The sequence below is a fragment of the Chionomys nivalis genome, chromosome 4 (genome assembly GCF_950005125.1).
Source record: "Chionomys nivalis chromosome 4, mChiNiv1.1, whole genome shotgun sequence".
NCBI classification, from domain to species: Eukaryota; Metazoa; Chordata; class Mammalia; order Rodentia; family Cricetidae; genus Chionomys; species Chionomys nivalis.
Window position 1 is genome coordinate 29,996,176 of NC_080089.1, and position 72,089 is coordinate 30,068,264.

At 43.9% G+C, this 72,089-nt stretch overlaps 1 protein-coding gene and 1 pseudogene across 2 annotated transcripts; both read left to right on the forward strand.

The window, feature by feature from the left end:
* The first annotated feature begins 3,570 nt into the window (after nucleotides 1–3,570).
* On the forward strand, nucleotides 3,571–39,466 carry Snx19 (sorting nexin 19). 2 transcript variants are annotated; one of them, XM_057766975.1, is made up of 11 exons: nucleotides 3,571–5,463; nucleotides 8,114–8,252; nucleotides 9,157–9,257; nucleotides 9,367–9,486; nucleotides 11,633–11,763; nucleotides 13,108–13,204; nucleotides 13,688–13,868; nucleotides 16,015–16,144; nucleotides 34,080–34,264; nucleotides 34,892–34,979; nucleotides 36,075–39,466. In XM_057766975.1, exons 1-11 carry the CDS (start codon nucleotides 4,093–4,095, stop codon nucleotides 36,205–36,207), a joined length of 2,676 nt encoding a protein of 891 aa, XP_057622958.1. In that variant the 5' UTR covers nucleotides 3,571–4,092; the 3' UTR covers nucleotides 36,208–39,466. The 2 variants fall into 2 exon arrangements, with proteins under 2 accessions (XP_057622958.1, XP_057622957.1); XM_057766974.1 differs by having other exon boundaries at nucleotides 3,572–5,769.
* Nucleotides 39,467–65,838: 26,372 nt separating this feature from the next.
* Nucleotides 65,839–66,271, forward strand: LOC130872703 (40S ribosomal protein S13-like; annotated as a pseudogene).
* Nucleotides 66,272–72,089: the final 5,818 nt, after the last annotated feature.

Below are 72,089 nucleotides of genomic sequence, written 5' to 3' on the forward strand. Positions count from 1 at the left end.
CTATGGTACCACCTTTAATCCCTGTATTTGAGAGGTATAGGCACCAACATCACAAGTTTGTGTGCTCTAAAGTGGGTTTGATACCTTATCTTTTTAAAAAAAAAAATTCCAAATTCCTAATAATTTATTCATACCTTACTTCAGAAACCCATTATTTGCCTGCATTCAGACTTACCTATCAAAAGCTTTCATCTATATACACTTTAGCTCTGCCCCAGCCAGTGTCTTCTAGGAGATCCTCCTCGCTGACATATGTGTCCTGAGAACATTTTGCTTTACTTGGTCAAAGAGACTTTATAGGTGTGGTGAAGGAATAGGAAGACCTCGGGATGGGAAAAGAGCTCTGAAATACAAGAGAGGGTCTGATGCAATCACAAAGTTGCTCATAAAAAGGCAGGAGAGGAGGTTCAGAGGTGGGGGAGAGATGTGGCGGCAGATGCCGAGGAGTGGAGGTAGCAGGAATGTGGGGCCAGGAGCCAGAGAGCACAGGTGTCCCCTAGAAACTGGGAAGGACTAGAAAGCACATTCTCGCTTCTGGCCTCCAGGAAGAGCACAGTTCTGCCAACCCATTTGAGGCTGCTAACTTACCAAAGTGCCCGAGAATAAATTGTGATGCTGCTAGCCACGAGGCTCATGGCAACTTGACAAGTCAGTAATAAGAAACTCCAGTAGACAGATCGCCAGCCTATCAGAAGCCTTTTTCTGGTCCGCATATACACTTTTCCTATTACACTCAAGCACGTTCTTCCAACCAATTGTCCATCTGATGGCTTTATTTCGTTTCCCATGCACCTCGATAGTATGGTTTTTAATTTTAGTACTGCACTTCTCAGAGTGTTGAGGTTCTAACCACTTGCTGTTTCTCTTTATCTATTCTCAAAATCTCAACATGGCAACATATCCAAATCATACATCTTCTGAGAAAACAACTGAACAATAAATATTAACGAAACTACAGACTCACGCCTGGCGATCTCAGCTAATTCCTCCAACCCTCTATTTCTTTTATGTGAATTTCACCACTTCCTGTTTTCCAGCAATAATTCTATGCCATTATCTCTTCTGAACTCTTCTGTACTATTATCGGAATTATCTCCAGTAAGTTCCCTTATCTTCTTGATTATTTATTAATGCAAGGCCATCATTCAAGCAAGAAGCTTGACAACATTTGCCCACAGAACAACTCCTAGACTTGCAGCATTATTTCTTTATTCTTGAATAGGGTTTAAGTAAGTTGCTCAGGCTGCCCCTGAGCTCACTCTGTAGCCCAGGCAGACCTTTCCACCCAGCTGTCTCGGGCTCCCAAGTTTCTTGTAATACATGCCCACAACATCAAGCCTATCTTGTCTTCTGTCTTTAAGAGAAATGTGGGGAACGGTATGGACTTGTTTCAACCTGGCCTCTTGCCACAGTGCCTTTTTCTCTCATGGTACTAAAAGACCCCCCCCGATATGCCCCCATTCTCTCTAGTCTACATTTCCCTAAAACATGTTGACCTCTTTTCTGTTTGCAAATTTAGGGGTAAGCATCTATGAACCACCCTACGTGCCGGGTGGCTACCGACCCTTTGTGTTTGCAGTTCATTGAAGTCTCTTCTATGGCAACTGTAATGTCTCATCGCCTTAAGCATGACATCATGTTTGAATGCATTCCTTTTTAATGAACCTCTTCTTTGGTTAGACTGGAGATTCCTTTAGGTGAATGAATGGTATCTGTCTTCTCATTCCTAACACTCTAGCACTATGTCTGAGAAATAATAAGTAGAAAGGGAAGAAGAGACGCAGGGGAGATGAGTGACCAGTCACCCTCGCCCATCTCGTGCACATACTGTTCTATACTATGCATGACTCTCACCTCCTCCCAATGATTAATCTGCTTGGAGACTAAGATCTGTCCCAAATCCCCGGGCAGAAGCTCATAGCCATCCAAGTGACAAGTGCTTTGGCATGTCCATCAAATCTGCTTCAGAATCAGGAAGACACTCTTGGCTCCCTCAGTACTCCAGACCATCTGGTCAGGTGGCATGACGCCCACTTACAAGGTCAGATCCTTACTGCCCTGCACTCCCCATATTGTGATAATAGGAACTTTTTCCCCGAGCTTCATAGTGAAGTCTTAAGTGACATCTTCGGTTCCTCCATCATTTAATTTTCTGCTGTAATTCTCAACGAGGCAACAGGGATAATTATTTCTTCAAGAACATTACTGTCAAGCAGCTCTTTCCAAGAACAAAAGAATGGTTTGGGAGGGCATAAGGAGTTATATGCCATTCTCATGTCCCCTTCCATTGGGAGGATGGTGGCAGCGAAGTGACATTCACCAGAGAAACAGGGACCAGTGACTTTTGACTTCACAGATTGCCTCGCCTGTTCAGCGGACACACTGATCCTAAATTATATTGTTGGCCTTAGAAGTGATGCGCCATCAACTACATCCAATTGCAAATGATGGTTTCTTTTGCATTCAAGTGAAATCATTGCCTCCACACCAGAGGTGAAGATGAAAAAGGCAAAGGTAGCTATAATATGCCTCTGGTGGTATAGGGTATTTTGGTTAGAATTTGCCTGAAGATTCCTTCAAGCTTCTTGGAAGTAAATGGCTCCTGACAGAAGACAGAATGACAAGGAACTGTGCAAATGACATTCATCTGTCCCAAAAAGAAAGGAGAACCACATTGCAGACACGGTTCCTAAGGACCAAGTCGGAGACCTATACAGACTCCATTAAAACAGATATAAACACTTCTACACACGGTTGGTCCCACCGTCTTTAGATACTGACTCTCTTTGTAGGGCACTCTTTTTGAGTAGACAACTGACAGATGAATTCAAAGCTGAACAAAATCATAAGCAAATCCCAAACCAAATGCGTTAGAGGATAACCTAAAAACTACAACTCTATCTCTGCCTCGCGGAAGGGAGAGAAAGAAAATTTTCTTCCTTCAAGATTCAGTACCAAGAGTGTTTTCTCCACAGGCTCCCTTTAACTACTGCGATTCTCTGAAATTGCTCCTGAACACACTCAGGATTTTGCGTTTCACTATGTCCCATACAGACTGGCTTTACTGAAAATCCACTTAGGTCACACAAACTCATTTCCCCGATTAACTGCAAGGTCTATAAGGACCCATTCTCCAATCCAATGACTGAACATAGGAAATGCTCACTAGAAACCTACTCCACACCACAAATATGACTTGATATTTACCTTTTACAACTCCGGAGAACAAATGAGGCTCTTAAGGACTTAAGGACTTAAGGGCCGTGTGTATGTTGATAGGAGAGGGCGAAAGTAATGATTTCTGGAGGAAGCAGGGAGAAGGTCAAAAATCCATGTAGCTACTAAAAATATGCGTCCCAGGGAATTAAAACAAATTGGATTAGTGAAAGTTTACCTCAGCGGCTAGGGATATTTACACACAACACTTTTCAGAGCCTGGGCGAGTTCTGAAGACTGGGTCTCAGGCCAGCGGACTCCCGTGCGCGCCCGCCGGCACCACGGCTCCTCACCAGCAGGGGGCGCAGGTAGCGCGCATCCACCGGGTCGCTCTCCCAGCGTACCCCGCTCCCGCAGGCCACGACCCGGAAGCTGTCGCCGGCTGGCAGCCGGCCGGCGGCTTTGACCGCTTTGGGGCTGCGAAAAGCAGTTGCCCGTGCTGCCGGGGCTGGCTGTGGCTGCTGACCGCGGCAGTCGGAAGGAACCCCCAATGAGTCCGCTCCGGACAAGGGCTCAGTTCGGGCACGCGACCCCCGGCGACATGTGACCCCCATCTGCCGGCCGCTTCGGCGTTCGTAAGTGTCCGTGGGCCGCACGGGGCTGCGAAGAGACTCTCCGCCTGGGCCGCGATGATGAAGGCGGTCAGGTTCTCCTCACCTCGATGGGAAGAGACTACTCGGTGGGCTCTGTTGACAGAAGCGAGCGGGAGAAGCAGGGCTGTCTCCGTCGCTTTGCAGTGCCTGTAGTGCCGAGGGTGCGGAGTTCACTCAATAGCACCCGGACTTGTTCTTTTTCTGGGACAGTTCATGCTCTCACTCCTGTCACCAAAGTGAAATAGGGGGCTGTCATCTGTGGAAACCATCTGTTCTTTGAGCCATGAAGGCAGAAACAGTGTCCCCTAGCCAGGAGACTACCCCTGAGTCCAGCTGTGGCTTCGGTAATCTATGGAGTAGCCGGAAGCTGATGGTTGTGGGGGTCTTGCTGGGCTGGCTACTTGTCATCCACCTTCTGGTCAACATATGGCTTCTGATCCTTCTGTGCGCATCGTTGGTGGTGCTGGGAGGTTGGCTGGGCGCCAGTGCCGTGGCAGGGGCTTCGGGTCAATTGCACCTGGAGCGATTCATCAAGGTCACCGCCTGTCCTCCATGCCCCGAGGCAGAAAGGCAGCTGGAACAGGAGATTAACTGCACCATCCAGATGATAATCCGAGATTTTGTGTTATCCTGGTATCGTTCAGTGAGCCAGGAGCCAGCATTCGAGGCGGAGATGGAGGCAGCCATGAAGGGGTTGGTTCAGGAGCTTCGAAGGCGGATGAGCATAGCGGACAGCCATGCTCTTACACAGAGGGTTCTCACTCTCTGTGGTTGTCACCTGCAGAGCTATATTCAGGCAAAGGAGGCCGCAGCCAGGGAGCAGAGCTGTTCAGTTCAGCCCTCCCAGCTGTGGGATGCTTACTGCCAGGCCACTCCTCCCCATCCTGCCTTGCACAGTCCTACCACTGAGGTCACCTATGCACGTGGCATTGTGAATCTGTTACTTAAAGAGTTAGTTCCCAAGCCCCACCTGGAGACTAGGACTGGACGCCATGTAGTAGTTGAACTTGTCACTTGCAATGTAATCTTACCACTGATCAGTAAGCTATCAGATCCTGACTGGATCCACCTTATACTTGTGAGTATCTTTTCCAAGTATAGACACGATGTAGCTCAAGGAACCAAACCCCTGGGCTCAGGCAGTGTCCTAGAGCAGCCGTCAGTGCCCACCTCTCTGCCACTGGTTGTTGAAGTAGAGAGTCTGCCCACAGGAAAAGCACCTTCTCCAGTACACATAACCTGCAGCGAGCCAGCCCCCTCCCCAGAGGTCGAAGAAGGTCATGAAGCTGCAGAGGGAGATTTGTCTGGGATGATTGAAGAAAGAAGAATAGGAAATAACTCATCCCATTTTCTACAGCCGGATATTCGTGGCCCCTTGTTCTTATGCGAAGACTCGGAGCTGGAGTCACCACTGTCTGAACTGGGCAAAGAAACCATCATGCTAATGACCCCAGGCAACTTCCTCTCTGACAGGATTCAGGATGCTCTGTGTGCACTAGAGGATTCCCGGGCTCTGGAGCCTAAGGATGGTGAGGGATCTGAAGGTATGGAAGGATCCGAAGCTGAGGAAGCTCCAGGAACAGAAACAGACACGGGCCTACTGGTCTCCATGCTGAACTGCCCAGAGATCCAGATTGACACAGCAGACAAGGAGGTAGAACAAGAAGATGTGACCTCTCTTACGACTTTGTTAGAGGAGCCAGAAAAATCCTGCCCCCCACGACCTTCATGCTTGGAAAAGGATCTCACCAGTGGTGTGAGCTCCCTTGATCCTACCCTGCCACCAGTTCCACTTTCCTCCTCTCCCCCTGGTCCTCTTAGTTCAGCCACCTTCAGCTTTGAGCCCCTGAGCAGTCCCGATGGCCCAGTTGTCATCCAGAACCTTCGAATCACTGGCACCATCACCGCCCGAGAGCACAGTGGTACTGGATTCCACCCATACACGCTGTACACTGTGAAGGTAACACGACTACAGCTGTGGTCATTCACTCTGGGAACGACTGTGCAAAGGCGAGTCGGTAAACAGAATGCTGCAAGGGCAGATACGAGCACCCTGTGTTTAATTAAACACATATGTGGCTGGCGCGTGGCTAAGTTGGAAGGCAGAGCAGGCTCTTACTCCATAGCCGTACAAACAGTCCTGGAAGCTCAGTGTTAGAGTACTGCAGGTCAGATTTCTTTGTTGGTTCTCGAGCCTAGTTTCACCTCAGAATCATCTGGGCTCCTTTTTAAATAAATTTATTCTGATAGGCAGACAGATTCTGAATGAGAATTTCTAAGAATGCATCCCAAGATTCTACATTTTTTTAGAAAAAGATTTACTTATTTTTATTTCATGTGTGTATTTTGCCTGCGTGTATGTAAATGCATTGTGTACCTGATGCCTGTGGAGGCAAGAAGAGGGGTGTAGATCCCCTAAAATTGGAGTTACAAACAAAATGTAAGTTGCCATGTGAGTGCTGGGAACCAAACCCTGGTTCTCTGCAAGAGCAGCAAGAGTTCTTATCCATTCCCCCATGTTTGTTTTTTAAATGAAACTTTTCAGTCAACACATTGGTCCACAGCCTGGCTTAAGGGGACATCTGTGACTCTAGTCAACTTTCCTCATATTTTCTCTGCATAGTCGTTCTTAAGTCTGTGCTTAAATACCTCAGGAATAAGGAACCTGCCACCTTCTGATGTAAATATTTGTTCTACCTTTCTATAATAAAAATGCAAAAGATACTAGTATTTTGTAAAGAAAGAAATTAGGAGGAAGAAGTTTAGAAAGTTTCTTGGCAGAAGGCACTGGTTGACTTTACCTGCCTTCTGGAATTTCTGTGGAGCTCACCAGCCTTGTACTGGTGTGTCCAAGCACCACCACCACACGGGGCTAGATACACACTCCTGGAGAAATCCAAGCCAATGAAGTGGGCAGGGCCTGCTGAATGAGCTGCAGGGATGACCTGGCATTTTAAAAGTCACATGACATTTAAAGTTAAGACGGTGAACCTAATTAGATGCACCTTTGCACTCATTGCAATGACATCAGTCACATGGTCTTTATAGAACAGGTATCATTTGGAAACACAGACATCTGATCGTGAGTAACTGGTGACTGTCAACCAGTAGCATAACTTTAACAATTTACCTACTATGTTGTTCCCCTAATTCTAGGTGTCCCTCTGGCATGCCCCGTGCTCACGCAGCAATGCTAGATTCTGGCTATTTCATCTCTACTTATGACATAGTCATGGACTAATAGCAGAGAACAGTTTTTCCTTATTACCAGAAAATTCAAGTTGTTCCCAAGGGCAGAATATTCCACAGAAAGCATCCTAGCTCCTAGGTGCTCCAAGCTTGGCAGCTCTGTCCTGATTCTGCCTGTTCTTTCTTCTCAGTACTTGACTTCCAAGGCTTCCTTTCTTATCGCAGCTATAGTGGATTTCTTGTTCTCTCTAGCTCTCAAAATGTTCAAACACCAGCTCAAGAACTTTCAACAAGGAGATCGTTTTTAGTTTTGTTATTTTAAGTTACTTGCCATCCCATAATATTTCAGTCAGAAAATAATCAGTTTCTGGTAGGAACAAGCACAGGCTCACAGCGGCTCTGCATCTTAACTCCTTTGTCACAGAATCTTGCCCTGTGTCATAGCTTCCGTGCTGCTCAGGTGCTTCCTTTCCTAGGCGTGTCTCCCATGTGACGCATGAAGGCAGCAGGCTGCCCTCAGAACATTTCCAGCATCATGGGACGTCTAATGATGCAGCTAATATATACCTAAGACAAAGAATTTTAGTTCAACTTCAGGAATAACAATTAGAAAGATTAATTGGCTCAAGGCAACAAAAAAGAAAACATTTCAGGCAAAGACATGTCTTAAGGTTATCTGTTGTTTGGGTTTGCTGAATCTTCCCCCAAACTAGTATAGAGTGTTAGTGACTGGGTGTGATGGCAAAGTGATTTGCTCCTGATGAGGTCACTCCTGTAATTTAGCAGTAGTCCCTTTTGAAGGTATTATGACCTCTGTTTTATAATGTCTTTAGGATTAAAAACATTACATAGCTACTTTGGGGGTGAAAAGTTTTGGATAGAAGTAATGGAAGGAACAGTGAAAAGTATTTCTGACCAAACAAGGGGTGCTGGGAAGTACAGCTCATTTGACCACCTTGGAGTTTGGGTCATTAGTTACAACTGAGGGTGGCAATCAGATGCAGAAGGCTCGGCAGCATAAAGGAGCAGCCTTCTCCCTTTACTAGTGCTCCACTGTGACCATTGAATAATTTCCCAAGCCCCCGATTTCATTGATAATTCTGTTCCTTCCTCAGTACGAAACAGCCCTTAATGGTGAGAAGAGCAGCGGCCTGCAGCAGCTGGCCTACCACACTGTGAACCGCCGCTACCGGGAGTTCTTGAATCTGCAGACCCGCCTGGAGGAGAAACCAGATCTACGAAAGTTTATCAAAAGTCAGAAGTTCCCTAAGCCCCAAATGCCAGTTTGCATATCACATCTGGCCACTCTGATCTGCATGCTTGGTGGCCTCTGGGTTTGTGGGGAGGAGAGGACAGTATCGAGAGTGTCTTGCCCCCGAGTTTGCTTGAGAGGCTGTGGGGTTTAGAGCTGGACAGCTGTGATGGCATCCTTACTGAGGTTGTCCTTGGTTACATGCTTTATTCTACCGTCCCCACGTAGTTTACACATTCTTACCCATACTCACAGAACCACTTGAGCTGAGTAGCTTTTCCAGGTCTGTGGATTACCCATCTTAAATAACCCAGAAATCCCTGTCTTTAACAACCAAGCCTTTTGTGTGCAGTTAGACACATCCAAGGCACACAGAAGTGTTTAAAATATAATAAAATTTAATTACAAATAAGCTAGGTACTGGCTACTTTGTTTCCGTTGTTATTGTTCTAGATGCTAATGATCACCTAAGTAAATGATAAGTTGAGTATAACATAGCTAATACTAGGACAGGCTTCAGAAGTGTGTCGGGTTCTCTTCTACATACTTCACATGTGTTAGCTCATGTCATCCTGTAACCATGAGGTAGATTCTGTCATTACTTCTTACAGAAAAGCAACAGTTGCAGATCATGTGGCTTGCCTGAGGTCTTTATTATAGCAAGAATTTGAGCCAGAACTTAAACGTGGGCCCTTTGGACCTACCTTAAAACCACTGCATTGTGTGCTCTCTTCACACTAATGAGAGTAGACTGTTGCATCACAACCATGGGAACAGTTGGAAGTCCCTAAATTAACAAAAACCTAGAAACAAAGCCTAGTGAAATATATTCAGTGATTCTGTCTGTTTTATATGGAACACCTCTGCATGAATGCTAACTAGATGAATTTGTTGTTTGTTTTGAAGATATTAAGGGTCCAAAAAAGCTCTTTCCAGATCTTCCATTTGGAAACATGGATAGTGACAGAGTAGAGGCCCGGAAGAGCCTCCTGGAGTCCTTCCTGAAGGTTGGCATCTGATCCTCTGGCTTGGCTCACATTCTGACCCTAAAACATCCAACCCAAAGTGGTGAGATCTGGGGCCCGGGGTTTCTTCTGAAATATTTGTCTTTTGCAGCAACTCTGTGCCATTCCTGAGATTGCCAACAGCGAGGAGGTGCAGGAGTTCCTTGCACTGAATACAGATGCTCGGATCGCCTTTGTCAAAAAGCCATTCATGGTCTCTAGAATAGACAAGGTAACAGCAGAGCTACTGTGCTCAGCATTCTTCCTGTTTGCAAGTGTGACGTGTTTATTAGACTGGAGACCATGCTGGGAAAATAAGGGCATAGGTAGAGGAAACATAGAGGGTCAGTAGAACATGGACTAAAATTTTCAAGACCTGTTGCTAAATACAGGCTGGATCATCCACTTGCTGAGTCGCAGTGAGCAGTGGTGAAGGCAGTACCCTCACGCTATGTGTGTATGTACCGCCAGGAGTTATTGCAGTCTTGTTCTGATGGAAGCGTGTGAGGATAGACGTGAACCTCAGACGATGGCAGGAGGCTCTCTTTGGAGAGATAAGGTATTCACATTATTGGGTACTCAGCAGAGAGCTCTAAGCCAGGACATTAATCTGGATTTGGATTGGTGTAGTGATCCTCTGCTGGAGAACAGAATGTACAGAGAACCATACATTCTTCAAAAGGGCGTCTCAGCACCTGTGTAGATGGTAAGGGAAGCATACTTGGGGAATACAGTACACTGGAGCTTCAGTTGATATCATCAGCAATTTTATAAGCAAACTGGATTCTTTGTAGGAGGTATGCCTCCTGATTCTGGCTGGATTTTCATGTAGTAGATATTAGGGAACATTCTTTATTATGGGGAAGAACCAAACTAGAAGGGATCAAGTAGGTAAAACCCCTGGAGTTCTGAGCAGATGTGTTCATTGGTTCTTTCCTTATTTCCTTATGGGGAAATTGCTTTGTTATGGCCTGTTTCTTTGTTTGGGGCTTGTTGAGACAGGATCTCACTGTACCCTAGTCTGGCCTGGAACTACCAGTATAGTCCAGTTGGTCTCAAATTCTTCCTCCTTAGCCTCCCAAATGCTTGGATTACAGACAAATACCATCACATTCAGCCAGACTGACAATGTTGAGCAAGGCACTGTGCTAATTTCCAGTAAGACCAAAGTGGAGGGCACAGATAAAGGCCCTCCCCTCAATTACAATCCTGAGACAGGAAAGAAAATTGAATTTCATGTGTATGCATATGCACACCAGTGTATTCACCCATGCATGTGTGTGGAGGACATGGAATGTCTTCCTTCATCATATATATATGAGATATATATATTTGAGACAAAGTTTCTCACTGAACCTGAATTTCTCTTCTAGCTAGGCTGGCTAGCAATCCTGTGCGGTCTGCCTCCAGACCAGCAGCACTAGAGTTACAGATATGCATCATGACACCAGTTTTTATATAGGTACTTAGGAGTCTGAGTAAGGACTTTGCCCAGTGAACCATCTCCCCAGCCTGCAAGGCGTGTTTTATAAGCAGTATTATTTATGTTCATGCGTTCCATCCTCTGTTCCCTTCCTGGTTTGTTTTTTCTGGTGTTCCCTGTGGTCTTGCTGGTTGTCCGGTGTGTCTTGGCTGTATAGGCTGTGCTTCTGTGGGGCATTCATTACTGTTGCTTACTTCCTTTCCCTTGATGGTTCTCCTTTGTACACTTCCTTTAATAGCAAATATGTGCATGTCAGCTTACTCTGAAAAACTGTAGATGAGTCTTACTTTTCACAGATAGGTTTTTTCTTTATAGCAATTCCAGATAACTTAACTGCCAGCCTGTGTGATTTTTATTCTTTCTGTACCTAAAGAAGAGAATTGTTTGGTTTGACTATAAACCCAACTTACTACTCTATGAATCCTTGCAATATGTTTATATTATTTAAGCTGCTACACTGGATTTTCTCTTTTCTTATTATCATCTTCATTTTTCCTCTTACATGCCTTTGTAATTTCTGCTGAGTCACACTTTGGTGATGGTATTGTCAGTTTGGAAGCTAGGAATCACCTTTTAATGTAAAAAAAAAAGAAAGAAATATTAACTGAATGTGTTCTCTAGTGTGAAGAACTTGCTTGAGTTTTTATTTCTCCCTGTTTTGCTTTTGGCTTCTTGTCCGTGGTATTGTTTGTCTTGCTCTGAAGAAAAGATTGTTCTAGACAGGGAGAAAAAGACTTCTTGTCACTGGCTGTTATCCAGTTTTCTCAAAGGCTCTGTGGATGGCTGCATCCTTCATCCTTTGGTATAAAGCACAGAGAGATAACGGCTCTGTTCTCCTTCACTGCCTATCAGGAATGTGCATAGTCATACTGACCCTATACCTCCAACCCTGCAGATGGTGGTGAGTGCGATTGTGGACACCTTGAAGACAGCGTTTCCTCGCTCTGAACCCCAGAGCCCCACAGAGGAGTTGAGTGAAGCCGAGAATGAAAGCAAGCCGCAGACAGAAGGCAAGAAGGCTAGCAAGTGAGCAGCCTCAGTGGTCCCGGCCGTCCTCAGGGCTCAAAGCCCCGTTCCATTCTCAAACCCTAGACGAGAGGAGGTGCTTGGTACCCATCAGCTTCTTAGCCAGGCCAGAGGCTGGGTTCCACAGCGCTGTACACAGGGAGTCTGAGTAGGCAGTACTGCTGAGTGTTTGCTCCTACCCAGGGAACCCTGGGCCCACTCACTGGGAGTTGTTGACTAGAAGGGAAAACTAAAGGCGGAATACTCTTCTTCTTGTAGAAATTGAGGTATTTCTTTCCTAGTAAGAATTAAATTAAGACTTACAATTGGTTTGTTTGCCATCATTTCTGGAAACTTTGGCTCAGAGACTACTTACTCTAGCAGTAATCAGGAAGGACTAGGACGGAATCCTGCAGGGTGTACTTTAGTAGCTGTAGACTGCTCCTGCTCTTGCCGCATTGGTGTCCCAGCTGGTCCCTGGAAACACTCCACACCAGCATGTGGAGGGGCAAGAACAACACATGCACCCTAACTCTAACTGAAAGCATTGTGTAAATGTAGTTCATTAGAGAGAGAGAGAGAGAGAGAGAGAGAGAGAGAGAGAATTTAAATGAATATGTACCTGACTGGTTGTCTTCATTTTTATGTTCATATTAAGAGCCAGCAATACTATCTTTATAGCAGGCTTTAAAATAAAAAGATTTATTTATTTTTGTGTGTGTGTGTGTGTGTGTGTGTGCACGCGCGCATGCGCGCTAGTACCCACAGAGAACAGAAAAGGATATCAGATCCCCCAGAACTGGAGTTATAGGCAGCTCAGAGCTACCTGATATGGGTGCTGAAAGAACAATAGGTGCTCTTAATCTCTAGTCATCCCCGTAGGTGCTCATATATGAAACAATAACCATGATGCCTCTTGTGGTTGTCATTTACAATTGATTATCCAGTCTTATTTGGAGTATAAGGAAAACAAGTGATTGTCCCAAAAAGATACCAAAACAGTAACAAAAAACCTTAGTCTATGATATTCGTCTGTTAATCTGTTCAACAGATTTCTTATGCAAACCTGTCATCACGGCTCTGGGAATGTAGCCATGACAGACTAAGCACTATTTTACAATACAAGAATCCTTTCATAAATGCACTATAGAAATAGCATAAATATGGCACTATTTGAAGAATTACCAGGTATACGTTGTTTGAGGGATTTCAGGGTCCCATCTTCCAGGTAGTTGTGAGCACACTAAGTCCCCCTGGAGTAAGCATGGATGCTTCTGCTTTAATGTGTTGTCGATACTTACCAGACTCTTTCACAGGGACTATGATCTTGACTTGCATCTCATTCTACCTTTGTCTCTGTGTCAGGTCCAGACTGAGATTCTCCTCCAGTAAAATTGCTCCTGCGCTGAGTATAGCCGAGGTGCAGGACAGGGTTCTCTACTGTCTCCAGGAGGGCAATGCGGTAAGAGCAAACCAAGAGAACTGCTAGAATCACAATTGAGGTTTTGATTCTACAGATATATTATGTAGGAGGCTTCTCTGAAGTAAGATAAGAATCAGGTGCCCTGGTCAAGGACTTGGCTGATATCTGGGTCTGGAAATTTTATGCTGACAGTGTTTCCTCTGAGTACTTTAGAGTTCTCAGTTCTGAGTTGGTAAGTTGGCTTCGTACGGTAATGGCTTTGCCATAATTCTGATAGGACGAGAAGAAAAAGGGAAACCAGTTTCTAGATGAGAGCAGATGACCCAGCGTGTACAAAGTGATTGTCCCAGAGCAGGCTAGTTTTACTTGCAACTTGGGTAAGGAGTGAGAACTTTCCTGAAGTGGCCTAGGGTTAGTGGGCTCTGTGCCCATTGTACTTTTGCAGGTGGAAGATAGGAAACCTAGATGTTACATTTATTCTATCTCCTGCATTCTTGGTGATCTTTGCCACTGTTTCTCCAGGAGTCAGAGATCCTGTCCATGTCTGGGATGGAATCCTTCATTGAGAAGCAGACAAAGTTACTGGAAATGCAGCCAGCAGATGTCCCAGATAAAGATCCCCAACAAGTCCCTAAAGAATGTGTGGATAACTGTTTGCGGGATACAGCTGTAGTAGCCCAAGAACTCACCAACAGTGACCCAGGTGAGGGACAAGACCTCTGCTTTCTCAAAGAGGATCCAGGGAGAAGTCCACTGGGACTTAGGGAAGGTGGACTTTGTAGTTCTCATTTCTCTTGTGCTCGGCCAAGAGATCCATGTTTTAAACTCCTCCAGAATTAGAGACACTAGGGCCAGAGCTGGGTAAGATGGAAATGGTCCTCAGAGGCAGTCAAGCAGCAGGGAAAAATCTGCATGCATAGTATATGCATAGTATCAGTGTGTTGTTTTTGACACAGGGGCTACTGTCTTCTTCTAAACATCTCCTTCCCTCAGTGTCTGTGGTACCAATTACCTGATGTTTCTTTCTCTCTTTCTCTTTCTTTCTCTCTGTCCCTTTTTGGGTTCCTTTACATCATTCTGAATATTTAGTTTAGGTTGTGTTCTTACTCTGTGCCCTCCCTACCAAGGGACTTTCACAACCTGACTGTCAGCTTCTGCCTTTGTACATGTATCAGTGATGCCTAAATATTAAATAGCATGCGTCTCCACATGAGTAGACTACAGAATCACTACATAGAATTCATCTTCTCTCAGATCTGGTCCTACTTTACTTCCTGCCATTGCAGGGAAAAAGAGAGAAGAGCATTTTCTTCCCAGGAGATCAAACGTTCCCTACAGAGGAAGAATCAGAACCTAGCTTTTAGTATGTTGTTGTGACATAGAACTTAAAAAGAATTATATTAATTAACTAAAACAAAGACCCCTCAAAGACTAAATGATCACAAAATCTTGAGATCAGAAGGGGATAAAAGAACTAATTTCATATTTACTCCCAGGTGCCCAAGAACAACTTACCTGGCTTCTACTGTGTGGACCTCAATTTAAGTATGTGACAGATGGGTCTTACTACTGTCCTGTGCAGCTATAATTGTCAGGCTAGGGTCATCTGAGAGGAAAACCTCCATCGAGTGAGGAATTACTTAAGTCAGATCAGCCTTCAGGCATGTTTTTGAGGTATTCATTGTCTTGATTATTAATGCCTGTGTGTTAGAGAGTTTATCTTGTTCTTCAAGAGGCCCTTGTGGCTCCTTGTTTGCTTTATCTTTACTGCTATGACTAGATGTAACCACAGGGTGGCAGCTGCAGACAAATGCTCAAGCTGAGGAGATGTTGGCAGTGAGGAGGCTGTTTCCTGAGGGAGGAATAGCCCATCTTTGAGCAAATGAATGGAAAACAACTCATCATTTCCCACACCCCCTTGAAATACAGCACAGAAAAACAAAAATAGGTACTGGGCAAAGTTTTTTAAAAGGTGAGATTCAGTTCTAACAGATCTGCCCAAATCCAAAGTGATTTGTATTCTGGAATACTCTTGGAAGAGGAAAACTGGCGCAGGCTGTTCCAGAGATCCCCAGTGAGCGTAGACCAGCAGAGTGAGCATTGGAAATAATAGTGATAAAATTACAGCAGAAGTACCAGGATTCCCCTAATCATCGTGGACATCAGCATGACGCGGGAGCTCAGCACAGATTTAGAGAAGAGATGCTCCTGTCCAGTAAACAGATGTTCAGGTCACTCTAGCAGAGCATAAACATGAGCTCATCTGTGGCCCCTTACGTCTTCCAAATAGGAAAAAAATTGGTAAATGTCATAGCATTTTACCAGAGGTATGGTACTCTTTCTAGAACCGGCTAAAGCCTTCTGAACCCCAACCCCACAGCTCTGTGTAATGGAGATGGGTTTTCTGCAGGAGAATGAAGCTGAGCTCTTTTTCCTGATCTGCCCACTCTTTTCCATCATTTGCTGTGGGGGCGAGTGGAAGGGACAAGGCCTTGCCAATTCCAGTTAGTCACCAGTTGTGAGCCCCTATGCGGAGTAGAATGGAGTCAGTGTCTTGGAGAAAGACAGAGGAAGGGGAAACCGATGCCAGATAAGTAAAATAATTAAGTGTAAAGCTTGTTAATAAGATTTAAAAAAAAAAAAACCTGTGGAGAGGAGACAGCATCAGAACATAAAAAATTTGGAAAACCATACAGAGCATATAACTCGATGATCTAGATACAAGTGTTTCTTGATTTATATTGTGCAGAGGGATTTCAAAACTCTAAGATGATGGCATGAAGCTGGAGAAGACTGCTACCTAAAGTTCTGAAAGAGGAAGGGTTACTTGTGATACCTTTGTCCCGCAGGAGCAGAGACAGAGTTAGCCGACACGGCCTTGGATCTGATCCTGCTGCTGTTAATGGAGCAGTGGAAATGGCTGTGTACTGAAAGCATGCAGAAGTTCTTCCACCTTATTTTTGGAACTCTAGTTCAAAGGTAAGATTGCTGAGCTCTCTGTCACATTAGAGCCTCAGTTTGCTAAGAAATTGGACATGAAACACTTTTCTATACTAGGAAGGTGCAATATCACATCCAAGGAACCCATGAACTCAGCAGAAGGTAGATTCCCTAATATAGGGGTATGGGGAAGAAGCCCCTATAGAAGCCCTTTAGTAACCACCTTGACCAAAGTTTGAATGTATCCAATTCTCTAAGATTTCTGACATATCTAGCACACTGAATTAGAGACATTGCCTGTGTTCTTAGAGTACTTTAACTCAGTCTGCCTGCTTTAGCACATGAGTTCAACACATTAGAGATTTCTCACACAGGGCACCAAAATGCAGTCAATTTAAATACATTAGCGACTATCTCAGTCACCAAGCATGCATTGGTATCATATTAAGAAAAGTAATCCAGGCCGGGCGGTAGTGGCGCATGCCTTTAATCCCAGCACTCGGGAGGCAGAGGCAGGCAGATCTCTGTGAGTTCGAGGCCAGCCTGGTCTACAAGAGCTAGTTCCAGGACAGGAACCAAAAAAGCTACGGAGAAACCCTGTCTCAAAAATCAAAAAAAAAAAAAAAAAAAAAAGAAAGAAAGAAAAGTAATCAAAGTCCTTCTCCTTAGAGTCATTTGACCAAGAGTGAACCCAGACTTCAGTTTTCCACTTCTCTTCTGTGGCTTATGGTTTCTGGCTTGTCTGTAATCTGTTGTATGGTATGAATCTTTGTTGCTATGCATATGTTCAGTTTTTCACCTTTGTGCAGTGAGCATTTCTCTTACTAGGACATAGTGCTTACAGGATGGTAAAACAGAAAGAGAAACTCAGACTTGTATCTTAGCTTTGTCTGGGCTTCACAGGTGGCTTGAAAAATTTATGAATGTGGAGGTTCCTGTGGCTGATTTCTTTTTTTTTTTTTTTTGAGACAGGGTTTCTCTGTGGCTTTGGAGCCTGTCCTGGAACTAGCTCTTGTAGACCAGGCTGGCCTCGAACTCACAGAGATCCGCCTGCCTCTGCCTCCCAAGTGCTGGGATTAAAGGCGTGCGCCACCACCGCCCGGCTGTGGCTGATTTCTTATCCATTGTTATGCCCTTCCCCATTCTCTCATGCCTGACATAGTAATAAACGTTTTTCAGATACTGAAGACCAGATTTCATTTGTTCTGTGGAGCTTGTAATGGCATCCTCTCTCACTGCCGCTGAAACTGAGGAATCCTCTGCTCGTCCTCTTTGACAGTGATTCTTCTGATAGTATATTATATAGATTATCCATTTTCCCCAAAGCAGTGATTCTCAATGGGGTTCTTTTGTTCCCAGGGACATTTAGCAACATTGGAGAAGTTTTTGGTTGTAAGTAGGGGTGGAGGGTAGAAACACCTCCTGGCAGGCATCTGGTGGGTGAAGAACATTGATGCTGTTTTCCATCTGTGTTACACAGAGCACCCCCCACTGCACTCCTTCCTTCCCCTACCCAGAGCACACACAGCGATGACATACTCTTCCCAAAATGCCTCTAGTGCTAAGATTGAGAAATTGCTCCTTCACTGGTAGTTCAAGGGCCACAAGGACCTCTCATTGCCTATAAATCATTTCCCCATCTTTTTGTAGTGTTTTTGATTTGTTTCTCAGAATCCATTCTAGTTTTATAATGTTCTAGACACTTTCTTAATAAGAGGAAGGGGCAGGGCTTATGGCCTTTGAAGAATGGAACATTTCCCTCCACCCTGGCTTTAGGGACCTGACCCCTATGGCCCATAGTCTTCCATCAACACGTCTCCAGATGTGTGGTGGCATGAAGAAAACAGGGCTCACTTCAGGATCCATACTATCACAATAGATAATCTTCTTGGCTTAAGTGTAGTTACTATGCAGCAAATGTCTATTGAGAGATTAATTCACTCAGACATTATATGTGTCACTTTGAGGATATTTTATAGTTTAATCCTTTTAAAGAGCGCTGTGAAAGAGTTATTATGATTCCCACCTCTAATATGAGAAATCTATGGCTTGTAAGGAATTTGAGTTATTAAACCATAAAGTTCATAAATAACATATGCAGAATCTAAAACACATTTTTACACTTTTAATCTATAGTAATTTTCTTAACTTTCAGGATAAGACCTTTGCCCCATGGTTTCAAGGGTCAAGAGTCATCCCAAAAAATCACTACTCAGAGGGGGGATCATTCCCTTGGGAGAGATTATCAAGTATTCATAGACTCCAAACTGGATGTCCATGTCTACATGGAGCAAGGAGAACCTCTGACTTGAGCCTCCTTCTCTTCCCTAGATAGACCAGGGACTTTATTTTTAAAAATGTGTTTGTGGCCGGGCGGTGGTGGCGCACGCCTTTAATCCCAGCACTTGGGAGGCAGAGGCAGGGGGATCTCTGTGAGTTCGAGACCAGCCTGGTCTACAAGAGCTAGTTCCAGGACAGGCTCCAAAGCCACAGAGAAACCCTGTCTCAAAAAACCAAAAAAAAAAAAAAATGTGTTTGTGTGGTAAGCAAAGAAGCTGGGAATTGGATCCCTCCTGGAGCAGCGCACACACACACACACACACACACACCATGCCCACCTTGGCTACACTACAAGGGATGATGTATGAGGTCCTAGTGTCCCCATGACTGACTCCCACATTCCTATCCGAAACCTCAGGGCACTTGAGTTCCTGTCCTTTATGTGCTTTAAGAAGCTTGGTGGTTGTCCCTGGCCACAGCTAGCTGCTGTTGCAGCTTTACTTGTCCTGACCACTGTGCAGTCTGGGTATCCAGGATAGGACAGCCACCTAGATGTAGGTGTCATGCCCCCTTAAGACGTCCTTACATTCCACCCTCCAGCTCGCTATCTCCAAGCAGACGTGCTTCATGCTTCCTTCTCTTGCTTCCAGCTTCCTTTACTCTCCCTGCTCCCTTAAAAGACCTATATACAGAACTGCCTTGGACTCCAGGGACTCCTGCCAAGTTGTAAGCGCACTCTCTGTAGCCTGCAAAGGCGGGGCAGGGGAGACAGAGTAAATCCAACCCCATGACCCCCCTTCTAAGCCAACTTCAGAGGAGTGCTAATCTGTGCCAGGCTTATAAATCTCCCTTGATTGTTGATAGTGTGGAGGGAGTGGGGGAGGGAAGCTCAAGAGAAGTTAGTTGCCCAAAAAAGGTATCGTTAAGTCAAAGGCAAGTCTTGCACGCATGCGTGGCTGACCTCATGTCAGCTTCTGTGCTGGGAACATCCAATTATGTAACAAGGAGAGCTCCTTATTTGGAGGAAAGGGGAGTGAGGATAGCAGTCTAAGCCAAGGAACCATGAAGCCAGCTTGTGCAAACTTCTCGTGTCTGAAAACATAAGAAATACAGCAGTTCCCTGTATGCATCAGAGCTCGATTTAGGAAACTGGAAAAGCATTCAGAGCTAGTCTGGGTTTGAGGGAAGGAGAGATGCACTGTGCCCCATTGATGGTAGAAAGCTTGGGGCAGGAAGACCCAGCCAAGGAAAGGGGTAAAATTATTTTGGAGCCCTGATGTAGAGAGTAAAGGAATGAGAAGAAGCTGGACCAGCTCCCTGCCTAGATGCCCAGAGCCATGCCTTGATAAAAATAGGAGCCAGGCCAGCATCAGAGTACGTGAATGCCATATCCATGACTCTGCCCTCCCCATGGCCCCGAAGATGGCATCAGACCCTATGTCAAAAGTCCAGCAGACACATTCCTGGCATCTTTGTCTAGATTTCTTAAAGTGTGAGAGAAAGAGAGAAAATGAGTGTGTGTCTATGTGTCTGGGATATATGGAGATGGAATTACCTGACACAGTAGAGGAAGTAGAGGAGAGTAAAGAATACATAAGTAAGTAAGTATAGCAAAAAGAAGAAATGAACATGTGGGTTGAAGAAATCCAACAGCAGTAAACCTTTAAATTCAATATTCAGTGCAATTCTAAAGCTTATGCTAGGCCATGGATCCTCTCAGGAAAGGTGTTCAGCGCACTCTATCTCCCAAGAAAGTCCAGAAGGTGGAGGCAGAGCATGGGACTAGTAGAGAGTGTAGGCTACCCAGTGGGATAGCCTTGCTCCTAAGGGCAATTAGCAATGGCTGATATGAACACTCCTTCTACTGTTCTCTTAAGCCACGTCAGAGTTGTAGGTGTTACTGGGGTAGAACTCCACTCAAGGTTTCTTTCTCAGTGAGTATGTGCATGTTACAACCCAAGAGGCCTTTGTGACAGTAGTTATTAAGAGAAACTGAAGGCTGGACCCCAAAAGGATACAAGCAATTACAGCAGGAAGGAGCTGACATTATTACATACTCACTATAGCAGGTGCGCCTACTTACCATATACACTGATGTGCAGTTCTGTAAGATAGGCATGCATGCTCACATTTTGCAGGTGAGGAAATTGATACACACTTCCTTCCACTCACACTGCCTGCCTCTTTGGTGTGCAAACTTCCTCACAAAAGAGTACCTAGGTTCTAGACTCCTAGTCCCATCTAGTCTTTGCTTTTCCCCAGACTGGTCTCTGGGTCAGATGCATCTGATGATACCACATACACTTGTCTCCATCAGCAGACTCTGACTTAATTCGAAGGACTGCTGGGCCAGAGATTAGCCCTTCCTAGCGTTTCTATTCTACACCCTGTTCACAACTGGAGAAAGAATGTCAGACAGTTCAGAGTCAGCCACACATGTGCTGTGTCCCTTTACTCTGTGACTTCACACCTTCCAGTACAGCTCCAGTGTCTTTGTCTCACACCTGACTTCTTCCTGCGACAGCTTCTTTAGAAACAGTATGTGCTTTTGGAAGAGCCCCGAATCCTTTTCAGCAAGTAAGTCTTCACTTTCTTGTGTTAGGTTATTTCAAGCCTACGAGTATCATTGACTTGGGCTGTTTCTAAAGGTGCTGAAATTAGGGGTTGTTTATTTGTGTTTGCAGTGATAGCTTTGCTCAGATTGTATAGTGTCTCCTTGAGAAGAAGGATGTTTCATGTCATGCTTCCTCCATGAGGGATGTTAAGTAAGAGGAAGCCCTTGACCTCTGTGGACTGGGTCAGGAGGGACCCCAGCAGTTTTGTCTACCATATACATTGTCTGCCTTGCATTTGGGGAGATATAACTTGCTCTAATTTCACATTATGTTAAAGACACCATGCCCTATCCTAGTACATATGAAAATCTCTACTTAATGTGTCTTTAACTTTGTGATAGATGTGTAACCGAATAACTTCTGCCTGTGAATTGTGTTTGTTCTTTTGTGTATTTTATATGTTCTTAAATTGTCATATAGCCCAAAAGAAATAGAGCACTAATTAGAAAATGAAGGGGAAATGCAGAATATTGAGGCATAAACTCAAAGAGGCTTTCATTAACAAGCCACATTATTGGTAGCTGTTGCTTAAGTGCAACCATAAGTAGGAATCTGGGAGTCTGAGGTTTTGACAATAGCTTTGAATGTGTGAGATCCTTGAAGACAAAGGCTGTCCTGTTCACAATTGTGTCCTCACCTTCATCTGACTGACACCTACAAGACAGACTGGATTTATGTCAAATGAGAAGATGTGCGTGGTCACACGCAGTTCTGCTTGTCACTAGTGAGAATGCCAAGCATCTTCAGCAGTGCTGGGGGCAAGAGGCACCCAGAGAAACAGAATCTCCCCAGCCTTCCCTCGCAGGAAGTCCCCAGCTGGACTGGGCAGCTCTGATACCCAGAGCCATGGTTGTGCCTGCACACAGAGGCTTTTCTTTCAGGCCGTCTACCACAATGGCTCCATTTTACTTTCCAAAAAGGCACAGTGCCCTTGAGCATGTTGACCCCACTGTGAGGACCCAGTGAGCTTACCCTGTCTGGAAACATGTCCTGTTGTGATGCTGTCTATTCCCCTTCTCTACAAAGAAAGAATGGATGTGGACATTGAAATCAGACAGGTCCAAATTTAAATCCTGCCATGTGCCTCACTACCTGTGTGACCTAGAAAACAAGTCACTTCACCTCACTCTGTCTAAACTGTTCTCTAAGTAGGTCATTTAGGGAAAAGCTAATGTGGAATAAATTTTAGGAAGGCTTACTAAAGGCTTACTAAAGTGTTTGGAGCTGGATCTTATAAGATAGTCATCATTTAAGCTAAGTAGTATTTCAAATGGTGACGCATTTTTAAATAGAGTATGTTACTTGTACTTTTAAATAGAAAGTATCTCATATTTTGAATGGTTTTAACCTGGCTCTCTGAACATCTGCAACTTGGAAAACTGAGTACCAGAATTCTCCCTATAGGCAACAGGTGGCGCTGCAGGTTAAAAAATACCCATTCGCCTTTTTTTGCAGTAGAAGTTCTCCTGCCTTAGCTAGTGATAATGCCCAAAGCCTTGCCCCATAATTCAGAAGCCACTCCGTGGTGCCAGTGACATAAACAAGCTGAGTTTCTTTCGTCTTCCACATTCCTTTTCCTCCCTCCTTTGTGATGGGTCCTCAGCATGCTATTTTTCTCTGCTCAGGCCTGTCAGAGATGCCCTTTTGAGTGGGTTCTGTCCCTTATGAATTCTGTGCTGGAACTGATGCATTCAGAACAGAACAAACTATAGATGTGGTAATAATGAGCCAGTTGCACATCTGAATTGGAGGAATTTTGCCAGTCCTCTATGAGATCACCTACATTCAAGCCCTTTTGGATCCCAAAGCCTTAGACATACATGATGATACATCTGACTGAAGTAGAGACCATCAGGGCCACACTGCCCAATGCTATTGTCTTAGGAAACTATGATATGATCATGGACATTTCTCATTTCTTTCAGCCAGGCATTGAGATCCTGTGGCTCACTACTATTAGCTCACCTTGGAGAAGCAATCAATGTTAATGTACATTTTTTATCCCTCCTTCCCCCACATGAGGATTAAGCCTCCCATGAGTTAGGCAAATGCTCTGCCATTGAACTAAACCTCCAGCTCCATTCTGATCTTTACTATGTCCTTATAGTTGCCATCAGGTGCCCTGTACAGGAGGAAAGCTTGTTTGGAGCAGGGAAGGAGAAAATATGGACTCAAGGACTACGCTTTACTCTCACTCTAATGTCAGGGCCAGCCAACTGCAGTTCTCGAGGAGAATTAAGCCTGTCTGTGAGGGAGACTTCCTGTGTAATGCGTGTCAAGACTAGCCCCTGGTAGCCCCTTTCTCTCTCTGCTGTGGTCTCTCTTCTTGAATTTTATGCATTACTTCTCACGTTTTCTAACTACAGCTGATTATCAGAGACTCTGGAGCTGCTACCATGCTGTCCTTGTATGCTGAGTGTCTCTCCTTGGTGTCAGCATAGCCTTCGACTTGAGAAGGTTTGGAAATCATCCTAAAGACAGGAAAGCAAAAGCCAGTGCTATTAAATAACTCCCCAGGTGAATCCCCACCCAGTTCTTTTTCTTCTCTCCTGTTCCCCTGCCAGTATTCCTACTGTTTCTTTCTCGGGGACATCTCCTTCTCCTGTTGATTATTTGTTCTCAAGGCTGGTGTTTTCCAGCCTTCTGTGGCCATTTCCTTTGCCTGACTTGAAGCCCTGCTATGTCTACTTATTTAAATAGGATCCCAGGTAGTTCTCTTCCAAATCCTGACTGTGCACACTCTAACTCTGGTGCTTCTAATAGCGGGGACATGTGAAAGTTTCCCCTTCTAATAAAGAGCTCATAATTACTTGCTCTTCTCCCTCTGTGTCCTTTCTTCTTCCCTCCAGTGGTGATCATGCCCTCAGCCAAGAGGGGAGCACTCCCAGTGAGTTAAAGTTGCTAGGAGCAATAGGAACCCTGGTTGTCAGGACAACCACTAAATTACGGCTTCTTCCTTCCTTTGTATCTTGCCTTTCTTCCTGCTGCTCCAGTACTAAGGACTTCGCAGCCTCTCACTGCCCTTTCCCCTTCAGCTGACTCCATTTTCTTCTGAATGGTGGCCCTTTTAATTACCCTTGCCTTCTTAGCCACCTCCCTGCCTTTGCACACCACTGAGAAAGGCAGGCTCGGAATAACTACCTAGGGATTGTGAATGAGCAAGACCTGCAGTTCACATGGGGCTGGGGAGATGGAAAGGGGCAGTGTGCATCTTCTAGTCTCAAAGATGAACGTGTCATTGTTTAGGATACAGAGGTTAAGCTTTGGGAAGGTTCTGACATAATTTTCATGTTGTCCCTAACTCCACAGGCTTCTCTCCAGTCTGGTTAGTCACTCTTCACTACTAACTTACTTACTGTCTACTGGCTTACTATTTTTGTCTTTCTTTCCCTGACCCTGCTGGGAAGAAGGGAAATTGAGGCATGAAGTACAAAGCTCACTGTCTTCTGCTGTCCTGATCTCTAGATCTGGTAGTGGTTGTTACAAAGATCAAAAGGGGGCATTTTCTCTGCCACATGCATAAGCACAGCATATTCAAAAACATTCATTTTTTTCATTTTTTCCAGTTCATCTTGTGAAGAAGAGAGCATAAGAATTCTCCTATTTTAAAAAGACAGAGACCTAAACTCAGTTCATTTAACTTCTAAGAAGTGAAGCCAGCCAGAGGTGTTTGTAGTTATGCTGTGCCTTCCTAACAAATGGCGGGAAGGCTTGACTGTCTTCAGAAGCACACTAGACATATGTAATAAGCTTTCAAATTAAAGTCTTAAAGGTGTCACAGTGCCCGAATCTGGAAGAATGTCTGCAGATCACCCTTTCACTCCATCTCATGTCTCCCCAAACTCAAGATCTATAAATGTCTTCTTTCCATGCCATATTTGTTAGAAAGGGATCCCAGCTTTTGATTTTTGTTGATGTCCCCACCCTACCCCCATCCTGCTGCATTCTTTTCTTCTTTCTTATTTCAAAAAATTGGTTGGAAGAAGCTTGGTATTGTTCCATCCATGAATGGCACTTCCCAAAACGCAGGGCTGACCTAGTCATCATTAGACCTCTCTGTTTGACTTTCAGCCCCTTCTGTCGTCAGAGCTCACTTGCCAAGAAAACCAACAGAAGCGTAGGCAGTCAGCCGGCAGCTATCTGCCTTCTCTGAGATTTATAGTGTGCAGAAAGAAGCCATGGCTGGGCCACTAACCCTTGCCTTTCACCTCCTGTCCCTTCCAGTGGGATGCATAAGTATGTGTGACTTGCCCATTGCATGGATTATTCATGATGAATTCCTCATTCTACATCAGCTGACTTATTACCACATACTCCTGACAGCACCCATTTGCAGCTGGTGTACAGCCTACATTTTAATTTGCCTGCTAGCTTTCAAAGGGGTCATTATTAGGAATGTAAAGCTAAGGTTTATGAGCAGACATTTGTGTAACTACGTATGGAATGCAAATACAAAGCATTTCTGTATTGTATACAGTCTCTTGCGAGTTTGTTTCTGTTTTGTTTTGTTTTTCATATCAAGGGTTCACGATGTAGCCCAGGTTGGCTTCCAGCCCTTACTCTTTCTATCTCACCTTCCCAAGTTCTAGGATTGCAACTGAATGCCACCATGCCCAGTGCCTGCTTATCTGTTTGCTTTGGGACAGTCTTACTTTGTAGCCCGCATTGGCCTCACTCATGATCCTCTTGCCTCAGCCTCAAAGTGATACGATTGCAGGTTTGCACTGCCATACCTTGTCCACGGGACTTTAAATCTGTCATTGTCCTCCACCAGAAGCATGGATAATTAAAAGCTTACCACTTGTTTTCTTCTTTAAATATTGGGGAATGTGCTTTGTACAGAGCTAATTTTGTACTGTGGTCATACTCTAAGATCATGTACCTAACATAGATGAGTACAGTCTGTGAAACTGGATAAATTATATTTACCACTAGAGATCCAAGGTCAATAAGAAATGATCATTTGGGGATGGATTACATATGGACAAATGTCTTTCCTTTAAAAATATAGATATAGGTTGTGGACTCAAATGTTTTCTGAACACTCAGGAAAGGAAGCAGTGAATCCGAGGTGGTGGAAAGGATTCTGTAGGTGCATGCTCTGCCTAGTTAAGATAACTTCTTTGACAGAACAATGAAAGGAAATAGTGATGGTAACATATGTCTGCATTTCAACAGGTATTTGTTATGATATGTCTGTAGATAAAGATGAACATATTTGACCAGGATCAATTAGCACTTTTAAGTAATTTGTGGCTAGTTCAAGTGGTTTTTATACACACACACACACCCGGGGTGGGGTGGGATAAACTGATGCTTTTTTCCTGGGAAGCCATTTCTAGTGATGGAGAATTGCTCCTCCCTTCCCCTCTTCAGTGTTTTTCATCAGTAATTTTGGAAACAACCCAACCTTAGAGGAATGACAAAATGAATATTCAAAAAGATTTGAAAGGTTGGCATTATTATCTAAGACCACAAAATAGAATTTGGATGGCATACATATAAGCTAAATTTTAGATTTTCTTTTTTGTTTCTTTGAAACAGGGTCTTTCTACTCATACAGATAGACCTAGGCCTTCAGATCCCCCTCCTTCTACCTTCCTTTCTGGGATTGCAGACATGTGTTACCATACCTGACTCCTACATGTTTATATTGCACATTTACGGATTTCATGACAAACTGTTATTTTTTTTAATGTACATATGTGGACTTAATGATTTTAGTTGACTGCAAAGGCAGTGTCAGTTAGTGCTTGTGTATGCCCAAACGCCAGCATAGTTGTCAACTGTCAACTGACAGACAGCATCAAGATCAAATGTAGGGTTCTGTTCCCTACATGCAGCAAGTCAGGTCACCTCTCAGGCATATTTGGTTCTGGGTACTCTTAATTTTAGAAAGGAATCTTGAAGCAGCAGAAATTTAGAGGATGGAGCCAAGATGAGAAGTAGTTCATTTCTCTTCATCATTCAAGACATCATTAGGTGGCTGATGGGTACCCAGCTTTGAAACTGGAAGAGTCATGTCTATGTAGCTTATAGAAGAGAGGAAGACTGGAATAATTACTGAATTAAAACTGTAATGTACCATCTTTAGAGATAGATTTGCCCTAATACTGTTAACCCAGAGGATAAATCTAAAACAAGGGAGTAGAACTCACAAGGAGACAGTGTTTAAAAAGCACTTCTAATATACTAAAGTTAATGCTTTTGATTAAGCTTCCCTAAGGACACATTGCTAATGAATGGCAGAAGTAAAATAAAAGCCTATTTCTAGACTCAGCAGACAAGACAACAACGTGCCTTGAACTTACAGAGCAGGACTCTGCTTCAAAAGGAAGTTGGATAGGATAAGTTCCTTTCTGGTTCTTAAGTTGTTTATTTCTGTAAGCCACTTCTAAAGGCTTCTTATTGGTTCTCAACATTTACTTGTGTCAGACTGAGAAAGATCATCTCTACAGTTCAACAGAAGGTTGCTAGAAGTTTCTTGCTTAAGATCCTTGAATTCTTAATGCATATTAACTTAGTCTATGAGTTATAGATTTTTAATTAAAAAGAAAATAGTGGCTGTTGCTCCAATGTTAAGAGCACTTGCTACTCTTCTGAAGTCCTAGGTTCGATCCCAAGCACCTACATGATGATAACTCCAGTCCCAGGGGATCTGATCTCCTCTTCTGGCGTCTGCAGGTACCAGGCACACATGTGGTGTAAAGACATACATGGAGGCAATATACCCATAGATACAAAAGAAGTTTAAATATATATTGCCTGTAATTCTGAAAGATTTATTAAAATTATGTTTCATAAAGCCATTGCCTGTTTTCCCTAAATAGCTGTAGTGTTAAGGAGGGTTAGGTCTTCTTTTGATGACTTGACTTAGAGATGTAGACCCATGATCTAAACCATGGAAGCAGAAATCACAGAAGGCTTGTACATACCCAGTAAGCCATTTCAGATTCACAATAAGTATATGGAGGAAGAAGCTGGAGCTCTTTCACCCTCAGAGTTCATTTCCTCCTCATTCTTCTCCTATAGAGGACAGGAAAGGTTAGTGACCTAAATACACAGTCAGAGGGCAGCAATGTTGAACTTTCTCAGACACAGCCGAGGAACTTGCGTCTGGCTTGCTATCAGACTGAGAAGTGTAAAGCTGCCAGCTGACAACAGAGATTGTGAATAAACACAAGAAGGGGCCATTGCAGGAAAAGAGGCCTGAGAAAGGAATCTGGGAAAGAAGCTGCTCTATCAAGTGTGAAACCGGCAAAAGCAGTTTACTTAATGGGAAAGACCTAGGTCTGCACTGTGCCTTCCCTGGGGCTGCTTTCTCTCCCACTCTATAGATTAGTGCTACTGAGCAGTGAACCAGTGCTCAGTGTGCTAAGTATATAATTTACAGGACACTGGGAGGTGGCTGATATTTCTAGGAAATGAAAAATGACTTAGGCTTTCTTGGAATTCCTAGTCCGTTATATTGTATCATTGTATTGCAACTTTTCTGAAAACTTCTGTCCACAGGAAGAAATAAATTTTAACTTGAAAATTTTGCTGAATGCACATGTGTACAGACATGTATACAGTTATACATACATATTTAATCTATATACATGTAGGCATGTGCATGCATGAGACAAACAAAACTATCCTAAAATATAAAATACACCTGTATATTTCCTATTCAGTTTCTACTTAGAGTTCTTAAATTGTTGTTACAAATGATAGCACATGTTCACTAATGATATCCAGCCACAATTTGAAATATGCTAAGTGTGTTAAACTGCTGAGCTCTTAAAATTCACTGTGAAAGTGGCCCAGTATATTGAATCTAAACAACCCTAAGTCTAGTGCAATTATTCTCAACCAGAGCCATGTTATTCTGAGGGGGCGTATGGCAATGTCTGAGTACTTTTGATTGTCAGAGCTACTATCTAGTTAGGTAGAGGGACAGAGATACTAGTTGAATACTTCCTAACACCCAGAATAGCCCTCACGGTGAAGAATTAGTTTGAAGAAGATGGTTTGACTAAACCATCAAGAAGAATATGGTCAGAAACCTTCCTTCAAGGGTCCTATGGTGAGTCGCCACTTTTAATATACTGTAGGTCTGTTTCAAATGGTGGAAGATGGCCGTAAACAGAAGAACAGGTCATTAAAGGTCAGCTTGAACCTGATCACCTTTTCTCTCTTTTCTTTGAACTGTATTTGATACCTTTCAGTGAGGTTGGAGTATCTTCTTGGGCTATGGGGTACAGCACAGTAGATAATTAAGAGATCTCTTATTTTCTTTCATTCAGAATACACGGGGAATTTTTGTTAGAATATTATTAATACACTATTTTCTATTTCATGACTTCACCGTCATTTCTCTTCCATTTAAGTCATTTAATCCAGGACCTTCCCTCGCTTAGCCTGTAGCTCTCTTAGATAAGAAGTGAGAGGAGAACTCAACTATCTCCATTAGACACCGTCTCCAATGTCTTCTCCCCTCCCTTGGGGGATTTGATTCTGCTGTTTTGATGGGATGTGACCTTCTACTAACCTTGAAGTGCTGTCCTAAGCCCTGGTATTAAACTGTCTCCGTTTTAGCCCCTGCTCCATTTCTCTATCTGTAGCTATTTCAGACCAGGTTCTTCTGAACATGGAGTAACATGCATTCCTCTGTAGCTGCAAGCCCTAATTTTCATACCCTCCTTTCATATCTGGCAAAGCAGAAGCCCCTCCAATGTCCCAGATGTCCCAGTACAGTCTCTTAGGTATCCTTTTTTGTTATTGTTGTTTGTTTCGTTTTGAATTTTGGTCATGTTATTTGCTATTTTGGAGTCTTCCATTCCCAGATGCTTGACAGACTAAGCTTGTGAGTGGGGTTTGGAGAGTGGAGGAATAAAGGTAGAGTGACAGAAAAAGGCCTCTCTAAATCAAATATCAGACCTGGAATAGTGATGGGAAATAAAGCCGGTGCTGCTGGAGGCTATTCTCTACCGTTTATTTCAGTGTGTTTACTTCAGGCGTCTTGTGTTACATAAACAATGGTATTTGTGTTGTAAGTGATGCAGCAGAAGTTACTTCTGATAACTGGTGAGAGAGATGTGTGTGTGTTTATAGCCACCTTGAAACTTTAGATTTAGGTTAACCAGAGGGTAAGAGAGCTGGTTATAGTGAAGTCCCAGGACAGTCCCAGCAGCAGGAGGTAAAGGTAGGAAGATGACGTGTCAAGGCCAGTCTGGGTTACGTGAGGCTAGAGACCCTGCTTCAGTCCACCAGTTCATCCCTTTACTTAAGGGAGCTACAGCAATACAGATCTCTTTTTAACTTCTCCTTCGCTGTGTTAAGAATGAGTAAGACAGGGCTGGAAAGAACCCAACAGTCAAGGGGACTTGATGCTCTCACAGAGGACCGATGTAGGTGGCTCACAACCAGTAGAGTTCCCAGTAGAGCTAAAGTCCTCTTCTGGCCTCTCTGGATATCCATATGCACTTACACATACACATAAGTAAACAAGAAAATAATTTTTAAAGAGAAAATTTTAAAGGAATAGGATAATGTATGCAATAGAAAAAAGGAACAAATGAAGGATCACAAGATCATGCTTTCTTGATCACTCTTTCATGTCTGCCTTTCCTGTGGCTTGTAGGTAGCTTGATTTCTGAGTGAGCCCAGTAGAAGTCGGGGGGTTAAAGTTTGATAAAGAAATGGAAGGGTGGGGCTGGAGAAGTGAGTCAGGGGTTGGGGCATTGACCACTCTTGCAGAGGACCTAGGTTCAATTCCCTGGATCCACATGGTGCCCAATAGTCAGCTCTAACTACAGTCCTAGGGGATCAAACCTCCTTTTCTGGCCTCCACAGACCCTGCACACACATGGTGCACAGATACACATGGATGTAAAATACCCATATAAATAAAATAAAATCTCAAAAAAATTAAATAAATGGGCTTAGAGAAAAATGACAGAATAAAAGAAAGGGAACCTGGGGCTAGAATCTCATCCCTCTTTGTTTTCTAGAATCTCCTGGTGTTTGTTTCTATGTAGACATCAAGAAAAGCAAATTATACCAAATACCTGAATCTACAGCTCAGAAATACATCCTATGTAATACTAAAACATGTCTTAGAGACTGGATTAAAGACAGCTTAGACACTTAAGAGTAGTGTTTGAGGAGCTTGCCGCTTAGGCAAGGGTAGTTATGGGGGCAGTCTTCTTAGTGTGCGCTTGGTCACTTTTCCCTGCAGCACTGGAGTGTTTGTTGTTCATGATGAGATACCACCAGCCCTCCAGTTAGAGCACAGAGGATGTGTTGACTAGGACCAGGAAGTGAGGTGGGGCTGGGGAAAGTGGACAGTTCTGGAAAGAATGGCTATTTAAAACACATGTGCCACATGTGACCTGTGAGATGCACTCTAGAACTCTTCTTTGTAGACCTGAATTCTTTTCTATTTCTGCCAGTTTGCCCTAAACTTGTTTCAGACATTCCTGGGGTTGACTTTGGGGCCTTCAGATGACCAGCTCTGTGCTTCAACTTCGTCCTGCCTTCCAGTGATTGTTGCATTAGCTTGGCGGCTCCAGGCCTCACTGACAGTTCCCCTGCTTTGCCTCCACATATTTAGCTTACCAACTCAGCCCCATCTCCAGGAACTGAATTTTACCATTTTGGGCTTTGATTCTTCTTCCCAGCGTTCGTAGAATTTGAAGAATTATAGTCAGACTTGTATAAGTTTATGCTTTGCAACATACTAAACACTGTTTGCACCCTGCGTCAGTGCATGAGATGCTAAATTCCTGTGGGAGACAGCAAAGAGGACATCCTTGCCATAGTAAAATCTGGATAAATTAATGTAGACTCAAAACCCCTGATCTCTGAGTGAGCTCAGTAGAGGTCAGGGGGTTAAAGTTTGAGAAACAAATGGAAGGGTGGAGCTGGAGAGGTCAGGGGTTGGCGCGTTGGCCACTCTTTCACTGCCCAGAAAATGTGATGCACCCAGATGCACTCTTGTCTAAGGAAAGATTGTGTGGATACTGTGGCTGCTTCGGAGAGTTTGAATACCACATTACCAGCCCAGAAGACAGGAAAAGAGACAGGCTAGTTTTTTCTATACATACACGAATGAAGCTGAGCTAATCTCATCCTGCTTAATATGTCTTGTGTCAAGATTCGCCACTCTCTTTGAAGATTTGAGTTAGCAAGCAAGCCTTTGCCCATTTCCCCCATTCTTAGATGAGAGCTAGCACGCATGGTTCACCTTAGTAAAAAATGCAAACGCTTACATGGCTTTCAGGGAAGAGGGAGTCCTGCAGCCACCTTACCCCTGGAGAGAACCTGATCAGGTCATTGCAGCTACCTCCCTTGGGTGCTGCTCTGCTATAAACAGGAACAGGAATTCTTCTTGCCACTAGATCCCTGTTGTCAGGTGGCTTAGGCCTGCTGAATGAAAAGCCTTGTGAAAGGAGATGCAGCCCTAATAATAACAGGCACGATCCTGTTGGCTATTCTGGGCAAGAGAGGCTTTGTGCCGCGCTTGATCTCTATCGGTGCCTGCCATTCTTGCCCTGCTGTTACCTTTGGACTTCCTATTCTTAGAATCATTTGTGAGCCCCCGAACTTGGGGGATTGCAGCCCCCAGGACTGGAATGCCCAGCGTGAGTGGAATGCAGACAGTCTGAAGAATGGAGGTTAAATAAAGTTTGCCTTGTCGGCCCCTCTTCTCTTGGATGACTGGCAGGTAGTTTGGATATAAGAGCAATGGCATGAGCTGTCATGTAGTGTAGTCCCAAACAACCTTCTGGATATAAGTAGAAGTGGTTGGTGGTCCATCCTTGACCAACATAGCCATGCCTGTCTCCAAGGAGATACATACTAAGGAGGCCTCAACAGTGACTAGGTGTCACTAGGGAAAAATACGGAAACGTAAGAATAATGTTGACACACCTTCCAGGTTTTCAGCTGAGCTCCAGAATTGGTTTATCTGTGCCTGAGAGTTAGTGAATCATGTTTGAAAGCAAGACAGAGGGAAAGGCCTTCATAATGAAACTAGATGTCACTCAGCAAACATTTCTTGGGCCACAAGGTACTTTGGGGATTTTGAAGAAGTACAAGGCATTGAATTCTTGTGGAACTGACAGTCTAGTTAAAACATAAAGCTCTAAACACATAGGAAAGGAATTCATATGCCAGAGTGTGTTAACTACCCACCTTCTGACAGCACCAAATGCCGGAGGAGGCGTCAGGAGGAGAACACTTGAACTGGGCCTCTCAAGGAGAGTTTATGCAACAGGGAGTGAGTGTTTGCATGCGACTTTGTGGAAGCAGAGAAGAGAGCTTGAAGCAGTGTGTGGTGTAGAACATCCTGAAGACAAAGGCCTTACAGGCCTCCTGACCATACCAGATGGCAAGGAAGAAGAATAAGAAATTGTGTGGAAATCACCATTTTAACTCCAGGGCAGTGAGTACAGGAGAAAAGGAGACTCTGGGTACAGCCCAAAGATTAATTTGAGATTGGGGCCCACTAGCATTTCCTCTGCAAGGGCCTGGTACAGTGTTATCACAATTGCTTGTCTTGAAATGTGTGGTCCCACTTGTTGAGCTGGCTTGGTTTTCCAGTAAGACTGTGGCTACATACATGAGTTATACTCTTGTTAGTTATACTCTTGTTATTGTTAGTTATAACTCTTGTTAGTCTTGTTAGTCTATTAGGACTAACCTAGGAAAAATATAATGGATACGTAAAGCTTGTAAACAATGGAAATTCGCTTCTCACACTTCTCAGGACTGAGAAGTCAGGATCCTGATACTGACAGAATCAGTCATATGCCTACTTTTTGGTTCACAGATTTCTATCTCATTCCTATGTTCTTACATGGTAAAAGATGAAACACGTCTTTTGGAGGCTTAGGTCTCTTTAGAAAGAACACTACAGCCATGTTCACAGGGGCTATGGCCCATGACCTAATTACCTCAGAGCCCATGCTCACTAATACTGTCTCTTCACAGCTGGGATTTCAAAATATGAGTCTGAAAGGAGAGGTAGACAGCTAGCCTGTTGCCTTGAAAGTGCCTGGTTTTTCAGAGCTTTCTTTTCTCTTCTACCACAGATGGCTAGAAGTCCAGGTGGCTAATCTGATGTGTCCCCAGCGCTGGGTGCAGTACCTCCGGCTTCTTCGGGAATCTGTCTGGCCTGGTGGGGTGTTGCCTAAGTGTCCACGGCCTGGGAGGACTCAGGCACAGAAAGCAGCTACTGAGAAGCAGGCTTTGCAGAGCTTGATGAGTATCCTGCCAGGTAATGGGGCCAGTGAGATGGTGATACTTTCTGCTAATGTATATTCTTTCCTCCCATCCTGCTTTGCCACTGCTGCCTGACACCTTCCCCATCTCCAAAAGGGTCCTTAAGGGTCCCATTTCTCCAACTGATGGGAGGATGGCCACGGCTGTGATTCTCTGCTAACTGATGGTTTTTGGGGACTAGAGAAGAGCATGCTGCCTCCTGAGAGCTCACACTTGATTAATTGTGTCCTTAGCAATAGTAAAAACACGGCCTTCTCTTGTGTTGCTTTTCAGTGCCAGGGAAGGCCGTTTGTTGCCTGTGGCTGTGGTAACCAGGGAAGAGTAATGAGTTCAGCTCTGGACAACCCACTTGAGTTACTTTTTCACCAGTCTAAGCACTGGCCTCAAAAATATCTCTCCACCTTTGTGGCAGGTCGCAAAGCCCCTGAGACGCATTCTAAGTTACATATTTTTAAAAGCCGTATTTTTTTCACAACTTCTCTCTGTTCTATGGTATTTTCATTTGGCTGTGTACCTTAGGGCTGTGCTAGAAGTAGCCAATCTGTGGGCTAGCACGAGTTCTGGGAGATGCTCTTCTTTGATTCTAAGGCTGCGGTGGTCTTACTTGGTTTTTCTCCTTCAGATTTTTTAGTGGACATCCTGGGGGTGAACAAGTGCCGGCTGAGCTGGAGTCTAGTCTTGGAGTCATTCCAGCAACCCCTCATCAACAGGTAGGCCGGAGTACGTAATACCCAGCACAGCGTAGGTAGAGCTGTCTGCTGTCACAGGTATAAGGTTGTTAAGGGCAGAGCCCACTGTCAGAATAGGTCTGCACTTGTGCTGACCAAAGGGTCGGTAATCCAGATTCTACACACACTCAGTGAAAGCCGTGCTGCCAGCTTCTGAGCAGTGACTTGGTGGTAGAAGGCTGCTGTGGGACTAGTCACTGTTTGTGTCTGGAAGAACTCAGTGCAGACCCCAGCAAGAGCTGCTAAAAGTGCTCTGCTAACCGCCAGGCAAGAGCAGTCCTTGTGACTAAATTCCATAAAATGCCACTTTACACAATTACTTCAGCACTTCAGCACTGTGCTGAGGAAGTGTGCTCAATGGTTTTCCCCAACATTTGTCAGTTCCTATGTCAAGAGTATGCCCTGACCTGCTCAGGCTACGTGCTGTCTTTCAGCACAGGTTCCCAGCTTCACAGCAAAGCTGTGATTAGTACTGAGATCAGAAATTGTCATTGTTTAGTGGGACATAGATAGGGTTGCATCATATAAAAGGACTAGAACCTAGAACATTTCAAGAGATAGATCCAATCTCTAAGGCGGGACAGCTTTGAGAAAGTATCATATCCCCTAGCACCTGCCTTCTCAAGCCTCCATCAGTGTCTAAGTTCTCAACTCTCAGACTCAAGGACTCAGTTCATAGAGAGTAAATTCACTGTGATCCATCATCAGAAGCAACAGTCAGCGGTAGTGACATCCCAACAGTTCTTCCCAACAGAAGAGCAGTTCTGCAGAGTAGTGCTGGCGTGCTGACGTAGCTGTGCAGAGAATGACAGTACAACAGTTCTTCCCAAGTTCTGCAGAGTAGTGATGCGTGCTGATGCCACTGTGCAGAGAATGTGGTTTTGTACAGTTTGGTCTCCAGTACTGTTCTTGTCTTTGTTGAGCTGTAGATTTCAGTAGTGCAGTAAGCACTGATTCCATGGCAGCTGTGCTACAGACTTTGCAGCTGCTGGTAACAGTTGAAGCATCTTAGAGTTCTAAGACGAGAGCTATATGAGGCAGGCACTCTTCTCAGTTGGTTCTATCCATTTCTTTCAGACATTTGATTTACTGCCTTGGAGACATCATCCTGGAGTTCTTGGACCTCAGTGACACCGTTGAGGAGCCGGCCCCAACAACCTCTGCCTCAGATTCCACGGGCAGCCTCAAGAGAATGGCTGTCTCTACTTAGCTAGGAGTCATTCACACCGTCCTCAAAGGCTTGAAAAAGAGAGCTTTCACTACCCAGAGACCGATTAAGATATCTGTGCCCTCTGGAGCTAAGCTACCTTAACTAGCCTCCATCTCAGGGGCTCGATTCTCCTGCCAGATCTCTCTTAGTAACAGGTGATGGGAATCAGTAACCCAATTGCATGCATATCTGTTTCCATAGTCTTATGGCATGCGGATTGCTGCTGATGAGGAGGTCTTGTTTCTTTGGGAAAGGACGCTGTGAAGCAGAGACTTCTCCTTTGCCTTCTCACCATCATGGTTTACCAACAGCATGGCCCTGTGCATGTGTGCACCTAATCCACAAATGCACAAGCACTGGGTAGTATAGGAAAACTATAGCCAGATTTCCTAGGAGGAGAAACAGTCTCCTGAGCTCTCTCTTCCCACCTGGAAACTAAACGTTTGCTCGGGATCACTCCTTTGCCCTGCCTAGTGCTGTGGTGATTCCAGAAGAGGGAAGGAAAGTATGTCTCAAGGGACTTCTTGCTCTTTGGCTGTTTTCTCACACAGTGGCCTTTTAGGGGATGTCAGGAATGCTGCTTCCTTGGGTGGCTATACTTTTCCTGTCCAGAAGGCTTCAGAGCACACAAACTTCTGGTAAATCCACCCCACCCTTCACACCCTTTCCTGCAAGGGTTTACACTACAGATTTTCTTAGCTCTCCTACCCAAGAGCAAATGAGTTTCAGGTTTGTAAGTTTCCCTCTATCCTAACAGAATTGCATGACAAGTTATATATTCAGCCTCAGTTTTTCCAAAGAGAAGGGAAAGTACTTGTTCCATGACTGAGGGTGTACAAAGAACAGCAGTTGGGTTAAGTGGGAATCCCCTCACAAGACTTTGGCCAAGAATCGTTTATTCTGAACACATAATATAGCAAACTTGCAGGATATAGATTTTATTTCCCATTCCTTAATTAATCCTTATGAGCCCAGCAATGAAGGCAGAAGTGTTCTGCGTCCATTGGAAAAATGGAACAACTCAGAGGAACTGTTAGAAGAAAAGGGAGTTGGAGTCACAAGAGAAATGCTACTTCCAATAAATGCTTATGAGTCGCTGGCATCCACATGGTACCAATGAGAGACCATACCCAACCCCCAGCTCATTAGAATCCACATGGATGGGGCCTTGGAGGAAGGCTGATGAGAATGGGGTGAGGCATCAAGAGCCAGCATCAAGGTTTAGCAGACTCTGAAGTTTGTAATGAGCACACAATTAAGTTGTTCATAGAAAAGGGTCGTGCCCTGAGAGGCTTATCACTGCACATCACTCTCTGATGTGACTGGGAGGCTTGGGCTGCTACCCTTGCCGAAAAGCAAGAGGTGGGTAAGATAAAGTTTCATGGCCTCTTCTGTCCTTGAAGCATGACTTGATGGCTCCAGAGCCCTTTGGCCCTTAGAGGCAGAGGAAACTCAACATGCTGTCCTCTGAGTGCCTTGCAGGATATGGTTCCAGGGTTCTCCTAAGATCTGCTCCTGCAGTAAGGACCACTTTCTTCTCTTTTGGTGGAGTGATCAGTCCTGATTTCTGGAACTCTGCACTGCCCACACCCAGCCCTCCACATGTCCATAGTCACCTGTGTCACTTTGAATCTTCTATCAGCCCTTTCACACATGCGTAAACCTGTCAGTAGCCCAGTACACCATGAGTTCCCTATTGCAGTGGAGTCTAAGGGATCTTTTCATGCATGCAACCTGGAGAACTTCCTTGCATTTTATTTTATGTAAGAGACCCACCTGCCCCAGAAGATAAGCTTTCCTCAAGAGGAAAATGATAAAGATAACTAGGGAGATCATTAGAACCCATATGGCTTTGAAAAAGACCTGCTAGGTAGGTTTGGGTGCCGTGGTCAGGCCACGTGATCATCAGCGTGTGGAAGAGCCCGAGAGTCAGGCTGAGGCTCAGGTTAGGAGAATGAAAAGCAGGGAAGAACTGAGTCCACACTGGCCTGCTGCGTTTCTCTCCTTTTTGTTTGCTGTTTGTTTTGCTCTGGCTTTTTTATGACTACGTTTACTCATTAATTCAAAATATTAATATCTGAAATAAGACCAACACTTTCTGTCTTGATGATGTATCTAGTAAAAATATGAAGGATGGAAGGATACTGAGCTCTTTCTGTCAGACTCTAAATGTGATCCTTAACGTTATTTATTGAAGTGCAAGAAAACTATATTTAATTATATAATATTATATAGTTATAATAGCCCACAATTTTTTTCAAGATATTGGATTAAGTTTTATAGAATCTAGAAGGAAAATGCACTCCCAGATCTGAGCATAGGAACATGTACAAATTTAATATTAGCAGAAGTTACCCTGACTTCCATTTTGAAGTTTCCAACAAACAACATGACTTTTTGTTATAGAGGTGCCATGGAGTTTTGCCTATAAACACTGTTGTACACCACATCGCTAAAGATTTCCATGATGCGTAACTAGCTTTATACTCTGTGGAAAGCAATCTCTCCCAGCCTTGCTGGTTGTTGTGGTGGATTGAATGGTCACCATTCCACTTTCTGTGTGTGTGAATCTCACTTCAGTTGAGTGGAGTTGTGCAGTGTGTGCCCTATGGCTGACTTATTTCACTTAGCATTGTGGCTTCTGGTTCATCTGTGTAATAGCATGTGAAAACAATCTCTTTTAGACTCAACAATGTTCTGTTTTATGGATACGCCACATTTTCTTCATCTATTCATCCAGTGATGGACATTTAGGCAGCTTTCATTTCTTGGTTATTGCAAATACAATGGAAAATAGCAGTGCAAGTACTTCTGTGGAACCCTGCATTCTATACTTTTAGATAAAAGTACCCAAAAGTAAGATTGCTAGGCTATATAATCATTGTATTTTCATTGTGATTAAAATTCTGTCCTGTGTAGCAGCTACATTTCTACAAGCAGTACATAAGGTTCCAATTTCTGATGTGCTTGCACTCACATGTAACAATTGCCTGCCTCACTGTGGAGTGCTGCTTCACTGTGCCTTGATGTGTATCACCCAGATCTTCTTGAGTCCTGCTTTGCCTTGCTCCGCCCGTTTATTTTTTTGTTGGATCCTAGATGGGGTGACAGTGTATAAACATAGTCCCTGGATATATGAGTTAGGGTGTTCTGGATAGGAATTAAGTTGCTAGGAACATTGTATTTTCTTCCATAAAGCCAGTGCGTAAGTAAATGTTCCAGAGGTTCACTGTTTCAACAACTTTGAGACCTCACAAGAGCTGTTTTTGTTATTGTTGTTGTTTGTTTTTCTGCTCTTCCATCCTAAATGTTTTAGGTCTGTCCTAAGACACCCTAGTCCATGCTAACTGTGCTTCCTGACACCCCATCCAGACCTACTGTCTGAAAGGTAGGGCATCGCTTTCAGAGAATGAGGGATCCATTCAGGAACTCCTCCAGGAATCGTCTCGCTCATTGCCCCACCCTCATTGCTGGATCGCACACATTAAAAATGGTTGGCTTACAGTACTTACTCCCAAGGATACAACAAGTACTAAATGAAAGTCAGACAGATAAAAGAAGAGTTTTTCAAGGAATAAACAATGAGTGTGTGTTGATAGACATTGTCTCCGTAGGGATTCATTCTGCCCATCAGTCTCCCATGGAAGTTGCCTTTTGTTGAGGTCATTTGCTGTCATTTGCATATATTATCATTTGTCCCAGTAATCAACACCATGAGGTAAGTTCTGCCATGTTGCTGCTTTATAGATGTGGAGCATGACACATAAGTGACACATGACACATCAATTACTTGCAAGGAAGTGACAGAGCCTGGATCCAAATCCCATCAGTCTCTTGGAGCACACTACAGACCACTCACTACTTACTCAATACTAATGCTCCCAGTCCTCAGCTGCCTTCTTGTCTTACACAGCAAAATCTGACCAGGTTCTCAGTTTTTGAGAAGTCTCTAGCCTGATGCAGTAGCCAGAGGGCTCCTATAAAAAGATCGAACGCAAATGCTTCAGGCACTGTGACTGCATCCTCAGCTGTAGCCACTCAATTCCTCTATGGTCGTGAAAACAGCCACCAACAATCCATAAATAAGGGAAGCCGTGTTCCAGCAAAGTGTGAATTAAAAACACGGGCAGCTGGCCAGACTTGATCCTTGAGCGGTAGTTTTCAGACCCAGTCCAGTGAGTTACAAGAGTGCTACCAAACTGCTATGTCTGCAATTCACCTGCAATCCTGTAAAAAAAGAAAAAAAAAGGCAAGATTTGACTTGATAGTCTGGGATGGAACCCAGTAAAAATACAAATGCCTTGCTATGTGATGTTGATGACATACTTACCACTCCTTTATTGAGGAGACAGGTGGAAAGGCTTTCTTTAGGGACACCACCCAGCACATGTCCTTTCTACCACAGCAATATGACTTTTCTTCCAGCTGAAGGCTCGCCTGTCCAGGATAGGAAAGGGGTGGGCACCAGGGAAGAGCTGGTCATTGGCAAGGAGAGGAACTATGGTGCTTTTGTAGTTGAAGGCCCAGCTGGACAACTCTACCATAAATTGGCCTCCTCTCTTTCCTTTCCACTGGAAATAACAGAAATCACAGGACAGTCATTCTCACTGCCTTTGTGGAAAAGAGAATAAAACCATTGAAGGGTGAAGTTCAGCTAGCAAACCTGTATCATTACTTTGAGGTGAGATACTGCTACAGGAAAAAATGGGTTTCCTCAGGAGAGCATCCTGGGGGAGGTGTTGTCCCGGGCATCGTTCTACATCCTGAGCCTTACCTGAAAGCTCCCATTGCATAGAGATAACACTGTGTGTCTTTTTGAATAAGCCCAGGGCAATGCAGAGATGGCCTAGCAATTGAGTACTGTTCTTGCAGAGAGATCAGTTTCCAGCATCCGTATCAGGCGACTCACAAACTGCCTTTTACACAACTCCAGGAGATTCAATAGTGTCGTTTGGACTCTGCTGGCACCCTCCCATACACACACACACACACACACACACACACACACACACACATAAACAGATATCCACAAACACACATAATTTTAAAATCTAAACCCAAAAGTAAGTTCAAGCACCAAGAAAGAAACAAGTGAAACTCATTAGGACCTATTCCTGTGGTGAGGTGGTATCAATGAAAGAGCAGATCCCGCTCAGAGGTGGCAGAGAAACCATGGGGGCCAACTCACGTGGCGGATATATGAGCTGCTTTCACACTAACCGCGGCTTCCTGCTGTCTCCCCAGTCACTTCTCACCTGTGTCTAGTCCAAAGGTCCCTGTCAACTCTGCTGCTTTGGACACAGAGCAGGCATGCAGCAGGAGGAAGAGAAGGGCTTGTGATGACTCCTCACCAAAGTGACATTGGATTTCTCCAAAGACTCCCCCCCACCATTCTGCCTTTCCCGGCAGGTGTGTCTAGAGAAGTCAGTGTTACGGGTTCTGAAGTGTGGATGGTTGTGGGTTGGGAGGGATGAATGAAGGAAAAAGGAAGAACCGAATCCAAATCAAAATGTAGAGAGCATAGCTTGCTTCTTGAGACAGCATCTTTATGTAGCTTAGGCTAGTTTTGAACTTGTGACACTTCCTCCTGTATCTCTAAAGTGCAGTGACTGTAAGTACCATACCCAGCCAAAAACCATTTCCTAAAGTAACATTATCTACTTCACCCAAAGTAGACCCAGGTCACCAGTAAGTGTTTGCTTAGGGAATACAAGCTAGTTGTAGGATTAAAGTGCCTCAGTGGTTGACCATATGACTGTGAGTAGCCCACACCTGGTTCTCCTCCCTTACTCCAAGTCACCGCTGCACACCGTTGTTACATGCAAGGGAGAATTGGCTATGATTACTCGGAAACTTTAGTTCGTAAGGGTGAAAACCAAGCACAGAAGTCTCTGAGAATGAATAAAGAGCCTAACGGCTTAGAGAAATGGCCCAGGGGTTAAGAATGCTTGCGGCTCTTCCAGAGGACCGAGTTCAGTTTGCAGTGCTCTGACTGTGCAGCTTGCCAGCACCTGTGACTGTAGATCCAAGGGATCTGATGGTCTCTTCTGGACTCCGAGATAACTACAGTCACATGCACATACACCCCCAAACACTGACATACATATACATAATTAAAAATAAAATGTTAAAAAGAGAGAGACTTGGCCAGGTGGTGGTGGCTCATATCTTTAATCCCAGCACTCAGGAGGCAGAGGCAGGCAGATCTCTGAGTTCAAGGCCAGCCTGGTCTACAAGAGCTAGTTCCAGGACAGGCTCCAAAGTTACAGAGAAATCCTGTCTCGAAAGAAGAAAGAGAGAGAGAGAGAGAGAGAGAGAGAGAGAGAGAGAGAGAGAGAGAGAGAGAGAGAGAGAGAGAGAGAGAGACTCTGGCCTGCCTATATGGGTTAACTTGAGCCTGGAGACCTGTACCAGTCCACTGACCCCCTTGCTGTGGAGCCATCCTGTCCTCATGGCTATGTGCAAAGTGCCTGCGCCCTATATCTGACCACCAAGAGAAATAGACCTTCTTAGGGAGGGAAATCTCTTCTAGAGTTCGAATCTTATATAAGGACAACTCCTGCCAAATCCAGCCGCAGCAATGTGAGAGCAGGCTAGCTCCTTCTCAGTAGTGAGAAGGCATTTTTCATTGAGGCCTCCTGGGTTACTGGCAGAGTCACAGTAGGGGTAGAATCTAATATGGAGATGGTTGGGGTAGGGGCTTAGGAAAGAAAGCTTTACAGAAATCTTGGGGTTAGCATTCTGCCCCAAACAACCATGCTCTTTCCTGATTCTTTCCAGCCTCTGCCCCCTGATCTTGTTTTTGTTTCCACTAGGGAGATTATCTGATTACTGTCCCCGTTCCTATGAGCATGTGACTTCCCTTCTACCAGCAGGATCCATTAAAATTCTCCAATAAGCATTGTGTGATCTTATAGCCAAAGCTGCCCCACCCCTGGGTTTACATTGCCTCTGCAGTCAGGGCACATACATATAATATCTTCCATAGTTATTTGAGGGCAGTGAGCACATGTATCTCTTTTGTTCCGATTATATTCTTATGGCTGGATGTATGTCTGTGTGTGTGTGTGTGTATTTATACACATTTGTACCAACTATGCTATACACACACACACATATATATGTATATCAACTATGCCATATATATGGCAAGTTGGTATAAAATAAAATATTTATATATATAATAATTTTTTTTTTTTTTTTGGTTTTTCGAGACAGGGTTTCTCTGTAGCTTTGAAGCCTGTTCTGGAACTAGCTCTTGTAGACCAGGTTGGCCTCGAACTCACAGAGATCCACCTACCTCTGCCTCCCAAGTGCTGGTATTAAAGGCGTGCACCACCACCACCTGGCGATAAATACTATATGTATATCAACTATGCCATATATATGATATAGTTGGTATAAAATAAATATATATAATATAATAAATATATGGCATAGTTGGTACAATTAACCCTAAGATATAACATATAAAATAATTAATTCTAAAGAAGTAATTTTCAAGAGATGAGAGATAAATGCAGAAACAAAGGATGGTGGCAAATATTCGTTATTAAGACCTTATTATGTCCTTATTCACAGCAAATATCAAATATCGAAAGTCTATTCTTATATTTCCTAGACAAGAACTTTTACAATTTAGGATATACTGTGTGCAGTATAAGTAAGGTCACGTAACTGACCTGGACCACAGTTTCAGGGGTCCTCCTGCCTTCTTCTCCCAGAACTGGGATTACATGTATGTGCTACCGTTCTGCCACCCCCCCACCTAAATAAATAAATAAATAAAACAAAAACCCTCAATTGTACTAAGTTCACTTCACCAAGATCAGAGAAAGTTGTCTACCTAAAGAAAACACTGAGTGCCTTCTCACATCTCACTGTAAGGAATGCTGCTGCCAAGAAGAGACAATAAAGACCCCTGCTTCTGCTCACTATCTGAATTCCTTAACTCTGTCCTTGAGTTCCTTTGGCTCCAAGTTTAAAATCTTGCCTTACACCTCAAATTGTAGCTAAGCAATGTCTTGGTGTCACCTCAAACTGAAGTGATCATTTTAAAGGAAGGATACTACAAATTCCTTACAAGATGGATGTCTGCTCCCTTCCATACTGTGTTTGCTGTTGTAGCTATGTATCCACATCCAGATCAAAGGAGACTGCTGATGTCAGAATGAAAACTAAGGGACCCAAGCTATCAGGCCTCCTGGGTAGGGTCTATAGGGACAAGATCGTCACCTGTTTCTGAGTCTGCAGCCTCCAGGCCATGGTGGGAAAGACCAAGGAGCAGGTGGAGGAATAAAAAAGTTCAAAGAGTCAAGGCAGTATCAGGTCCCATACAAGGAATCTAGCACCTCAATGCTCGAGTTGAAGATAGTTTAGAATACACTTGTATAAAGCGTGCATCTGCCGTGGAATAAGACCTGTTCCTTGTTCCAGGGCACATTTGCACAACACATGATGTAAAATTGTATGGAGCCAAGACTGCTTGTGTATTCACCCCTGGGGCAGATTGGTCATTCTCCAGTGTAAACCTCCTTGGGATTAACCACTTATTCCAATGGAGAACACTGGATAATGAATACCAGACTTGCCCCAGCCACTCTGAATGTCTTGCATATGGGTGAAGACCCATGAAGCTTCCTCAGCCTATTTGGATGAGGTAGAGACTCTGTGTTCTAACGTGAAAAGAGAGTGTGTGACTGCACAAATGCGGCCGTGTGGGGAGCACATGCATTTATAGGGCAAATTAGAGAGGAATGATGCGCACGAGTGAATCCGGCAGTCATGGCCATGAGCTTTCTGCTTGCTAGCCACAGAACTGTGTCCTCCTCTTCAGCATTCTGGAGAGACTGAGGCAAGGGCCGGTGAGGCCGAAATGACCTGAGTTCTTTATGGGGTTAGGGTTTCTGTGGAATTTTTCCAAATGATAGAAATTTTCCTGGTCTAGTCTATTTCCTAGTAGCCAGCCTTGAATCAATGGTTCACTTTGTCCAGTTCCTTCTCTATGTTCATTCCTAGGAGAGTTGAGGGGAAGGTGCTATTCTTAAAAACTAGGCACACAGAAATCATAACAACAGCAAAAACAATTTAAAGGCTCCTCCTATCTCTCTCATTTCTCCTTGCCTCATACAGCCCCCAAATTAATTTTTTTCTTAGCTTATCTTCTCTTCATGGTTGACTTGGACACCCTAATGTCTTTTTGATAATTACATGGTATCCGCTTAACAGTATAGCCCTCATTTCCCCAGCTGATATTCTATCAGAGATATCAACGTCATTGCCAAGGTTAAGGGTAAACACTCTGATGAACTTTCTCCATCGTGTGCCCTGCTCACAGGCCTGGAGTTCAGCTTCCCTTGGTTTTTACCTCAGATTCCAAAGCCAAGGGGTTTTAATGACCTGTTGAGCTCTCTGTTGTGAGAACTGTTTTGGTGCTGGGTGTGGCACTACAGCCTCTAGAAACACTGACGAAACTGCTTTCCATTCCTGCCCCCACCCCAGTTATTTCTACAAGTTCATCCTCCTTGAGAAACTTTCCAAAAGATACGAGTACAAAGCTGACCACTTAGGACTGGGGAGAGCCAAGTGACATGTAAAAAGCCAAAACGCTGTTGTTCCTGGTACCTGGCCACGGCTCTGCTTACACCCCTGTGGATCTGCTGGTGGACTATGAAAATAAAGAGATCCCTTTGAGAGTTTCTCTTCAGTTAACTGCTTGAAACACACACAACTTACTTCCGGAGAGGGACCCAGCTTGCAGATTCCTTGGAGTCTGCCTTCAGACTGTCTACACGACTGTCTTCCCATCTGGGCTGTAAACTCCCCTCAGGCAACCTGATTCAGTCTCCTCAGCATTGAACAATGTGCCTGGCTCCCACTTTCCTCCTCACATATTCTGTCACGTAGCAAATTCTCGGGTGCTCAGACTCGCCCCTCAGCCCTCGCTCAGGCTAGTGGTGGTGCTGGCAAACTTTGTGCAATATTGATTGATGAATAAATGAAGTTGTCTGATAATCTTTCTCAGTGAACAACACTTTTCTTTCCTTCCGGTGAGCTTAGAAGTCTCTCTGCCTTCTGGAAGTTTTCTTCCCAGCTTCCTGTAGATATGAGCCCCCTCCCCCCATGTCCCCTTCAACTACCCAGAGACAGCAAGAACATCCTGTTCTGAGCAAGCAAACGGGGATGCCTCGGGCTTTGCCTCCCCCAGAACTCTCTTCTGCTGTGCAAACATATCAGGGGAGGGGAGGTCATTCACCTTTCTCTCAGAAGGAGGTCTCAATTGAGTTCCACAGCTTTGGTTGTTTCTGAAACTTTGTGAGCTCCTGGGCTGCGGCTACAGTAACCGGCTGGCTCCTATGGCCAATGCCTTTGACTCAGCCTGCCTGATGTGAGGTGGAAATGGACCCCAGGCTGGCAACTCTTACTCCGATCACCTCATAAGCACATATCCATCTGGCTGGGGTGAAAGGACCTCGGTACCATGAAGAATTGGATGGGCTCAGAGAAGGTGAAGATTTTTGTGCCAGTACCAGACTGACCTCCCAATCCCTAAACAAACCCCTAGATCAAAGGGATTTTTAGATTTTTTTTTTTTTGATCATGAGTAACTCCCACTGGTTCTTCCTCCTCTCAGGATCACCCACCACAGTAAGCAGGTACTGGTTTCAAACTTAAGGGGAAGCATGGTCTTGCCACGGGAAGATGTGATTAACAGCAGCCCTGAGACTCCTGTAGTTTATCCATATACAGCTCTCCGGGCAGCACCAAGGAAAAGATGAACCATTCGAGAGATGAGCTGAAAAACAAACCCTCATGTACTGCTTTGTGGCTGACATAAAGCACACTATGACTCTTTAATAAATTCCTACCCACCCCAACCCCTTCTGGAAGGGAAGCAATGAAATGGGGAGGGACGCTTTATTTTGTCATTAAAGTAACCTGCATCTAGTCACGGGTACTGGGTACCGTGGACCGGTCATCATACCATCCTAGTCTTTGATTTCTTGCATACAAAGAGGTTAGATGGAACCACAGACAGTCCTCTTCCCACCTGATGACATCATTAGAGTCTGATCCAGACCAGTTTGTGATGGTGGCCTCCAAGCTATGTCATGAGATGAATGAGTGGCCGCTGTGTTCAGCTTGGCTTTCCTTGGAGGTTTTCTTTAAGCTCGCGTGAGTCTCAGTGCAGGGAAGGAAGAAGAGAAGCGTAATGAAAGATGAAGGAGAGAAAGGGTGTCTGTAAAAGGAATGGGTTTGGCTTGGCTCTTCCAGCCTTCTCAAAGGAAGAGCTCTTTCCTGCATGTTTCCTCTTTGAACCTAGCGCAGTCCAGGTGATTCAGGATTCTGAAGAAGTCATGCCATTAAATGTTCATAAAATGGAAAGGCCTCGCCTCGAATTAACCTTCCCCAGGAGGGTGTGTGTGTGGATCAGTGGGGCTCACACCTTTATTTTGTACCCCGTATTCATCTCATTTTATCTTTGAAGCATTCTCCTGAGGAATAAACTTCACATGTGCATGGGGTTTCCTGATTCATGCTATGTCTGTCCATTATCCAACTTAACTCTTAGCAACATCTTGGGTAACTTGGAGTTAGCCATGTCCTCATTTGATCATAAATAAACCCGAAAGGCAGTTGATATTTGGCCCAGGCTTGCTCTCCCACTGGACGGGGATTGCAGACTTGACTGGGCTATGCCAACAGATAGCCAAGGGGCACTCCAACTCTGCCAGTGGATCCACGGGTCAATGGTGTAGAAACTGTGCCTTAGATTCTTTATCTGTGAAATGGGAATAAGCATGGTGCTTTCTCAGAGAGACAGACAGGCAGGAGATTTCAGCCAGTCAGTGCACCTAAGGACAGCATCTACCCCACTGTGTAATATGCATCCATCATTATAATTGGAAAAACTAAGCCTGGGACCTTAGCCTTCTGGCCTCCAGTGCAGTGATAGATGTTCCTGCTTCCCTGTACCAATGTTCATTGTAACATGTAGATGTCAATCTCAGCCTCTGCCTTCCAGGGAAGAACAGTTCCACCCATGGGCTTTCTGCTCCATAGGTCCAGTATCAAGGTTTCTGGGCCACACTCATTTGTTGCATGACCATTCACGGCTCTGCACAGGAGCCAACTTCAGATTTTTAGATGACAAGTTAGGCGCTCTCTTTCCATAAGACTGTCAGCTGAACATAGACTGTTAGCAGAGGCTACTCGTTTATTTCCCAGATGCCCAAACCCAAAATAAGCACACAGAAACTGTATTAATTAAAACACTGCTTGGCCTATTAGCTTATGCATATTTCTAGGTAGCACTTATATCTTAAATGAACCCATTTCTATTAATCTGTGTATCGCCATGTGTTTGTGGTCTATCAGTAAGTTTACATCCATAGTCTGTCTCCTGCAGCAACTACATGGCATCTCTCTGGCTCTCCCTACATCTCTATTCGGATTTCCCACCTGGCTTTACTCTGTTAAGCCATTGGCCAAAACCAACTTCTTTATTGACCAATGGCAATAAAACATATTCACAGCATACACAGGGGAATCCCATATCTCTGGGAAAGGAGTCTTGTAACTCATTGCTACAGCTGTGTACTAACTGTTGGCCCTGTCCCTGACATTTTCTCAGGCCATGTTTCCATTGCAGAGCTGCAGACCATTTGAATTTCTGAGGGTTTGTCTTTTCCTAAGTGTGTCTCTTGTCTCCATTCCATAAGTGTGTTCTCCCTGAGGATCTAGACTACATGGAGTACAGAGGGTCCTCCTCTCACTGCACCTGACAAAACGCTTGGTAGATAGCAGACACAGGCATATTTCCTGCCGAGAATTGACTGATTGGCTGACCGGGACCTCTCAAAGAAGTTCCTCTCTCTGTTGCAAATTTAGAGTGATCAAAGACCGTGCCTAGATGCATTCAATACCCTAGTGCCTAAGCTCGGGGGTGGGGGTGTTCAGGACCTAGACACAGGGGAGGGAGGGGCTCATTCTCCTTGCATCACAGCATTGCCATCTGTTGCAAAAACCCAGAGTGTGGGCCACACCCATTTGTCAACTCCACACTGAGCACAGAAAACCAAGCCAAACCAGGCTTCTGCTCCCAGCAGTGTCTGTACACCTTGCGGTGAACTGCCATTAAATGTAACCTTGTCCTCAAGTCATTTGCCAGTGTCACCTGGCACCAAGCCCTGCGGCAGAGGGGCTCCGAGTAAAGGGCGGTTCAAATCCAGGCATTAAAATAACCCAAATGCTGTTGTTTTCTGATCAGTCTCCTTTCCTTGTCGGGTTTGTGATTCTTGAGCCTGAGAATGTCCTTCTGAGCTCAGGTTTCTCTGCTGTCACACGAGTCTCCACTGGAATGTGAGCACTGGCCACTGAGATCTGATGTAACTATGTCACCATCCCAAAATGGAGAGACATTATCTCATAGATGGTGGCATCAGGTGGACACCAGAGTGCTGCTGGCAGGCAGGGCCTAGCACTCGACCGTGGACACTTGCCACTTCTACAGTTCTCGGGGAACACAGTCCACTGCCCCACACCCCCATCTGTGCTCTAAGGAGTTGAAATTTTGGGCGTCATCATCCCTGGAAGTGGAGATAGGATTGGGGCATACTCATTTATGGTAGCCACATCGGTTGTCAGATGATCCCTGGTCGTAAGATCCCGAGTCACCTGAAGTCTTGGACAGAATGCAAAGACAGCCATTCACATGGTGAAAGACATGCACTCGGATAATGTTAAGCCTCCATCCTTCAGCAGACAGCCCCAGGGACAGGGTTGCTTGACTCAAGGGCAAGTAGGTCCTCTGGCCTATGAGGTAACCATCCCTTTCAGCACTTGGAGATGATGAAGCCTCTGGGGAACCCATTACCCTCTCTGCAAATAATAGCACCAGAGTCCTGGTCATTTTGACCCCAGATGCAACTTTAAATTAAGGGGCAAAGCTTCTTATGTGCCCTTGGAAAGAGGGGACCTTCCTGCTTCCTTCCTCCTTAGTCTGATGCCCCACCTTTGGGTCCCATTACTTGGTTAGGAGACAGTTTGGCTTCTTTGTCAACTAGACCACACTCCCTCTTCCCTTCCTTAACTTCATGAGCTCTTGTCACAAGATTCAGCTTAAACGCCCCCCGCCCCGCTTATCCAGACATGCTTGAGTACCCCAGGCTCCTCCCCAACTCCAGAACTCCTTCAGAACCAGTACTTTCAAGTGCCACCCTCTCCCGCTCCCGAAAGGATCTCACAGGTGCTAGACAAATGCCACCTCCGAGTTGTAAGTCCCCAGTCCTTGAATATGCATTGAATGCTTAGCTCACACCTTCCACCACCATCAGTGCCTGCCTCTTGTATGTAGTTAGTGCATGTCCTTTAGGGCATCCTCCAGTACAGACGAGGGACACAAGGATTCTTAGAGCCAAGCTGGCTCACTACACCAATTCAGGAGTGCTTCTGCATCTCGGTGACTATTTGCTTCTTAGCATCAAAGTCTGAGACTGATGCCTGGATATAGGCTCACTTCCCAGCGCTCCCCAGTTTCCTTATCTTCTTTAAGCACACTAAGCATGTCCCTGAATCAGTCCTTTATCTGGAACAATCTTCCCTCGATGTCCGGCGGCTCATTCCCCCACTCTGCTGTTTCTACCTCACTGCCACCTTCTCAGAGACCTGGCCATTCTGTCTAACAGCATCCTTCATGCCTGTGATACTGACCTGCCGAGTTCCCTTCACAATACTCACCGGCAGTTGATTTAAATGAGAGCATGTCATATTGACATACAGTCTGTCAGGCTACATTTTGCAAACTTTTAAATTGTAAATTAAAATTAATGTTTTAAGGAATAAAAAGCATTACATTATGATATGTGTATGAATTGATAACCAGATAAATTTTGATATGATATATATATATATATATATATATATATATAGTCCCTAACATTACCTTTTGCAATGAGAGCACTTAAAATATATAATCTGTGTAATTTTTAAATATATAGTATGCTTCTGTTTCTGGGGTCACCATGCTATGTGGTTGTTCCCGTAAAGTTATGCCTCCCGAAGACAAATACTGCCAGGATACTGTTTCATTATTCTTCCTTACTTCCTGTTCAGCAAGACCTCAGAGGCCTGAGTGCATTCAGAATAAAGGGGAAAGCCAAACATATATCCAAAACTAAGTTGTACTTATGGTCATTGGTCTCCGTTTGGTCTCTCCAAGCACCTATGAGATGCTGGTGGGGAACACTTCAGGTAGCCGAGCCCTATTCAGGGAAACCTGAGCATGACTGGTTCTGCTGCACAGCCAACAGCCATCCCCTAGTGTTTCTGGTGTTGTTTTGAAGTCCTACCAAGGCAAGACCTTCTCTTCTAGCAGGCCTTCAAGGGCAGCTGCCTGCCACTTTCCTGGGAAGACTGTGTTTGACAGCAATGAACACCAACGGTCACTTCTTGGCAGGACAGATGGGTATGAGACTTGTCTCCAAACAAAATAAGCCTTTCAGGGAAATATATTTCAAGCCTAGCTCATGTCCCCAAGACACTGAGATTCTTATATGGCTGACACAGGAGCTGAGGCTGAGCCCTAGCCAAGGACAGCTAATTATTGCCAATAACACAGAGGGCCCATCGGTTCAGAAAGGGGGAACCGAACATGCCATGAATGCATGCTGGAGAAAGGCTTTGTGCTCCAGCATGCTGCTCCTTGCTGGTGTTAGTGCCTCCAGCATAGGACAGAACAACAGCCCCTTCTGAACTTTCCTCCCTAGTGTTTTAACCCCTCCCCCCTCCTCCTCATCATACTCCACGGCTCTTTCCTCTCCATCAGCACCGTTTCCACTGCTGTATCTGCCGCCTGGAGGAGTGTGCCTGGAAACTCGATATATCTACGCCTCTGACCCTCCGCACTGAAGTTGTAGCAAAGCCTTAATCTCTATGCTTTCGTTTACATCAGTCCTGCAAAGTCAGACATCCGACGGGAGGTTCTCCAGTCACCAAGTCACTCTGTCTCATCTTCCAAAAGTCCACAAGAGGGCACCCAAGATTACCCAAGCCAGAACGCACGCTGTGGCACTGAGACCAGCGGGTGGTGCTGTTGCTTCAGTCATGGAGCTGTGAGACCTAACCTGAGGGCAGCGCTTTTGTGTGTAGAGAGCCTTGGGAGAGCGACGCCAGGAGATGCCGCACCTATCCCATATTAATGTCACCAACCGCCCTGGGAAGCACATCAGCCTCAAATGCTGGGCATGAAAAAGAAGCCATTCAAACTGCGTCTGAGGAGCACCATTTCTTGGGCTCGTATTTGACTGTGTCAGGAGACTGAAATTGGGGGTCATTCTACCCTTCCTCCACACAGCTTCATTTACCTTCTCTGCATCCAACACACATCTATAGTGTCAGGTGGTCTGGGATTCAGGGGTGGAAAAGGGCTAAGCTTTGGTTCTGTTGAATACATCCTGGGTTCATGATGAAGTCGCTAGGGGATGACAAGTCACAGTGCCAGGTCACCCCCAGGCACTAGGAGAAAGACATCACCCATCTGGGAGCTGCAGAGGGCAGAGTCAGGCAGTAGGGGCTTCCTTGGGAAGGGCTTCTTAGATAAGGACATGAAGAAGTGGGCAGCACAGGAGGTAGGGTTCTCATGTGAAGGAGCACAGCTAAGCAAGTGGTTGGATCAGGACCAAGGACCGGAAGGGTGAGGGCAGCAGGTGGTGTGTGCAGACTTCTCCAGTAGGCTTCCTGCTCAGCAGCTTTGTACAGTTACAAAGAGCAACGATGTCCACAGCACATGTATTCCTTTACAACTATATAAACATAAGCTCTTGTGCAGAAGCGTGAGTAGCTCACAAGAGCATAGGAAACCTGGAGAAGACACTGAGGCTATCTATATCCACTGAGAGTTGGGGTTTACCTTGACTTGGTGTCAACACTAGTCATTCCTTCCCCTTCCTTTCCCTCCCCTTCCCTCCCCTTCCTTTCCCTCCCCTTCCCTCCCCTTCCTTTCCCTTACCTTCTCATCTCTCCATTTCTCTAACAAGAAAAACAGTAGTATATGATATCAATTTGTTACTATCTTGAATTAAAGCCCTGTTGACTCACTCAGATCAATATACACATTCCTTATTGTAAGATAAGTAGTCAGCATAAGTAAGTCAACTAAAGGCACCTGTTGTTATTTATTCATCAAAACTTAGGTTTCCGTTTTATGGAGGAGGAACTGAGATCTACGGAGTTTAGTTGATTTCCTACTGGTGAGAGTTGGTGCTGGCTCTCATCTAGACGGTCTCGCCTGATTATATGGTGGCCCTCCACACACATGAGGTGTCCCATTCTGGTTCACAAGGTGTCCCTTGTTTTGAGAAGGGAACCTGAGCCCTAGCCAGGGACAGCTAATTATTGCCAATAACAATAACATTGGTTCAGAAAGGGGGAACCGAACATGCCACAAATGCATCCTGGAGAAAGACTTTGTGCTCCAGCGTGCTGCTCCTTGCTGTGTTAGTGGCTCCAGCATAGGACAGAACAACAGCCCCTTCTGAACTTTCCTCCCAAGTGTTTTCACCCCCCCCAACCACCCCCGCTCAGTACATTGTAGCGATCAGTACATTCTATGTGAGACACCATGCCATATGACCCGCAGGAGGGAAGATAGGGGCCAACATTCGTATGCTGCCATAGAATCACTAGCTGTTCTTTCTTTTCTAACCTCCCCCCCCCACACACACACACATACACATGCCAGTGTATGCACTGGTGACAGCCGACACTGTACTATCAGGTCAAATGTGGCAGGAAACCAAAGTTCACCCTCACAGTTCCAGAGCCTGTAAGTCAGGACTGGGGTGCTGGGGGTTCAGTGTCTGCTGAGGACCCACTTCTGTATGTACAGCTGTCTTCTTGCTATGTCCTCACATGGCAGAAGGAGCAAACAAACCCTGGCCTCTTCTACAAGGGCACTAATCCCACTTATGAGGGCTCCACCCTCATGATCTAATCATGTCCACCCACGAATCCCATCACTCTGAGGGGCTTCAATTTCAGCATATGAATGTGAGGAAGACACAGATTTCCGGTCCACAGTATGGGGAAGGTGTGTTTTACAAGGTCATGTATGAGGGTGCTATGGCAAGGCTGCAGGGAGGGTCATCGGGAGCATCTATGAGTTGGTACAGCCTTAGTTAAAGTGGCTGCTTTCCCAGATACTTGCTCTCCACACAGAGAGGCCTGCGATTTTATTCTTGGGAGTTTCTGTGGCAGAGATCCCTTTGCCAGTGTGTTGAAGTTTATTGAGAGAATGTTTTTAATCAGTGAAGTGTATCGAAGTGGTGCACCAAGTTCCAGGAAAGAACAAAACCCACCAGTGTGGCAAACAGAAATCCAGTAAAGACAGAGGACGCCACGTTAACCTTCACTGGGAAGATGATAAGCTGTGCTTGGGGCAGATCAGGAAGAATACTATGGAACAAATGGCAAGCCGGAGTCCACAAGATCACATGTACATTTGCTGTGGATTTCCTCAAAGACCTTGTAGGGAGAAGAACCTAAGGAACTTGAGAGGATCTCAGGTCTCACCACCAACCGAAAACAGTGTGTAATTCAAGAGATGGAAAGCTTTCCCTGACAAAAGTACTAACATCCAAAATGGTTTACAATGTGTCAGGCGCTGGCTGCATTGCTCTTCATAGTAAACTCTGTCCTCTCCAAGATTGCTATGAATTTTCCACCCATATTTACGCACTTGTAGATGGAGACACAGATGCTTCAAACTAAAGTAACTTGAACATCACTGTAACAAAAGGACAAGGCAGGACTCAAACCCAGGCCAACTAATTCTGCAGCACATCTTCATAGACACTTGTTATATTGCCTGCTCCAAAGAGTGGCGAAACAACAAAAGAATGAGGGCCAATCAGTCCCTAACACCTCATCTCCTACTCTTCCTACTATTTAACTATTTTCTTCTTTTCCTTTTGGTTTTTTGAGACGAATTACTCTGCAGGTTTCGAAGCCTGTCCTAGAACTAGTTCTTGTAGACCAGGTTGGCCTCAAACTCACAAAGATCTGCCTGCTTCTGCCTCCTGAGTGTTGGGATTAAAGGCGTGTGCTACCACTGCCCAGCACTGTTCTACTCTTACCAAAACTCAAGCTTTATTAACACCAACATCTTCATTTGCTTCAATGATAATACCCAAGTGCCTAGTACATATACACACTCGGTAATTCAGCAAATCAGCAAACAAATGGGCAAGTACTAAAAGCACCCACAGGCTGGGAAACTGTAAACACCACTGTGCTGTGTGTTAAAATACGCCCTGGCTGCTTCTTACCAAGTGCTCAGATGTTCCAACCCACTTCAGGTGGTTCCTTCTCCAGAAAACCCCCACAGTCTTTCCAACCTCCGGCCAAGATGCCTTTCTTGAGTTTTAACATCATACATTTAAGGTTCTTTTGGCTGAATGATGATGGTGCACGCCTTTAATCCCAGCATTCGGGAGGCAGAGGCAGGCAGATCTCTGTGAGTTTGAGGACAGCCTGGTCTACAGAGCGAGTTTCAGAACAGCAAGGGGCTACAGAGGGAAATCCTGTCTCAAAAAAAAAAAAAAAAAACCCAGAAACAAAACAAAACAAAAAGGAATCTTCTGTTAGGGTTAGGGACTTCTAAAAGAGAGCACATAATACATCAATGAGTTACTATCCAGCAACACTTCTAAATAGATTAAAACAATACCTATATGATGCTTTGTAGATAGAAGATCTGAACAAATGTGTAGCAAGCATGAAGCGAGTGCTCAGAGCATTGCCAGCCATGGTGCTAAGTACTTAGCATGCTGGATAACATTCCAAATATCCCCAGCCCTCTGCTTTCCTGGCACCATGAGAAGTGTACTGTCCAGACCTTTACTGTTGGATGGTACCATGCAACTAGTTCCAGCCAATCAGGATAGGTGATCCTGCCACCCACCCAGGGTGCTAAGGAGACACCCTTCAGAGCTCTTTTCCTTTTGGCTCACCCAGCTGGAAACCTTGGAGATAATGTCTGCCCCATTAGCTTAAGTCCCCAAGTGACAGTGATGAGCACGTCCCCAGTCTCATCCACGTCCCCAGCTGAACTGCACAGCATCCTTTTATGGTAGTCATTGCTGTGGTTTTTTGCTCAACAAAGCAATAAGCTCCAGGTCTCACAGATGTACATGACCAGAGGTGGAAGCAGATCACAGGTATTAGATACTAGGGCACAGAACTTGGATCTCCGTGCTCCTTCACCTGTATCTTCCTGAGTAGAAATAATATATGGGCATCTAAAGATAAACGCTTCAGCTTCTTTGTAGAAGATAGAAGTTATTTAAGGGCAGGGTGAACTTGGAATCATAGGAGTCCTGAGGAGACGAGAGAATACTGGAATACTTGGAAACGATTGTGCCCGCTGTGGGTGGTGCAGGGTGTGCCAGTGGCAGCATTGGTGAGCCCACAGCTGCTCAGTACCATGCTTGTTGTAGAGGAAGCATCCTCAATTTTTAGTTTATCCTCTTTACAGCATAATAGCCAGAAGAAAGCCCACAAATAACTATGCAGCAGCTCTGCTCAGGGTAGAATACTGTAAGGAGGGCCTCTCCATGATGACAGGACCCATGGCCTCTGCTTTGGAAGACGGACAGGATATCAATAGACCACTCTCTCTGTCTTTCCCCATGGAATATGTGCCTCACCTCTGAGATGACAGACACCTATGTGCCCTGTAGGTCGCTGGTCAGTGGCTTCCACTTATAGGACCTAAGGCCAAAACCCAGCGTTACTACATCTGAATCATTTGGCATCTTTACATTTTTGTATGGTTCCAATTCTCTTCAAACTGTTCACACAGTTGTTGAGGAGAGCATGGGAAATGCTTCTGAAAATATAGTGTCTAGATGTGCTTTTTTTAAAAAATTTTCACACACACACACGTGTGTGTGTGTGTGTGTGTGTGTGTGTGTGTGTGTAAAACATGTGCAGGTCTCATAGAGCCAGATGGTGGTAGCAGATCCTCTGTATCTTTTATAGGAGGGTGTGTGCCGCTCAACAGAAGCAAACTCTGGTACTTGGAAAGAGCAGCAAGCCCTTTTAAAACAGGGAGCCATGTCCCTAGCCCCCAGGTGTGAAGTGTGGTATTGGAATGAAGAGACTCCACTTCTATTCTTACATTTACATTTTAAAGGGGGAAGGCCCTACAAAGGTGGCTCAACTAAGGGCACTGACAGCTCCTCCAGAGGACTCAAGCTGGAGTCCCAGCACCCGCATGATGGCTCACAACCATTTGTAACTCCAATTCCCAGTGATCCAACACCCTCGTTTGGTCTCTGCAGGCACCAAACATGCATGTGGTACCCAAGTACTCATATAGGCAAAACACCCATACACATAACATAAAAATATTTTTTAAGATACAAAATACATATTTCAGAGACATTAAGATTCATTCAAACAAAAGACAAGGCACCAGAACTGAAAAGGAGTCATGATGAATGCTGTAGCACAACTGAATTGTTGTGTCTCAATAACTTTTGGAAATTAGCTGCAGGCAGGATATGATTGCATTTGGTCTCTAGACCAGATTAGCTAATGTGGGTGAAGCTCTTGGACACTTGGGAAGAGAGCAAAATACTGTCGTGATTGTTGTTATTACAGTGTTAGATGCTTCCCCTGAGATGCTCAGTGAACTTTCACGGTTGGTCGGCCAATCTCTGCCTCTCTGATTCCAGACCCCACAAAATGCTTCCTTAGATCAGATCAGCTGGGCCGCTGCTTCCTGAGAAGAAAAGAATTAGCAGGTACTTGATTCTGAAGACAGACAGACTGGGAAAGAGGAAGGAGTGAGAAGAGGGAGGCTTGAAGAGAGAAGGAAGGATAGGAAGAAAAGTTAGTAACATTCTCGATTCTTCATTCTACATGGAGACTCATCTAAGCTTGCATTTGTTTTGAAGAGTAAATGAGATATAATTTGTTCCTGAAAGTAGATCTTGAAATTTTTACTCTAAACAGCCCATAATTAGGCAAACCTATTGGTAGATTAGGAAGCAAAGTACCTAAAAGAGAAAAGGACGGGTGTGTACAACCTGTGGTCCATGGGACACATGTGGCCCAGGATAGCTGTGATGGAAGCCCAATGAAAACCTGTAAATGTATTGCTCTATCTAGGACTTTGAGTACTACATTGAATAGAAATTAAGAGAGTGCAAAGTCTTCTTTTGTTCCTGATTTTAGTGGAATCGCTTTGAATTTCTTTCCATTAACTTTGATGTTGGCTTGCTGCATATTGCCTTTATTATGTTTAGGGATGTTCCTTGTATCCCTGATCTCTCCAAGACTAATGTGGGATTCCCCTCTGTATGCTGTTAATATCATTGGTTAATAAAGTAATGCTTTGGGCCTATAGCAGAGCTATAGCGGAACAGAACTAGGCAGGGAAAACTAAACGAAATGCTGGGAGAAAGGAGGCAGAGTCAAGGAGAAGCCATGGAGCTGATGCTGGAGACAGACATGCTGAAACTTTGCTGGTAGGCCACAACATCATGGTAATGCACAGATTAATGGAGATGGGTTAAATTAAGATGTAAGAGCCAATAAGAAGCTAGAGCTAATCGGCCAAGCAGTGATTTAAATAATATAGTTTCTGTCTGATTATTTTGGGGCTAAGCAGCCGGGAACCAACAAATGATCTACCTATTACAACATAATACCTATATCAAGAAGGAGTACTGGATTTTGTTGAAGGTTTTTTCAGCATCTAATGAGATTATCATGTGGGTTTTTTTCTTTCAGCTTGTTTATATGGTAGACTACATTGATGGATTTTTGCATGCTGAACCATCCCTGCCTCTCTGGAATTAAGCTTACTTGGTCATGGTGGATGATACTTCTGATGTTTTCTTGGATTCAGTTTGACAGTATTTTATTAAGTAATTTTGCATCAATGTTCATGAGGGAGATTGGCCTGTAATTCTCTTTCTTAGTTGCATCTTTGTTTGGTTTGGGTATCAGGGTAACTGTAGCTCATAAAAAGAGTTTGGCAATGATCCTTCAGCTTCTATTGTGTGGAACAATTTGAGGAGTATCGGTATTAGGTCTTCTTGGAAACTCTGGTAGAATTCTGCTCTGAAATCATCTGGTCCTGGACAACAAAGCAACCAAAAAAAAAAAATCTACCAGAGAACTGCAGCTGATAAACACCTTCAGTAATGTGGCAGGATACAAGACTAACTCAAAAAGATCAGTAGCCCTCCCATATACAGATGGTAAATAGGGTGAGACGGAAATCAGAGAAACATCAACCTTCATAAAAGCCACAAACAACATAAAATATCTTGGGGTAATTCTAACCAAACAAGTGAAAGACCTGTATGGCAAGAACTTTAAGTCTTTGAAGAAAAAACTGAAGAGGATATCAGAAAATCGGAAGATCTCCTAGGCTTATGGATATGTAGGATTAGCATAGTAAAAATGGCAATATTACTGAAAGCAGTCTACAGATTCAATCTTTCAAAATTCCAGCACAATTCTTCATAGATGACAATCTTACCAAAAGCAATCTATGGTTTCAATGCAATGCCCATCAAAATCCCAGTACAACTCTTCACAGAAGAACAGTACTCTAAAGAACAGTACTGAATTTCATATGGAGAAAAAAAAAACTCAGGATAGCCAAAACACTCCTGTGCAGTAAAGGAACTTCTGGAAGCATCGCCATCTCTGACTTCATGCTCTGTTATTGCGATAAAGTAATGCAAACAGCTTGGTACTGGCATAAAAGCAGACAGGTAGACCAATGGAATTGGATATAAGATCCTGATATTAACCCACACATACCTACAAACACCTAATTTTTGACAAATAAACTAAAAATATAAAATGGAAAAAAGAAAGCAGGCTCAGCAAATGGTTCTGTCATAACTGAATGCTGACATGTAGAAGAATGCAAATAGATCCACATCTATCCCCATGCATAAAACTCAAGTCCAAATGGAACAAAGACCTCAATATAAATCCAACCACACTGAACCTCAGGGAAGAGGAAGTGGGGTGTACACTTGAATGCACTGGCATAGGAGACCATTCCTAATTAAAACATCAGTAGCAGCTTCTGTAAAGCAAAGGACATGTCAACAAGACAAAATCACTACCTACAGAATGAGAAAATATCTTCACCAACCCCACATCTCGCAGAGGGCTGATCTCCAAAATATACAAAGAACTTAAAAAATTAGGCATCAAACTACCAAAAAATCCAATTTAAAAATGGGATACAGATCTAAACAGAGAATTCTTGACAGAAAGAATCTCAAGTGACCAAAAGACACTTAAGGAAATGTTCAATATCCTTAGTCACCAGGGAAATGCAAATCAAAACAACTCTGAGATATCAACTTACACTAATCAGAATGGCTAAGATCCAAAACACTGATGACAGCTTATGCTGGAGAGGATGTAAAATAAAGGGGAACACTCCTCCATTGCTAGTGGGAGTAGGAATTTGTACAGCTACTGTGGAAATCAGTACAGCCGTTTCTCAGAAAATTAGGAATCAATCTACCTCAAAACCCAGCGATACAACTTTTGAGTATATACCCAAAAGAGGCACAATCACAACGCAAGAATAGTTGTTCAACTACGTTCGCTGCAGCATTATTCCTAAAAGCCAGGACCTGGAAACAACCTCAATGCCCCTCAACAGAATAATGGATAAAGAAAATGTGTTGCATTTACACAACAGAGTACTATTTGGCAGCAAAAAAGACAATGACATCTTTAAATTTGCAGACAAATGGACAGAATTAGAAAAAAAAACATATTGAGTGAGGTAACCCAAACCCAGAAAGACATATATAATATGTACTCACTCATAAGTGGATACCAGACATAAAGCAAAGAATAACCAGCTTACAGTACATAATCCCAGAGAAGCTAGAACCCTCTTCCAGAAACAGATGGAAACAGATGCAGAGATCCACAACTAACCATGGGGGCCGAGCTCCAGGGGAAGAGAGGGAGGGGCGATAATATGAACAAAGGAGTCAAGATGGGGAATCCCACAGATCAGCTGACCCGAGCGAGTGGAAGATCACTGACTCTGGACTGCCAACTGGGGAACCTGCAGAGGAGCGAACTAGGCGCCCTGAATACAGGTGACAGTGGTATGACATGGGCAGTATTTGGGAGCACTGGCAGTGGGAACAGTTGACTTCCCAGGGGAGGCCTTAACCACTTTCAGGAAAGAGTAGGGGACTGGGGTGGGAGGAAGGGGGAGGAGCAGGAAGAGAGGAGGGAGAGGGAATTGGGATTTGTATGTAAAAAAAATAAATAAATAAATACGTAAATTTTTAAAAAAAGAAAACCTGTAAACTAATTCTCAAATATGAGCTGTATAGGTGACTTTATGTTGCAATGTCATGCAAAATAAACATGAGTATGCTCTTTCTATTTGTACTCATGTGCGGCTTCAATGTTGCAGTGGCCTGTGGCTTCCCATTTGGTCCCTTTCAGGTACAGAAACATAATTGATATCATCAACCATCACTTGTGTCCATGAGGACCCAGGAAGTGAAACACGGTGATTATCAATAATGTTTTAACTTATCACTCATGCTATTTAGAAGATGAGTATTCCTACTTGTTTGTGTGTGTAGTTTATGTGTACCTGTTCACATCTGTGCACATGTGTGCGCAGGTTCAACTGACAGATGGAAAAATACCTGCCCAATAGGAACTATCAAGAAAACTGAATAAGTTGTGTAAGTAAAATATACTAAACCATATTTCTAAATTTATAGAGCTGGTTTTGAAGTTGGACTCTGGCTCAGTCCCTCTCCAATTCCAAGCCTGTTGGTAAGAGAAAAACCCAGAGTTTCTGGAGTTTCTGTCTCATGTCAAGAGCCATGATAGGGGGCAGAAAGAAATATGAGTTTAGAAAACATCTTTGCTTTTCTTCATATCTATCATACTTTTCATTGAATATATCTATCATTCCTTTCATTGAATATATATATATATGTGTGTGTGTGTGTGTGTGTGTGTGTGTGTGTGTATGTCTATATGATTAATGTTTAAGTTTTTCACAATGAACAATGAGTTTTTCCTGAAGTGACATTTAAAGTTTCCAGGAAGAAGATGGGGCCCCATAACAACAACTCCACCTGATTGATATGATGTCATGATACTGATAGCACTACTACAAGATCTGTTTTTGGTACCAGCTGCACAAGACTATCCCAACTTGGTTAGCTGAAATGGTGCACATCTTATACAACATTCTGGCCAGACCTGCACAAAATACTCAGAGACTATTTGCAATTTTAAAAGACATTGATCTTGAAATTTAACCATCATTTTACTTTCACAGGATCCCCCAGAAAGAACGTCGCCCCATGACAGCTGGAAGTAACTCTAGAGGACGACGTCCCCTCTCCCAGTAAAGTTTGCCCTTGGGTTTAGGGACATCATTTAGGGGTTGATTATAATTGGTATACGGTTGAGGGTTGGGGAAGGAATTTTATAATAAGCTCAGGGATCATTTGAAAAAAAAAAAGAGGGATAATAGATTGGTACTTGTTGGTACTTGTGAGTTATTGTTTTGAGACAAATGTATTGGTATCGATTCTTATATATTGATACAAAGTGAAATTATATTGACTATTGTATGCATGCATGTTTCTACCTCTGTTTAAAAACATTTTTTATGTATTGACATATATTGTATTGATATATATTGTATATATTTGCCATATTGCAGTGTACATTTCTACCTCTGATTAAGATACTTACATATTGCTTGTGTATTGATATATATTTACCATACTGCAATGTATATTTGTACATTGCTTATATTTGGAGGTCATTGTCCTCATTTGTTTCACAGTTGTTTATTGTCTTAGTCTTTAAGTTAGATAGGTATTGAGAATTATATAGATCAATAGTATTCTAAGTTTGTCATTTCCTAATTAGACTAATCAGGTTCTTTAGATACATAGAGATTATACTCAGTATAGATAGATAATCTTCAACCTCTTCAAAGAGCTGTAGAAAATGGCCTTTAATCTAACTCAGAGTTTTGTGGTAGTGAGACACAATTGCTCCTGGCAACACGGCTCTATTCCCGAGAGAATGTTGAGCACCAAAGACACTCCACCTGGAGCCTTTCTTCTTGGCTGAACTGGCCTTTGGGTAAAGAAATGCCCATACCTCAACCACTGACAGAAATACAGAGTATCTGTGAATGGAAAAAACAGGACTGTCATATCCTGCCAAGACAGGGTAAGATAGTTTTGACAAGTTTCTTGCCTTTGAAAATGGTGTGTCAGTTATGTTAGGCCTTAGCCAAAGTTGGTTGCTTCAACGCTGCAAACGTGACCTTGGGTGATTGCCCAGGTAGCTAGTTGTCTCTGTGATTTGTTGCATGTTTTAGAAGTTGTTTGATTGCACTTCCTAATTACTCAGGTAACATTATTTCCCTTCTCAGATCTTCGATGGGGTTGAAGACTATATAAATGTAGTTACTTTCGACTCATGACTTAGCCAAGCTATTTATTATATAAGACCTAAGCTAGTTAGAATAGGATATTTGTACTTACTGTATATAATTTCATAGTAGGTTTAGAACTCTCTTACTTAAATAAAAGGAGGGAGGTATTGCGGGAGGTCCTTCCGCACCTCCGGCCAATAGCCGCCGAGATACCAACCCATTGGGGCGTGGTATCTTTCCCTTTAAAAAAAGCGGCTACTTCCCTCCTCTCTCTCTTTACTTCCTGCTCCGGTTCCGGAGACTAGACTTCTTCCTAATTGCGTGCGCAGAGGGCTGTTGTCTGGGACGGTGATCTGTAAGTTTATTCCCTTTTAAATAAATACCACCCTATTAATCACAATTCCAAACTGGTGTGGGATTGTTTATGCTTGCGCCTTCAGCCCAGAGGATGATATCTAGTGTCTTTTTCAATTTCTCTCTCTCTTCTTTCTCTTGGCTTTTTGAGAAAGATTTTCTCTGTGTAGCCCTGGCTATCCTGGAGCTGGCTCTGTAGACCAGGCTGGCCTTGAACTCAAAGATCCACCTGCCTCTACCTCCCTAGTGCTGGGATAAAAGTCGGGTTTGTTTTCTCATTAAGTTACAGTTCAGATGGATTCTATTGTGAAAGCTAAATATATTTAACAGGAAATAAAAGGAAAAGAAGCAAAACATTTAGTAAAGGTGTGTTTGTTAGGCAATGTGTGAGGGTGTGGCAGATATAATACATCCTGAAAAGGGGAGAGTTTCACTAGATGATATTGGGACAAACTAAAAATATTAGAAAATCTATCAACAGAAGTCTGGAGAGTTGGTCTGCTAATTTTATATTGTATACATTAGGTTATGGATAAGAGCACTGATGCTGCAAATATGACCCAGCCTGACACTTTGATTAGACATATTTATGGCAAACATAATGTCATTGAAGAAACAGCTTCTTTGGGACATTGAAAGACATAGCTAAATCAAGAGGTAGATATGAAACATTAAAGGACATGTTAAAGTGGGTTTTTTTGGTTCACTATCAACATATCTGGCATTTAGAGTTACTGATGGTACCCTGCTAATGGTTGGTGTATTAGTTACTTTGGGTTGATGTGAAAAGCACTGACCAAAACCAACTTGAAGGGGGAAAGGGTTTATTTGGCTTACACTTCCATGTTGCTGTTCATCACTGAGGGAAGTCCAGAGGAGAAACTCAAGCTGAACCTGGAGACAAGAACTGAAGCAGAGACCATGGAGGCACTCATTTTACTGACCTGCTTTTGCTTTTGTTCAGCCTACTTTCTTATACCAAGATCACACGCCCACAGGCCCTACTACATCTATTATCAATCAAGAAAATGCCCCACATATATGGCCATAGGCTGAACTGATTGAGGCAATAGTTCAATTGTGGATTCCTTTCCCAGGTATGTCAAGTTGACAGCCTAGAATAACCATCACAGACTGCTAGTTGATGGAGCTGGTGCCACGATTCACATTCCATAAGTACCGCTGCATAGTATGTCAATGCAGTGTGTGCACAAAAGCATTAAACACGGTAACGTCATGTAAATCATCATTAAGACTATGAAAATTGAAAGGATCAGGGGATTAAATTATCACTTATTCCAGGAATTCCTGAGAAGTGGTGATGCTAACTATGGCGACATCATTTATTTTCCAGAAGTAAGAGGGCCAAATTGAGAACAAATGTGGAAATTATTTTATGCAAAAATTATGACTATGAAATGGTGATGTGACATGTTACCAAGTTCTTTATGGTATCATAAACATAATTCATGCTAGAACTTGATGATGAAAACTGGCTTATAGATTAACATTGTCAATGAATTTAATTTCCCATTTAAGTGAATTAAATTTCACCCTCATGGTGCAAACTAGCTTATCAATACATGTTTCAAGCCATAGCAGCTGTCCAAACGAAGCAGAAATATGGCAAACTCAAATTAAGACAAACAGCTTTATGTATTTTGACACACTGGTTAAAAGGAGTCCTGTAAACAGTGAAGAATATGTTTCCCAGCATTTCCATTTGATGTAAGTATGAAAAGAGATTCTGTTCTCTTTGCTGCCAGACCCCTGCCACCACGGGTCACATGTCTGCTTCTGGAAAGGGCCTGTCCCAGTCAGCTCTACCCTACCGACATAGGCTCTTCACCTGACTGAAATTGACATTTGACAACATGAAGAATCAGATTTAAACTGGGCAAGAAAGGCCTGACTCTCTCTTGAAGAGGTGTAATCCTGAGGGACTCACATGTCTGTTTTGTAACTGGCAATACAACCTTGAGGATTCTTAAGTTCAAAGGCCTTGCCCTGATCTCCCTGAGGTTCTCTACCATTTGATTAAGAAAGGAGTCACTGTCTGTAATCATATTGAGGGGAACAGAAAGGGTAAGGATACCAAATTCTGCCTGATTTGGATAGAGAGCAGAATTCACCAGTTTGGGTCCTTAGTGTAAGACTAAGCGGGATCTCCCGCCCACTTGGAAATACGAGTTGTTCACAGCCTCTTCTCCAGTAGTATAAACTCTCTCGAGTGTGCGAGCAATAAAATCACTTTAAATGTGTGTGTGTGTGTGTGTGTGTGAGAGAGAGAGAGAGAGAGAGAGAGAGAGAGAGAGAGAGAGAGACTCGCAGTCTTTTTAACTCTCTTAAGTTCTGTACTATTTCTACTTAAACTTTTTTGAGATTTATTTATCTATTTTTATTTTGTGTGTATGGGTGTTTTGCCTGCATGTGTGTCTGTACCACATGTTTGTCTTTTGCTAGCAGAATCTAGAAGAGGACATAGACTCCCTCCCCTGTTGCCGGAGTTAAAGATCATTGTGATCTGTCTTGTGGGTGCTGGTAAAAAAAACAATGTATATTAAATATATATATATATATACATATATCAGAAATATACTATATAATTTCATATGTGATATTTATATCTATATATAAATATGTGGATCTCAATATTTCTAGGAAAATAATCAACATTTTGCTGTGCTTTTTAGTTTATTTATTTTTTAAAGTATTTATTTTATTTTTATATATGTGTCTCTGTATATGCAAGCATACCTGAGGATGCCAAGGAGTCCAGACGAGAGCACTGTATAACCTAGGTCTGGAGTTACAGGCAGTTTTGAGCCTCCAAACAGTGGTGCTAGGAACCAAACTCCAGTCCTCTTTAAGAGCAGCAAGCACTTCTAAGTCCTGAGCCATCTCTTCAGCCCCAGGGCTCCATTTCCAGCTGACACAATGTTACCTGCCAGCTTCCAAATGGAAAGCACAGAGCTGCACAGAGCTGCAGTCTGGCCTTTAACTTGAAGAACATTTGATGACGTCTCTTTACTGAACTAGGTTCTGTGTTTCCTGAGACCATCATCCCTTGTTTCACGTTCAAACCTTACCCAGGCCGTTGCTTGTTGGCAGCACCTACATTTGTGAGCAACGGCTTTTAAGAATGAAGTACACTAAAAATAAGAACTAAGGTATCAGATGCAATTACATACAAACTGTGCTGGCTGGTCTTATGCCAACTCGATGCACAAGCTAGAGTTACCTGAAAGGAGGTAACCTCAATTGAGAAGATGCCTCCCTAAGATCCAGCTGCAAGACATTCATCTTTCTTCTTCTTCTTCCTTTTAAAAATCTATTCTTCTCCCATACAATGTATCCCAACCACAGCCCCCCTCCCTCCACTTCTCCCAGACTCTCCTCTCCCCTCCCCCCATTCACAGCTCCTCCATTTCCCTTAAGAAAAGAAGGTTGCTATCCCAGGGATAGCAATCAAACTTGGCATAACAAGATGCAATAAGACTAAGCACAAACCCTCAGTATCAAGGCTGGATGAGGCAATCCAGCAGGAGAAAAAGGGTCACGAGAATAGGCAAAAGAGTAAAAGACAGCCCCCACTCCCACTGTTAAGAGTTCCACTAAACCCCCAAGCTAAGCCATCACAAGGTACATGCAGAGGACCTAGCGCAGACCCGTGCAGGCTCTGTGATTGCTGCTTCAGTCTCTCTGAGCCCCTATGAGTTCTGCTTAGTTGATTCTGTGGGCCATGTTCTCCTGGTGTCCTTGACCCCTCTGGATCCTACAATCTTTCCTCCCCCTCCTCCACAGGGCTCCCCGATCTCTGCCTAATGTTTGAGTGTGGGTCTCTGCAACCGTTCCCATCTGCCTTCAGGGGCCTGAGGAAGTCTCTCTGATAAAGACCGGACTAGGCACCAATCTATGAGTATAGCAGAATATCATTAGGAATCATTTCATTGTCTTTTTTTTTTTCTAGTCATGTTTGGATCTACCCTAGGTCTCTGGGCTATCCAGCTTTTGGTTCCTAGCCATCCAGACAGTGTGGGGCATGGGCTTCCTCTTGTGGTGTAGGTCTCAAGTTAAATCAGTCATTGCTTGGCCACTCCCATAAGCTCTGAGTGATCATTGCCCCTGGCACATCTTGTAGGCAGGCAGGTTGTGGGTTGAAGGTTTTGTGACTGGGTTGTGTCCCAGTACCACCACCGGATGCCTTGCCTGGTTACAGAAGGTGGCATTTTCTTAATCAGTGACTGATGGGGGATGACCCAGCCCATTGCAGATGCTTCTCTCCTTGGGGTGGAGGTCCTGGGTTCTATAAGAAAGCAGGCTGAGCAAGCCAGGGGTAGCAAACCAGTAAGCAGCACCCCTCCACGGACTCCTCATCAGTTCCTGCCTCCAGACTCCTGTCTGTTTGAGTTCCCATCCAGACTTCCTATGACGATGAACGGCAACATGGAAGTGTAAAGACAAATAAGCCCTTTCCTCCTACCTCCCTTTATGTCATGGTGTTTCATCACAGCAACAGAAACCCCAAGACATAAAATATATCGCTTTTGCCCATCATTGTTAGTGCTTGGATATTTAATATGTGGCCCAAGATAATATTTCCTTATCCAATATAGCCGAGAGGAGTCAAAAGACGGGACATCCCTGGAATAAAGCATAACATTATTATAAAAATGTCAAGGGCCAGTTAACTCTCAATGTCAGGATGTGTTTCTTCCTCCCTAGGGTAATAGTCTATCTTGGTTTGCCTGGGACAGTGAAACTCTCTGATTCCCTAAGATCACTCAGGCCTAGTCAAACCAACATAGCTTATCATCTGCCTGTGCCCCGAAAGCTTATCTGTGCTGCTGCATCTTTTACCTGATCTCTTGGCAAAGTTCTTATGCTTCAAACAGTCTCCTCTGCAAAGTTCTCTGTGAATCCGCAAGCAGAACGTGTTCTCGTCTCTATGTTCCCACGGCACTTTCCACATGAGTACCAGTAGCATAGGTGACTGCACTGCTCAAAGGCCTTGCTTCCCAGTGCACTCCAAACCCAAACTTGAAAGCCTTGTTCATTGCATATTTACGCTTGAACCTTTAGTCCCCAAGTAAACAAATATTTGCGGATTATATGAATAAATAAATAAAGGAAAAAAGGAAATTGGAAATAACCAGATTTTATTCACTCCCAATTGTTAAAAGAAAATCACTCCAATCTACTTGGACATGATAGAAAATTCTGGAGGAATGTATCACCCATACACAAAACAAGAATGCTTAGCTAGTGGGGCCTTCCTACACAAAACATTTCATCTACTGCTAATCTGAGACCTAAAAGTTCTGCCCTGGAATATTTGTTATTTAGGTTAAAATAAATGCCTCTGATTGCCAAAGACTGGTCCAGAACCTTGTATAATTTTTTTGCTTGTATAAAATTGTATCATCTAAATGACTGGCCTAATAAATTATTACAGTCACCCAGAATCGAGTTATTGCTCAAATAGCTCAAAATATCTGGCAACACAGGAATGGCTGTATCTCTAGAGGACAACTACCCCATTGTTAGGATCCAAATGCTCCTTGGGGCATCATTCTCTTTAGAAGTGGGTTGTTCCCAAATGAACTCAAGCAGAAATTGTGTTATTATTGGGCTTTGTGGAGGACCACGTCCAGCTTCTCACTCATCAATCCAAACTGATAAGAATTCGTTATTGTACTTCATAGGACTCAGATGGCCTGCAACTGGTTCCAACAGGCTTGGGGAATGAAGTGATTTCCCTACCCTGGGCTTTCTATAGTTCTGTTGAAATAGTGTGTTCTTCCGTAAGCCAGTAAAACAGAGTGCTGGAAGCCGCTGCAGGCACTTTAATGAAAACAGAGGCCTGCGGCTGGAGCTCTATTGAAAGAGGGGAGGCAGAGGCAGGCGGATCTCTGTGAGTTCGAGACCAGCCTGGTCTACAGAGCTAGTTCCAGGACAGGCTCCAAAGCCACAGAGAAACCCTGTCTCGAAAAACCAAAAAAAAAAAAAAAAAAAAGAAAGAGAGCTTTCCTTGAATGGGCGAGGACTTAGGCTCAGGACACAGTGCTATTCAGCAGTATTGACTACAGACAATACAATACATTTGCTGTAGACTTCCAGAAGTGTCAGCAATGGGAACAACAGTGCAGTCTTGAACAGTTAAAGTCATCAGAAGGAAAAAGGATTTGTGTGTGTGAGCGCGCACGCATGCACACGCGTGCACGCACACACACATGTATGTGGTTGGGGGAGGTATAACATAAGGACAAATATCCAGAATCAAGAGTTATCATGATATTCCTGAACCTAGAGGAGTGGGAAGACAGGAGAGTGTATGTACACTTAGTCCTAAAATTGTGTAGCCTGAGATCTAATTGTTTTTTAAATATTCTTGCCCTTTTCTCTTTTTGTCTTTATTATCAAATATCATTTTATAAAATACTGTGGGCCTGAATTGAAGTTGAACAAGAAACAGAACTGAGCATGAAAAAGAATAACCATGTCACAAATCTGAATGGGAAACGGTCAGAAACCATCCAGGAAATACATAATTGGAACAGTAACAAAAAAGGGTGGAAGAAATTTCAAAGCTCACCTCACTTGGAGGCCCATGGTGCAGAGGAGTTCGAGAAACTAAGAAAAGAAAAAGGTGTGGGTAGATCCCTAACTCAGCTGCAAGCAAACGTCACTGGACTTGAATGATGTATGCCTAGCTTGAGCCATGTGGCCAAAGTCCCAGGGGATTAGAGATCCCCATTCCTTGTATGTTTATATCCCGGATGGCCACAACCGAGAGCTAGAAGAGACAAATTTTCTCTGTGGTGTGGTAGTGGTTTGAATGAGAACAGCCCCTATAAGAGACTCATATATTTGAATGCTTAGTCTCCAGTTGGTGGAACTATCTGGGAAAGATTAGAAGGTGTGGCCTTGTTGGAGGAGGATTGCCACTGAGGATGTGCTCTGAGGTTTTGAAAGTCCATGTCATTGCTAGCTAGTCTGCTGCCTCAAGTTTATGAATTAGATGTGAGCTCTCAGCTGCTGCTCTGGTGCCATGCCTGCCTGCTGCCATGTTCCCTGACATGATGGGCATGGACTCTAACCCTCTGGAATTGTAAGTCCCAACAAATTCTTTCTCCTATACGTTGCTCTTTTTGACATAGTGTCTCTTCAGAGCAATAGAAAAGTAACTGAGACAGAAGTTGAGTGCCAGGGAGTGAATTATTGCTATGATAAACTTGACTATGTTGTTTTTTATTTTTTGGGGGGGTGGTGGTGGTTCCAGATAGGGTTTCTCAGTGTGGCTTTGGAGACTGTCCTGGAACTGTCTGGTCTACAGAGCGCTGTAGACCAAGCGGGCCTTGAACTCACAAAGATCTGCATGCCTCTACCTCCTGTTGTCTTTGTTTTTTTAATGAATGTGCAAGACTTACTTGGACTATGAAAGCAGTTGAATGGTTGTAAGCAGGGCTTGACAGGCCAGTCTAAGCGGGAACTTGGAAGACAGTAGAGTGGAGAACAATGTAGACTTTAGAGACCTCACTCAAGAGGTTTCAGAAGGGAAGAATATTAGTAAGTGGGCTAGAGATTTTTTTCCTGTGATACTTTGGCAAAGAATGTGGCTGCTTTTTGCCTTTGTCCTAAGAATGTGTTTGAGACTAAATTGAAGAATTTGGAGCAAATGTTGGTAGCATGACGAACTCTAAGATAGCTGAATATTGACTCTGCTGCATGCTTGGTAGTGACCACTCTTATGCAAGTTCTAGAACAAAACAGAGTAGGTCAAAAGAAAATAGAGAATGAACAGTTTGAGAAGAAAAATAGCATCAGGAAATTTAGTGTTGAAGCCATGGTTTGTGCTGAAAGAGATAAGGAGAAATAGAAAAAAGAGGGTGATGCCCTCATGGAGAGACCCCACCCAGCTAAACTTGCAACTTGTGAAAATAAAAGGCCTGAAGGATTATCTGTTCCTAAAAAAGCAACAATGAATCAAAGTTTATGCAAATATAATTTGAGGCCCGGAGAGGTTGCACCCCAAGCA

Bases quoted from the DNA above. Each gene is read 5' to 3' on its own strand.
- Snx19 (XM_057766974.1), top strand. From the start codon at position 4,093: ATGAAGGCAGAAACAGTGTCCCCTAGCCAGGAGACTACCCCTGAGTCC. The intron at 5,770-8,113 runs GTAACACGACTA...TTCCTTCCTCAG, and splicing joins ACACGCTGTACACTGTGAAG to TACGAAACAGCCCTTAATGG. The intron at 9,487-11,632 runs GTAACAGCAGAG...CCAACCCTGCAG, and splicing joins TGGTCTCTAGAATAGACAAG to ATGGTGGTGAGTGCGATTGT.